Source organism: Leiobunum rupestre, chromosome 11 (genome assembly GCF_980474605.1).
Source record: "Leiobunum rupestre chromosome 11, qqLeiRupe1.1.hap1, whole genome shotgun sequence".
Taxonomy (NCBI): Eukaryota; Metazoa; Arthropoda; class Arachnida; order Opiliones; family Sclerosomatidae; genus Leiobunum; species Leiobunum rupestre.
In genome coordinates this window covers 21,004,577-21,076,665 of record NC_143394.1, presented here as the reverse complement: position 1 = coordinate 21,076,665, position 72,089 = coordinate 21,004,577, and the positions used below count along the sequence as shown (strand labels likewise).

General features: G+C 34.2%; 2 protein-coding genes across 5 annotated transcripts; both read right to left on the bottom strand.

Annotated features, from left to right (window-relative positions):
- Nucleotides 1-50,483: 50,483 nt before the first annotated feature.
- LOC149921990 (uncharacterized) lies at nucleotides 50,484-51,706 on the bottom strand. Its single transcript, XM_090163746.1, has 2 exons — nucleotides 51,680-51,706; nucleotides 50,484-51,023 (listed from the first exon to the last, which is right to left on the bottom strand). Exons 1-2 carry the CDS (start codon nucleotides 51,689-51,691, stop codon nucleotides 50,499-50,501), a joined length of 537 nt encoding a protein of 178 aa, XP_090019872.1. The 5' UTR covers nucleotides 51,692-51,706; the 3' UTR covers nucleotides 50,484-50,498.
- A 6,970-nt stretch (nucleotides 51,707-58,676) lies between these two features.
- Nucleotides 58,677-64,124, bottom strand: LOC149921989 (uncharacterized). Of its 4 annotated transcripts, none has more exons than XM_090163454.1 (3): nucleotides 64,067-64,124; nucleotides 62,771-63,206; nucleotides 58,677-58,785 (listed from the first exon to the last, which is right to left on the bottom strand). In XM_090163454.1, the coding sequence occupies exons 1-3, from the start codon at nucleotides 64,076-64,078 to the stop codon at nucleotides 58,751-58,753; spliced, it is 483 nt and encodes a 160-aa protein (XP_090019580.1). In that variant the 5' UTR covers nucleotides 64,079-64,124; the 3' UTR covers nucleotides 58,677-58,750. The 4 variants fall into 4 exon arrangements, with proteins under 4 accessions (XP_090019580.1, XP_090019578.1, XP_090019579.1 ...); XM_090163452.1 differs by having other exon boundaries at nucleotides 58,682-58,762; nucleotides 62,673-63,206; XM_090163453.1 differs by lacking the exon at nucleotides 58,677-58,785 and having other exon boundaries at nucleotides 62,553-62,777; nucleotides 62,853-63,206.
- Nucleotides 64,125-72,089: the final 7,965 nt, after the last annotated feature.

Sequence of the window (72,089 nt, the reverse complement as noted above, 5' to 3'; positions counted from 1 at the left end):
ATTAAAGTGTTGCCAGTTTAATTAAATCTTTAATCACTTTGGATAATTTTTTTCGTTACCAAAATATTAGTGTCGTTCCGACTTTTCAGTCGTGAATGACCGAGGCCACTAACTAGAAATCGGTGTTTCGACAGATAATTCCGTAAGTTGCTTTGCTGTCGGAGATTTGCAAAAATCTTCCTTCTTATGCAGATCAAGCTGGTTATAAAACTGAAAAAGTTTCGATAATTATGGAATGTGACTAACATAGCAGAGCTGCCAGGCCAAATTTTGGTTTTTCAACACGGCAATCTGCCATATAAATGAATTTTAGAGCCCCAGCGAATTTTAACGAGGACTAATCGTGTATATATATTTGAGATAACAAACTTGCCTAAGGACTCAACGTTAATCTGATAACCTTTTTAACGTCTTCTCACCTTTAATCTCATCGAGATTAGTTTCCAGTGATACGTAGTATTTTACCGCCGTCTTATCAAAAAATCGTCATATCTGCCAAGTGCGACACTTTTCAACTTTCCGGCGTGCAAAATATTTTTAATTTCGTCTACGCAACGCAGTTACGCCTGACAAGAGACAGCCAGCATTTCCCAACCGAGAGAAAAAACAATCTTCTTAGCTTCAAAAACGGCCAGCCGAGGATATATAAAGAGCCACACAATCACAGCCGGTTTCAGAGCCCCAGCGAATTTTATCGAGGAGTAATCGTGTATATATATATTTCAGGTAACTAAAAATTTGCATGTTTTAGTTTACCAATTTTAGTATAAAATGTATGAACAATTAAGCATATAAATCCCGAAATCTAATTATGGGTAGTGAAGCCACCCTAGCTGCAATCCTACAAGAGCTTAAAAATCTCCGAGTGGATAACCAAACTGAATTTGACAAACTAAACACTACCAATCAAAACTTTAGTATTAAACTCGATAAAATTTGTAAAAAATAAACGCACACGAAAATTGGTTAGAAAATCTTGAAGAAAAGATAGTAGAAATCGACTCTATTAGACCTGAAAATGAACAATTCCACGAACAAATAAAACAAAACTTAGAATACAAAGACAAGCAGATTTTGAGTCTGATATCACAAGTAGAATCCTTAGAAATAGAAAAAAGAAAAACCAATATAACAATATCCGGCTTTCTAAATAAACATCTTGATTTAATAAATAAATGGTTAGAAGGAAATGGCCTAAAATTAAACAAATCCAAAACTGAATACGTAATTTTTTCGAATATCGGAAAAACGGTGCCTGATGAAATATGTCAAATTAAAATAAGTGGCACGGAAATTAAAAGGGTGTCTTGTTACAAATATTTGGGTATCTGGTTCGATCAGAGGTTAAACTGGGATAACCATATCAATTATTTATGCAAAAAACTGGCAAGTTCATCATATCTAATTGCAAAATGTAAAGATATTTTTCCCAGAAAAATTTTATTTGAGATGTACTATTGCTTTTTTTATTCCCATATCACTTACTGTATTTTAGTTTGGGGCAATACGTCCAATAATAATCTTAAAAGAATATCAAAATTCCAAAAGCGTATACTTAAAAGTATCTATAGTCTTAACTGGAGGTGTCCATCTAAACCGTTATATGCAAAATGTAAGCTCCTAAATATAGAGCAAATATATAAATTCAGTTGTATTAATTTTATTTACAAAAATTTGAATAGTACACATAGACCATTGTTTGAAATAAGTACAACTGAAACTGTAACTAGGTCCAATTTCCAAATATGCCCACCCAAATGTCACACTTCTAAAAAGATAAGCTCATTGTTTTACTTCGGGGTAAAAAGCTATAATATAATGTCTGATAGTCTAAATAACCTTCATACGTATACGGCAGTTAAAAAACACATAAAAAATGCAATACTCCAAAATATTTCAGCCAAATAAGCTTAACTGTAATTGTCTTATATTAGTTATAATATTTAAATAACGACTTTTGTTAACATTTTATTTTTCTGCTAAAAAAATGTTATTTTAATTATTTCATAATCTTTACACTTGTTCATAATTTTTTTTATTGTAATAATTTTTTATTTTTACGCTTAAACTGAGTTTTCTCTCTTGTACATATATCCTGTAATTGAGGGCTATAAGTCGCAAGAAGACTTGACCCTCAAATATCTTAATATGACTTTCCAGTAAATAAATAATTTGAATTTGAATTTGAATTTGAACCCGGAGAAGACCGAGCCCGTTTAGCTATCGAAGTAAAAATCTTAATAAAAGAGTTACTCAATATTGAAACCACTTTACTACCCCACCAAGTATATCGAAGGGGAGAAAACAAACGTATTGTCATAAAATTTGATAACCCAGACTTAAAAAAGAGATTTTAAAAAACGCTTATAAACTTAAGGGATCACAAATTTTTATCTCCCATGATTACACAATCAAACAAGAGCTAGCGAGATATAAGCTTAGACAATTCATAAAAATTCAGGGGAACAATTCAGCAAAATTTAAAACACAATTTTCGGTGATTAAAGACAATCAAATTTATATTTACAACGATAAAAATAATTGTGTAGAGTTAAAAAATTAAAATAGTTTATTCGGTGTATAATTGTTATTGTATAATTGTACTGTTTACTAGTCGCACAATCAATATGAGTCTAATATACTCTAACATTCGCAGTGCTCATTGCAACTTTCCAACACTTCATGCCAACTTATTTACTCTTGATATAACACCTGATATCTATGCACTCACCGAAACATGGTTTAGAGAGGGTGTAATATTTAACCACATGGGTTATAAATTTTGTGGCATAGGAAACCGATTCGGAGGGGGTGTCGGCTTTTACCACATAATCGAACTGCAAATGTCAATTGTTCATCAAAACTGTATTTATAATAATGACATTGAAACCTATTGTATAAAAAACAATGAATCGAATATTATTTATATTTTTATCTACAGGCCCCACACAGCCAATATTAAACACTTTTTCACTTACTTAGAACAAATAGTCACTAACTCAATTAAGTTAAATAACAATAAAAAATAATAATCGTCGGAGATCTTAATATAGACTTCTTAACATCTACCCCCTGTTCAAACGAAATTTTGGACCTGTTCCTTAGCCATAACTTCCAACAAAATGTATTCCAACCAACACGTAACTCGGGTAAATGCATTGATAACGCATTCACAAATTTCAACCCAAATATCATTACTCTAGATTTAGATATCACGGATCATATAATAATTTATGTAAACAACCTTCATCTTGGTAAAAACAATAAAGAAATCCAAATTATAAATCTTAATCAAAACAATCTAGATAAATTCGCGTCTAAAATCTCTAAAATTAATTGGACAGACTTATATGATCTAACTTGTGTTAACGAAGCATATAATTATTTCGAAAATAAATAAAAAAAAGAATATAAATACTGTTTTAAACTAATAACTGTTACAAAAAAAAACACACATGGGTAACAAAAGAAATAAAAGACATGATAAAAGAAAAACATAAACTACAAAAATTGTCAAAACGCCAACCCTCGATCGAAAATATTAAAAACTATACCAGATTCCGAAACATAACAAATAATAATTTAAAACGAGCCAGAAACAATTATTTTCACCAAAAGTTAAAAGAAAGCAAAAGTCCGAAAGAAAAATGGGAAACTATTAACTTTTTAATGAATAGAGAAAAGAAACCCCAATTAGATATACCCATTTCCCCAAATAATATGAACAATTATTTTACAGAAGAAATCCCTTCCCATTCAAATAACGAGCCCTTAAATATACCAAGAAATCCATATACTATGAGCCTCTTCCCAGCTACACCTGATGAAATCCGTTCTATAGCAGCATCTATCCCAAATAGCTCAGCTACCGGGTTTGACGAAATGAACACAAAACCTCTTAAATTCATACTTCCCTACATTCTGGTACCGATAACCTTCCTGATTAATCTCGCGTTCAATACCGGCAAATATCCGGATGCCCTTAAGAAAACTATAATTACACCAATCTTTAAGAAAGGCGATATAGCAAACAGCAAAAATTATAGACCAATATCGATTCTACCTTTCCTCGCTAAATTATTCGACAAAGCCTTTAATAATCGAATGCTTTCCTTTACCACCAAACATAATCTACTTTCCGACTCCCAATTCGGTTTCCGAACCGGACTTGGAACGCCTAATGCAATATCCGAAGCATACCACTCCATAATTAATTACTTAGATAAAAAAAAATTGTGTTGGTGTGTTTTTAGACCTCCGGAAAGCTTTCGATTCCATCCCTCATAAAAACTTATTAAGAAAATTAAACGACTTGGGAATAAGAGGTGTAGCCGGTAGCTGGCTTGAAAGCTATTTAATCAATAGAGTATGCTATACCAAAGTGAACGGTGTACTATCTGAGCCCAGAAAGCTAAGTAATGGCACCCCACAGGGCTCAGTACTATCTCCTTTACTTTTTAATCTATATCTAAATGATATCACGGACGTTATCAAATCTGGATTAATTCTGTACGCAGACGACACACTATTATTAATGGGGGGGGGGATATGCATGGTTACCATCATGCAAAAAGTAAATCTTGCATTGGACAAACTTAATACATGGCTAAAAAAATAACCTAACACTAAACTTATCGAAAACAGAATACATAATTTTCAGAAATATAGGTAAAATAGGCCAGCGATTTTGAACGTGGACTAATTGTTTACATATATTACAGATTGCAGTTTAACCTCGATATCCCTTCTTTTCTGCGATTCGGATATTATATTAAATCGACATCGTGGTGACCTCACAACTTCAATAATGGTCTACGGTTTGACTCAACAACACAGATGATATACAGTGTCCTCTACAATTGTCTCTTCAAATAAGAAATAAAAATCACATACAAGATTGCCATTCCGGCGTGGAAAGTTACGATTGTCTACTCTCTTCGATAAAGAATACGCCTGATAAGAGATATCTTATCTTTGCTTGCCTAAAAAATCAAGTTTTCAAAGTCTATCTAGACCGAGGATATATAAAGAGCCATCAAATCACCGCCTTCTTCAGAGCGCCAGCGATTTTGAACGTGGACTAATTGTTTACATATATTACAGGTAATAATTGTTTACTCTATTACCTTTTTATTGCTCTGCTGGCGCTCTCTCTCTCTCTCTCTGAACTCTCTGAACCCTCTAATAATCTTGTCATATACTATTTTTTTTTTGGTTTATTTGTACAAGAATGGTTAATGACCCCAGCCTTTCGCTTATTCTCGAGGAACTTAAAAAACTTACGGCTTATAATAAGGCTGAATTTGAAAAACTAAACGCATCTAATAATCACTTCTGCTCAAAAATTGATAACATTTGTAAAAAAATAAACGAACATGAAACCCGAATTGAAAGTTTAGAGGGAAAAATAGATAAGGTTAATCTCATAAATTTCGACCTTGAAAATTTACAAAAATCTACCAACTCGAAATTAGCTAAAAAAGACGAGGAAATTGCGTTATTAAAATTGCAGGTCAACTCGTTAGATATAGATAAAAGGCGAAACAATATTACAATTACTGGTGTACCAGAAAAATACGGAGAAGACCGGTCCATATTAGCTCAGGAAATTCAAAATATTTTTCAAGACCTTCTGGGATTACCAATTAGAATTTCTTACAACCAGATTTTTAGACGAGGTGAAAATAGACGAATAATACTTAAATTAGAAGATTCTTACACTAAAACCGAAATATTGAAGCAAACTTATAAATTAAAAGGCTCAAATATTTTTATATCTCACGACTTTACAATTAGACAAGATCTTGCTAGGTACCATCTTAGATAATTTATAAAAAACCAAGCAAAAGGCGTAGCAAAATTCAATTCTCAGTTTACTGTTTTAAGGGAAGGAAAAATATATTACTTTGACGAAAAGAATAACTGTGTAAAACCTAAAGCCTAATACGAAAAAGAATTACTTGTCTCTGTATAATCTATAATTTTTGACAGCAGTATTATCCATAAAAAAAAATGAAAATTTTGTACTCAAATGTAGGGAGTGCAAATGCCAACTTAGATAAACTTGTTGCAAATTTCTTTGATGAAGAAATTGATATTATAGCAATAAATGAAACCTGGCTTACTCATAATTTTAAAATCTATATCCCAAATTATAATTTTTCTGGTAGTGGTGAAAGAAGGGGAGGGGGAGTGGGATTTCTAATTAAAAAGGTAATTAGATTTTTTGTAAAGCAAGAGCTGTGCCTTTTTGACCCAGACATAGAAAGCTATTGTGTAGCATTAGAGCCATCTGGGGACACAATCACAACAATATATCGACCTCATTCAGCAACATTTAATAGTTTTATGGAAAAGTGCGAATCTATAGTTAGTAAAATGGGTAATTGTAACGTTAACAAAGTTATTGTTGGTGATTTTAATTTTGATTTTAATTCAGACACTCCATGTCCGAGATCAATAATTACCTTACTTGCAAGCTATGGGCTTAGAAAAATGATAGATCTTCCCACAAGACCAGCTTCCGGAAAATGTATAGATAATTTATTTACAAATATTAATGGAGATATAAAATTGGTAAATGAATCAAAAATATCAGATCATATTCCTATTATTTTTTCTTATGATACACCTATAACCACTCCTTCAACAATCAGTATAAAGGACTTATCGCAAAAAAATTTAATCAAATTCTCAGATAAAATAGCCAAAATTCAATGGGACGAGCTTTATAGAATGAATGAAGTTAACATAGCCTATAATTATTTTAACGATAAAATAGAGGAAGCCTTTAAAGAAAGCTTCCCGACTAAACAAATAAGATTAACTCAAGAGTCGTGGATAACTGAAGATATTAAAATACATATTAGACATAAACGTAAATTATATAAATTATACAAACGCAACCCTTCCATCCATATTAAAAACGAATATACAAGACTCCGTAATTATTGTAATAATATAATAAGGAACGCACGTTGCATCTATATTCGTAAAAAAATTGATTCAGCAAACTCTATTAAAGACAAATGGAAAATAATTAAATCGGTTACTGGTAAAGATAACCCAAAGAATCCCATTCCTGAGTCATTAAGTCCTAACATAATGAACAACCATTTTACACCTATTAGTAATTCTAATAATATAAATGTGTTGCCACCAGAAGTAGATAGAAATTATGCAACCTGTGCCCTTTTTCTTGTTTCCGAAAGCGAAATTAAGACTGTTTTTGACTCTTTATCAACCACTAGTTCTCCTGGACTAGACGACTTCCATCCAAAACCTATTAAATTCATTTCCAATTATATTTTAACTCCATTGGTATTTCTTATAAACCTTTCGTTTTCAATGGGCATTTATCCGGACAAGCTTATAAAAACCTCGATAACACCAATATTTAAAAAAGGGGATCCGAATAACGCAAATAATTATCGACCGATATCAGTTCTCTCAGTTTTTTCTAAGATTTTTGATAAATGTTTTTTAAATAGATTAAACTCCTTTTGCAATAAACATAAAATTCTTTCTGAACACCAATTTGGTTTTAGGGCAGAGCGGGGTACAGAACATGCTATAACCAAGGTCTATAACAAAATTTTAAATGCACTAGACTCGTCCAAATATTGCCTTGGCATATTTCTTGATCTCGAAAAGGCATTCGACAGTGTCCCGCACCAAAAACTTTTACAGAAGCTTGAATGTGTGGGTATTAGAGGCACAGCACTAAGCTGGATAGCGAGTTATTTGCATAATAGAAGAAGTGTAACTAAAATTAATCAAATATTATCAGACCCAAGGGTAATATCTATTGGCGTCCCACAAGGATCGGTCCTATCACCTCTGTTTTTTAACATTTTTATTAATGATATAATAAGAACCTTGCTTTTTTAAAGTTGGACTTAAACTCTTTTTCAGGTAGTTATCTCGGTAAAATTTTAGTTTGAGGTACTTTCATCAATTTCGTTTTTAATTTTAATTTTTCTTAAACATTCATTAGAAAATACAATTATATGAAAAATAAACCCCCGCTTTTCGAAAATAATTGATAATTTACGTTATATTTCCAATTTAAAAATTCGAAATTTAATGCGAAATTTTGGTCATATTAATACATTTTAATGTATCGTAGAGTACACGATGATAGTATTACTACTTTTAGACGTTCTTCAAAATTTTTATTTCCTTCCTTTTGGTAAATTTTATATACGTATTTCAATGAAACATTCATTAGAAAATACAATTATATTAAAAATAAACCCCCGCTTTTCGAGAATAACTGATAATTTCCATTATTTTTTCATTTAAAAAAATTCCGTTATATGCTCCAATATAGGTAGACCTACCCGAATTAAAGCTAATTTCCCTACCCGAATATGAGCTAACGTAGGTGTGATATAATGTATTCGGTCAAAAATGTGTTCTGCTACGTAGCAGATACTACACTTTTCCTTTAGCCGGAAAGCCAAGAATTAGATGCACAGCGTATTACATACGACATTTACTCTTTTCGGCTAAGAGACACTGCCAAAATTGGAGGAGATTTTGTTATACATAGCAAATCAACTAAAGAAACGATAAGAGACCATAATCAAAAACGTAGAAACCTTACGATATATCCCAATATTCGTCTACATTGGTCTAAAATAAAGAAAATGCTCAAAACACGGCCCGCGAATCAGGTGCTCCAAGCGCTCAAAACGCGAAATACCACATTCATTGAAATAATATATAAAATTAACCAAAAGGAAGGAAATAAAAATTTTGAAGTAATACTACCGTCGTGTACCCTACTATATATTAAAATGTATTAATATGACCAAAATTTCGCATCTTTGAAATTGGAAATATAACGTAAATTATCAATTATTCTCAGGGCTCAATATTGTCCCCTATGCTTTTCAATCTTTATATCAACGACTTATCTAATATAATCACGGACTGGATATATATGTACGCCGATGATACCATGTTGGTACTTGAAAGCTTTTGTCTAGAAACACTCATTAGAACCACAAATAAGTATCTAAACCAGATTGATAAATGGCTTGAGGACAATGGTCTTAGGTTAAATAAATCAAAAACAGAATATATAATATTTACCAACCACGGTAAATTGGTAAATGACTCCCTGTGTAAAATATTTATTAAAGGTTACGAAATTAAGAGAGTCCCTATATATAAATACCTTGGTGTAATTTTTGATCAAAACCTAAATTGGAACGAACACGCAAATTATGTTTGTAAAAAACTATCTAGTACTGTATATTTAATCAAAAAATGTAAACATTTATTTCCGCGATCAATCCTGTTTCAATTATATTATAGTTTTTTTTATTTACGAGTGCTATATGGGATCGCCTTCTATGGCAATACTGGTAATAACAACATCAAACAAATACAAATCCTACAGAAACGCACTCTGAGGAACTTATATAACAAGGATTGGCTTGCGCATACCAAACCTCTCTTTCAACAGAGTAAACTACTTAATGTAACACAAATCTATAAATTTGCGAGTTCATGTTTCATTTATAAAAGTATAAAGTTCAAGCCAGATAACCTTTTTAAAACACATAACATTAAAAAACCAACAAGATCAGATAAATTATTAGAAACTCCTTTTTGCAAGACAACCAAAAAATTAACATCTATATTTTACGCCGGGGTTCAATTATTTAATTTATACTACCATAAAATCACCAACCTAAAAACTGAAACCGAAATCAAGAAAACCCTCAAAAGAGCAATTTATGAAAACGAATAATCTACGGTTTTTATATTTGAAAGTTTTGTTTATTATTCACATAATTTGATGATCATTTTCTCGGTTTTATTACTCGATTCTTATTTCTTTTTTTTTATTCAGTTTGGTTTTATTCCGTTTTTTTTTTATTAATCCCCTTTTTTTATTGCACTGTACTTTTACCCTGTTGGCTTTTGTTTTTCTTTTCTTGTTTACTTGTTAATTTTTTTTGTGTTATTATTTAACTTCTGAAATATATTAAATCATTGTCTATTGCAAGAGGGCTATAAGTCGCAAGTTGACTTGGCCCTCTAACTAAATGAAAAGCTAGAAATAAATTTTTATTTGAATTTGAATTTGAATAGCGGAGGTTTATTTTTCATATAATTGTATTTTCTAATGAATGTTTAAGAAGAATTAAAATTAAAAACGAAATTGATGAAAGAACCTCAAACTAAAATCCTTCCGTTATCTCTTTGCTTTTCCTTATCGCTTACTACTTATTCTGATGCTCTACTTCGCCCTTGAACATGAGCGATTAAATAAGCTTATCAGACTTATTAAATTAACAAAAATCAATGAAAGCCGCCCTAAAAGTGACATTTCGTCCGTAACCAAAGCCGTTAACAAAACTAATGCTAAGCGTGATTCACTGGCATCCAAGGTCGAAGACCATGAAAAACGTTAAGTTAGGCTAGGAGAAAATGCAATTGAAGTTGAAACTTCCGCCTTTAATATTGACAAACTTTCTGAAAATGTCTCGGAACAAATGGCTGATAAAGATAGGCTTACTGAGAATTTATTTTAAATATTAAGTCAAACCCAATGATTATCTAACTTTTTCAGTATTATGACCAGCTTAATCTGCCTAACAAGGAAAAATTTTCAAATTTCCAACAGCTAAGTAACTTACGGAATTCATAGTCGAAATACACATTTCTAGTTATCCGCCTTTATCAATCAAGGCTTTAAAGGGTGAATGACACGTGTTTAAATATTTAATTAAACGGGCAACACTTTAATGTTAGACCACTAAGGAAATCGATATAACTTTTGAGTTAATTCTTAAGAATATAGAATTTTTCAATTTTCCAAAATCCATATAACTAGGAAATTGCCGTGTTGAAATAACAAATTCTGGTTATTTGCATCAATCAATCAAGGTTTTGAAGAAAAAACGACACTATAAATAGGTTAGCAAATAAATTAATCCTGAATATTTATAGATATAAATAAGCCTGGCAGCTCTGTTATGTAAGTTCCGCCCCATGATTATCTAAACTTTATCAGTATTATAACCAGCTTAATCTGCCTAACAAGGAATATTTTTCAAATTTGGTTTTATGGATTTTGGAAACTTGAAAAATTCTCTATTCTTAAGAATTAACTCAAAAGTTATATCGATTTCCTAAATGTGTCTAACATTTAAGTGTTGCCAGTTCAATTAAATATTTAACCACTTAGGCTTGGTTTTTTTCGTTCAGCCTTTAGAGCCGTGATTGACAAAGGCGGATAACTTAAAATGTGTATTTCGACTATGAATTCCGTAAGTAACTTCGCTGTTGGAAATTTGAAAAAATTTCCTTCTTAGGCAGATTAAGCAGGTGATAATATTGATAAAGTTTAGATAATCATGAGGTGTGACTTACAAAACAGAGCTCCCAGGCTTATTTAAATCTATTAATATTCAGGGTGTATTTAATTCTTAACCAATTGCTAGTGTCGTTTTTTCTTCATAACCTTGAATGACTGAAGCAATTTACCAGAATTTTTTATTTCAACACGGCAATCTGCCAGTTATTTGGATTTTGGAAAATTGAAAAATTCTTTATTCTTAAGAATTAACTCAAAAGTTATATCGATTTCCTAAGTGTGTCTAACATTAAAGTGTTGCCAGTTTAATTAAATCTTTACTCACCTAGGCTTAGTTTTTTTCGTTTTAAATATGTTAGTGTCGTTAAGCCTTTAATGCCGTGTTTGACAAAGGCGGATAACTAAAAATGTGTATTTTGTCGATGAATTCCGTAAGTTACTTTGCTGTTGGAAATATCAAAAAATCTTCCTTCTTAGGCAGATTAAGCTATTTATAATAATGAAAAAGTTTAGATAATCATGAGGTGTGACTTACATAACTGAGTTGCCAGGCTTATTCATATCTATAAATATTCGGTTATTTTTATTTGTTAACCAATTTCTAGTGTCGTATTTTCTTCAAAACCTTGATTGACTGAACCAATTTACATGAATTTGGTATTTCAACACGGCAATCTGCCAGTTATTTGGATTTTGGGCACTGAAAAATTCATCATTCTTAAGAATTAACGCAAAAGTTGTATCGAATTCCTAAGTGTGTCCTACATTAAGGTGTTGCCGGTTTACTTAAATCTTTAGTCACTAAGTTTTACTTTTTTCCTTATCAAAATGTTAGTGTCGTTCAGCCTTTAAAGCCGTGATTGACAAAGGCGGATAACTTGAAATGTGTATTTCGACGATGAATTCCGTAAGTTACTTCGCTGTTGGAAATTTGAAAAATTTTCCTTCTTAGGCAGATTAAGCTGGGTATAATACTGAAAAAGTTTAGATAATAATATAGCCCATAACGAATTCGGTCAATGATAGTCTTTCGTGGAGTGATTTCGAAATATGAAAATTCTGAACAGGAAACACATCCCTTCTAACAGTTTCCGTTTGCCAAATAGTTGGTAAGTATGAACGTGAGAAAAATAAGCGTACCCACGTAAAGGTTTGAAATGCGAAAAAACTAACTTCTGAACACAGAACCTTTGTTGGAAATTTTTTGCAATGTGTAATTCATTTTTGGAAAACATTTTGAAGATTATTTGAAATGTGTATTCAATTTTTGGAAAACATTGGATACGATAAAAAATGTGTATTCAATTTTTTGAAAACATATTGGAAACGATTTGAAATGTTTATTCAATTTTTGGAAAACATATTGGCGCGATTTCAATACGTATTTAATTTTCGTAAAACTTATTGGAAATGATTTGAAATGTGTATATCGCTTGTTGAATCGTTCAGCACTCTCCTACGTAATTTAACCCGGCCACCTGATTTAAAAGGAATTAAAAGTGGCTAGATGGCTTGGGCCTAAGATGGTGTCTAAGTGATTGCTGTTATTATTTTCAACTTATTTTTCAAAAGATGTGAAATACATCCTTAAATAACTTACACATGAGTAATATGGTTGGGACTAGGCAGTGGTTGATGAGCTGAATATTATAATTTATATTAATATTTACAAAACTAATAAGTAAATCTGATTTGATTTAAAATAAATATTTTCTTGGGGTTAAAGATCTAAAGCGCCAAGTATCAAATTACTAGTAGTGCTTACTATTCTGGTATTGGGTTTGCTGTTGCGTCATTAAGCTTTGCATATATTTAATGACTAAAAAGTGATTTTATACCTTTGTATAGAAAATTTTCATTGTACAATAATTAAAGGTATAAATAAAATCTTATTCCTCTGAATTCTTGTCCATTATCTATTCATCAGACGACGAACTGCAGCCTTTTATCTTAAGCCGTTTTCTAAAAACTCTTCCGTAACATTATCAAAAATGTCACTTTCGTCTATTTTTCATTCGTAAGTTTATAACTTATAACTATTACATTACCAAAAACCACGCCCATAGCGGCCAGAAAACTAGTGTTTAGACAAAAGATCTTAGTCCATTGGTGTAAAGTTTTTAAAAACATTTATATTTTATATCAATTCAATTTTGCTCAAACTTATATACCTACTTTTAGTAAATAACAATTTACAGAAAATTTATTTATATATTATCATTTATCACGTACGAGATTCGAACTCTAACAGGCTCGACGCCGATTCCGTTGGGCTCTGTTGCCTGGCCCGGTTGCTTTTTCTGGAATAATATATGATCGAGGGCAAACTGCTAGCTACAAGCTGAACTAAAATTCATTGGAACCAGAAACAGGATCGTTTTATGGAGAGGTCATCCATCTCACGAAGTTCTTGTTTCAGTTTCAGACATGGAAAATATATTGTTTACTTGCTTGGCGCCATTTATCATGCTCCTCCAAACTAAATAAAATAAATTATAGAAAACAAATGGTACTAATATAATGAGTTTAACTTCTTAATTTCAAGTAAAAATATAACAATTTTTTGAACGGTAGTTGCATAATATAATTAGAGTTTAAGATTTAATCGATGGTGTTTTTAATATGTTTTCCATAATTAAAATACAATTTCCCCTATTGGTAACCTGTAAAAAAACCCTGAAAATATTAATAAAAATAATTCAATTGAATTGAAATAAGGGCGGGAGTACTTCGTTTAGAAGAAAAACATTAATAAATTTTAGTACTCAATTTTACCTCTCCGAGGGGACTTTGTACCATAGGAGGGGTTATACAACCACCCTGTCTGTCTGTCTATCTGTGGTTCTGTCTGTGGGTCTGTCTGTCAGGCCTGCGAACGAGTTCGCATTTTCGGGGCAAAGGGTAATCGCTGCGTACGCAGTTTCTTAGAATTAGGGAAAAGGTTTTTCCAAAAGGGCCCGTTTTTTGTTGTCATTGGGTGTAGTATAAATATTTTTAATTTGCGTTAGTACCGTGCGGGATTCGAACCCGAGCCCTCCTGCACGTCAGGTGATCATTCGACAACAGAACCACGGATACACTGTACACCTCGCTGAAAATTAGAAACTCTTCCGAGGAGAGGTATATTTTGGCTTGCCAACTTGTGTAGTGTTGTAATTCGGAACAATTTCCGTATTTTTACCGAAAAAAAATAGTTGAATGATTATTCTAATATTGTTTGCAAATTTAAATAAAGCTGCAATTTCACCTCATTTTTTCGAATCTAAAAGTAAAACTAAACCTTAAGACTTGCTTTAAACTGATTAACAATAACGCTATTTATGTTTTGTAGTATGTTTACGGTTATTAGACATTTTTTATCGTAAAACATTTCCAAACTTAAAAACACTTAATAAGTAATTTATTTCAGTTTATTATTTTTCGGATTTCAGGAAATTTTTGCGCATTTTATTTTCCGTAAAATTAACAACACTATCATTTTGTAATCTGTAGTTTTAAAAATAATTAAATATTGTTTTAATTTTCTAATTGAAAGCGAATGTTTTCATTTTCGCAAAATTTTACTATTTGTAAGAAAGCCTAGATTATTATACAACATATGAAATATCATTTATCAAATCGGAAAAGTGGTTCTAGAACTAACTATTGATAAATAAATCCACAATTAGCAACTCACCAAACCTCGATAGAAATGCGGAAATAGCGGTCTTCTACTTAGAATCCCTAATAGCTCATTAGATAACGTCATTTCATAGGTTTTTGGCGGTGCTTTCAAATAGTGGCCGTCGACGTCTGGAACGGGAAATTAAGACTTACAGAATAAATATTTAAATGAATTTGAAGCGAAGGCTTAACAACGGAAACGGGTTCAGATGAATGTCCTAATTAAACAAAAGTGTAAAAAAAATTGCGAAACAAAACATGCCTTAATGGACGATTTTTTTTTTAAATGTTTGCCTAGCCTAGCTGACATACTTGTACAGCTCGTAATTTCCTATTGAATGGTATAACTATATATACAAGTTCTTATAGGCACCTTCTAGTGGGTATAGAAATGTTACATGATGGCACGGGGGTACAAGGGGACGGTGATTAACCGTTATATCATAGTGTCTTCTTTCTACTGAAAATGATCTACATGCAATGATTTTGACATTTTAATCATCGGAATTTTAGAAATTAAAGATGTGAAAATTATATAAAATTCATTTGATCTATTGCGTCGTGCAGAGGTATCAGTACAAAAAAATTACTAATTGCGCCCCGCTATGATTCTGACTAGGTCCTTTCCTGACAGCAGTGCTCAAGGTGCCCAAGCACTTGGGCTGACAAAACCTAGGGGCCATAAGCCGTGTGTAATGATGTGAATGTTTTTTTTATTATTAATAATGTGTGTGAAATAAGAATGGTGAATATAGTTTTTGCACATGGTCGGACAACAACCAAGGTACTGGCTATGGAAGGACCCTCCTCCACGAAATTTACCTAACTCCCTTTTCATTGGGGTTATTCGGTACTCATCTGGGGATTTGAAAAAATAATTAGTCAAACGATTCCAGCTATTGAAGACCTTCAAAATAATATCCTTAATAAAAACTTTAATAAGACTTTTAAGATCGTGCCCCCAAGCAAGAAATATTAAGATGAATTGGGAGGCCTCGGAAGTGTTGCCAGATGGGTGGTTTCCGGCCAATATTGGGCTACTTTGGAAACGAGATGGTCTATCGGGGGGGGGGAGACGTCGTACCTATGTATATGGGCTCAAAAGAAATATTTGTCACGGGCCCATCTAATCATTGCTACACCACTGAAATACAACCTCGTTTTGAACCCTTCCTTCAAAATTTTATTTTTGATTCAAAACGACACAAAAGGAAACGTGCCTTGTTTCACTTTCGCTATTTTTTATCTTCACCGCTAAAAATCTTTGGTGGTTTCAACAGTTTAAGTAACTGAGAATAAAAAAAATTACTAAGGTCAACGGTAATAGACAGTGTAAAGAGCTGACGTTTATCTGGCGTGGCATACAACACAAGCCCTCGCGATTAACGTGATTTGGTTATTTTCCGTCGTACTGTTCAAGTTTATAGCAAGACCCTTCTTTTTATTTCCCTTGACCAATTTTCCTATAATCATAATCAAAAAGCGCTAGTACCATAAGTTCATAATATGTGTACAGAAGCATGACATTTCTTATTCTTCACACGCATAACGTTTACTGGAGCTAGTCACAAAAGAGAACAACATAACGGATTTGGCGCCGTTTCGCGTCCGCTGGCTTTCGTGTCTCGCTAGGGGGCGATTTTCCTACCGTGATGACGTCACTCCGTTAATAGCTCTCAGTAAAATATTTCCCTAAAATACATGCTTATTAAAGTTCAAGTTTATTGAGTTTTTCTAATTAAATACAAATGTGTTGTAGGGCTAAGTCATTGTTTGACTTGTAAGCCCTTGTTTGTTTTAAATAATATTTTTTATACGCCAGTACTTCTTAATTTTATAACTGGTCGAATCCTGCAATCTCAGATCTTGGTTGCACCCGATAACCCAGGAGCAAGAGGTGACCAATCTGGAGATCTTTCACAAATTGCTATATCTATCTTGAAAATAAAGGTAAATTCTAAAAAAGAATGGCTGGAAATATTCGTGCCCCCCCCCCCCATGAAGTGTAGACTCACTTCGACTACGTCACAAAATCTTTTGATCCCACTCACCTAAGCTTAAGTGAAAACGACGAAACAGACGACGTTATGACTTAGTGGAAGTGAACCTTCACTTCCTGGGGACACAAACGTTTTGTTTGGGCAACTGACCTGTCACATATCACTTTTTCAACCTTTCAAATAACCATCTCGCCCTTAAAAATCTTTGCCTCAAAAATATACTAAAAACGTATATGGTGATCTCGACTGAAAAAGGACTATTTTCGAAATTGGTCCTTGATAAGTTGTAGGGTTGCCGTTTAAAACCGGAGGAACCGGGACCGAACTGAAATGCCCGGTTTGGTCCCGGTTCCTATTCCGGTTCTAAGAAATGGGAACCGAATTCACTTCTGTTCGGTTCCGGTTCCATGTAGAACCGAACCGGAACCAAAGGAGAACCGAACCAAACCGACCCGAAAGAACCGATTACTTTCCTAATACTATATATTGCTTTTGAAAAATAATAAATAAACCAGTGACAAGTGACAGCATCAACCCTAGAAAGTTGGCGACCCATGGGCCCTACGCTAGCTTTGGACGTAGAATACGATCCCGAAAGTAAGCGGATTAAATATTTCCTACCCTTAGGAAGTCATTTTTAAGACTCATTTCCCCTCCGTCAAAACGTGTTCTGTTCCATCCTCTACCATTAACCATAGACAAGTGCTGGTGAAACGACGGGTCACGGACAAGACTACGTTTTTACGTAAGGGTAGTAAATCTTCGCTTCATATGAGTAATAAAACTCACCCAATGACTCTCGAAATTAACTTATTGAAAAAGTTTCAGAACAATTAAATTTCAAAAGTTACAATTCCCCATATCCCAAAATTACGTCTCTTATCCTACAATGTATTTTTTCGCATCATATTTTTAAAAGTAGCCAAATCTGGTGGGAAAACTGTGCAACTGGCAACTTGAATCGAAAAATGGAAGAATGAGAGACCTTTGTTCTTTATCTGTGGATAATCTTGCAATATCCATAAAAAACTATGAAGTAAACATTATTTAATAAATACAAACTTAAAATAGGTACAAAACTGTATGTTCAATAGATATGAAATATGAATAAATAATAAAATTGACTTATCTGAAAGATAATTTATTTTGCAGCTTGGAATTTGTTTTGGATAAAAAAAAACTTATACGCCACGTTCTTTATATGTAAAAGAGTATCTGTGGATAACCCCCCGTAGTCATTTTATCCATTCTTAACATTTCATGAGCTCTTATCTAAACGAATAATTTGGATAATATTTGTTTCGACAATGTATAAAGCGTTTATCCGTTATTAATTTGTTTGCCAATCCAAAGTTAAAGGTAGGTGAACTTTATTCATGGATGCTTATCCAATAAACAAATTATTGAAATTTATACGGTTTATCTATATCCATCTTGTTCGTAATTCCGAGCACTAGTTCTGCGCCAAATCAGGCTAGCGATGAAATGTATTTGTTTTCGGACTATTTTGTTCAGAGGGTACTTTTCTCCGCCGTCGTTGGGATGAGTCCATAAGCTTGGGATTGCAGGCTGGAGCTCGTCAGGGCCGTTCAGAGGTATCCTGAGGCCCCGGGCAAAAGTTACTCGCGGGTCCCCCCTGGAGCATTGAAAGCATTTTCAATCGTTCTGATTTGCATCCCCCCTCGAGCTTCTTTGATTAGCCCTACAGCTACGGGCCTCCTTATCAATCCCTCGTGGGCATTTTTCGGCTGGGCCCCAGGGAATTTCCCCTCCCCTTCTGCACGGCCCTGGAGCTCGTCACACTCCAAGTTCAAACCAAGGGTGGCAACTGAATTTAGGAAGCCAATGTTCGCATTTTCGCGTTTTGTCAAAACCGCGAGTCTCAAAAGTAGACCCGGTACCCAACTTAAAAATGGGAACTGTTGTTAACTCAATTTGGTCAAAAAAATTAGATAGGCGGTGTTGCTGCTTAAGGGACGAATTTAAGATATTTGCCCAGGGTGCCACTGATATTCACACACAACTTCGTTAAAAATTATCGCCCGTGGCGGCGTTGGAGTGACCATGGAGCTTCTATACATGGAGAAGAAACTGCCCCCCTTCTCTTCTAGCTATGAACAGTACTAAGAAACCTTAGACAGAATTTGTCGTCAAAAAGGGGACCTACAACAACAAAGATGGTTGCGGTTTAAAACTAACCCTCGGTTCGTATCGTTGTTTTCGTCAAGGTTCGTGTATATTAATTACTATAGGTTTTAGTCTAAAAATAGAAAAATGTGAAACAAAAATGGATAGTAATGTTAGGAAAGGGAAAAAGAAATAAATGCGTGTATAGTAGTTGTAGGAGCGATTCCTGGTATATTAAGAACAACGATATCAAGTTTATACAATTTCCGAAACCAAGCAAAAAAATTGGGAAAACAAGAGAAATGCCTCAAGTGGATTGAACGTTGTGGTTGATTGGATAAATTTGACGTGAATAGCATAAGGCCTGATTCGTTCGTGTGTTTTCTACACTTTGTTGGAGGAAAAGGACCAACTAGTGACAATCCGGATATACTAGATTATAGAGATTCAGAAGACTATAAGGTAAACCCAAAAATCTGTCTTTTTTACTAGTCTTATAAAATGGTTTTTGCATCTTTACATATTAATCCTTATTACATTTAATATGTAGATTTACGACCATCTAGATATTGAGCACTCCACAACTTCAATGGAAACTTCAATGGAAACTTCTGTGGTAACTACAGTAGAAACTTCTGTGGTAACTGCTAGGGAAGCTGCTGTGGAAACTCCAGTGGAAATTGCTGGGGCAACTCCAATGAAAACTTTTGCAGCATCATTGGTGACAGATGAAACTGAAACCAGTGTCTGGCATCGAAATGAGCCCAATGGTTTTAATGTGAAACAAGTGCAAATCATACCTATAACTCAAGAACTTAACGGTAGTCAACATTTGGTTCTCAATGAAAATAGTGGTAAATATACATCAGCAATATTTACTCAAGATTTTTATTCTTAAGGAAATGTAACGGATATGGACGGTGATGGACCTTCTTTAAGACAATCAACCTCAAAATTTGAAAACATAACAAAAACTTAGGCAAATGATGTTACCGAAGATCATTTTGCAACCTTTCGACAGAATATTCCAAACGAGTTCCGAAAGGATGGGCTTTTTCTTATGACGACATTAAGAGAAACGCAAACTTTTTTTAAATTTTCATGTGGAAATAGTAACATGACCATTGCTCCTTCAGTAAAATTGTCATGCATTGAAAATGAAAAACACACTATTGTTTTGAAAGTCTTAAACAAAACTATTTCACCTAACCATAATGCTGTTGTACAACTTGACAATTATTTTAATGACCCTGATGAGCTAAAAGTGAGTAACATTTTAATAGCTCTTAGTATGCTAAATGATTATGGAGTTTGCGCAATATTGCAAGATGACCAGTATAAGAGAGAATTTGAAAATAGTGTAAAAAAAGATTGGTATTTTTCTGGGCACGACAACTCTCTTCATTGCAACCAATGCAACTATCTATTATATCAAAAAATTTGTAAAGGTTGCAAAAATTTAAAGATATCTTTTAAGAAAAGTCTTTATAGAAAGAAAACAGTACATAAACGAATCTCTATCACTGAAGAATATACGCTCAAATTTAAACGTAACCTTTCATCCTGTAAATCATGCCGTCAGCTGGCAGCGAATATTCTAAAGCAGAAGAAAATAAATTATTATCTAAATGACAAAATCAGAAAGTTAAAAAATTTGAGCAAGGAAATCGAATTAAATTGAGAGACTCTAAAAGGGAATAATAGTGATGATCTTCTACTGACCTTAGAGAAACATCAAAATGATTTTCCAAAAGACTCGGATCAAAGGCTTTTTCTCGAAGAACAAATTGAAGTTCTTAAATGTAAGAGTAAGAGAGGTTATCGCTGGCATCCAAAGTTAATACAGTGGTGCTTATATTTACGAACTAAATGACGAAGCGCGTATGAAGCATTACAAAGAAGCCAGTGCTTCGAGTTACCATCACAAAGAACCCTTTATAATTATGCTGCTCATTTTGGAGCCAAATCTGGATTTACAGAAGAGGTTTTTCATGATTTAAAAAACAATTTTGAAAAGGCTTGTCAAGAAGATCACCAAAAATATGTCAATCTACTAATTGACGAGATTAAAATTAAGGAAGATATGGTGTATAAGAAAAATACAGGAGAATTATTTGGTTTTGCACAATCAAACTCGTATGGAAATTCAATTATAAATGAAAGTCGTATATTAGAACCATCCAAAACTACTCCAATTGCCACTCACATTCTGCAAATTATGGTGTAAAGTGTCACATCTAATTTTAAATATTCATTGGCACATTTCCCAACAGATAATATGAATAATAATAATAATAATAATAATAATAATAATTTGGGAAGCTATATCAAAATTGGAATATAAGTGCAAAAACATTTAGGCTAGAGACAAAAAGCGAGATATCTTCTTCATATGTGACCCTCCACATTCAATTAAAACCGCAAGAAATTGTTTTGAGAGTAGTGGTACATCATCGTACCATGTTAGAAAGTTTTACAGAAATGGGGAACAAATTTTTTGAAAAAGTATTGTGGACCTGTTTGAAGAGGACATACCACGTACTATAAAACAATTACCTAAATTAACTTACGATCATGTGTATCTCGGACTTAACACAAAAATGAAAGTCAACCTGGCCTCTCAGGTGTTAAGTGATACAGTCGCCTTAGAAAAGAGATATGGAAATTGTATCAAAGAGACTTCAAAATTAACAGAACACTCAACAAATTTTTTGACTTAATGAATACGAGGAATTTTAAAGAAGGTATTCGTAAACGAAACCCAAATTTGATTCCTTATTATGACTTAAATGATTCAAGGTTGAAGGTAAATTAATTTATTGTATAACTTTCGTTACTTCCATATCTAATTAATTTTAAATTTTATAGTGGTAGGACAATGATTTTGTTCAAGATTTCACGAGTTGGGGAGAAGAAATAAGAAACCGACCTGGTGACTTTACAACTGATCAGAGAAATGCGATGATCCTCAGTAAAGAAACCTTAGAAGGATTGCAAATTACTGGTAGAGTTCTGTGAATAAATAATATATATAACAAAAGTGACATGATTACCCTAAGTCTGACATTCCAACCTTTTTCACAATGAATGCTACGAGCGAAATAAAAGTTGGGAGGAATGGCAGAACTATATGTAGCACTGATTTTTGTTTTATTCTATTTTTACCTAAAGCAAAATCTGTCAGCAGCATTGTCAAATTCTTACTGAATAAAGGAGCTAAATTTGTTCTAACTAATCGCTTGAACCAGGATAACCTGGTAAAAGAGTTTGGAAAACAGCGAGCAGCTGCTGGCGGAAACAACTGCCCTAACGTCTTACAATATGGCTTGAATGTGGATGGTTTGAAAAGACATGGAAATATTTTCCAAGAACCTAAAGGAGGAAATACCTCTATTTACAATGATAGTGTAGACTGATTTTTAAAGAAAATGGATTACATTTATTATTTATTTGGGAAATACAGCGACTTATATCTAAGAAATAAACATTTTCAAGTTCCGATTTTTGTTTTAACGCTTTCCTTAAATGTTTTTTGCTTTTAAATGAAGCCTTTGATGTTTTGATCGGTAATAAATCGCCAAGCCTTTGCTTCTTAAGCTAAGAAATGACTCAATTAATTTAACTAGTAGTTTATCCTTTTTTGAAAATTCACATTGTGACAAAAGTTCATTCCATAGTTTTTTAATATCATTCAAAATCAAATTCAAATTAAAAATGTTTTTATTTACAAATTTTTAATTTTTACATGTCGTAAGGGCCAAGTCATCTTGCGACTTATACCCCTCTTTTGTTTAAATTATTTTTAACAGAATTATAAGTAATTAAACAGAAGAAAGAAATACAAACAACAACATCTATAAAACAAACAAATAAGACACTTTGTAAATTTGCAAGTAAAAAATATATAAAAACAAATAATAGCTAGTAAGATATAATATTACTCATTTAATATTGAGGTTTTTATCACTTTTTTCACAGAGTGTACTGAATTTACATTTTTTAGCGAAGGATGCATTTCATTAAATGCTTTTACCCCCGCGTAGAATATTGACGTAGTTTTTTTAGAAGTTCGATAAATTGGGAGTTCAAGTATTTATTCATATCGAGTCTTAGTTTTTATGTTATAGTAATTAAACGAATTTTTATGCCAGATTTAAAAATTTTGTAAATAAAGAATAGACATGAGAACTTAAAAATTTGGTTGATATTTAGTAGTTTGCTTTTTTGATACAGAGGTTTTGTAGAATCCAGCCAATTAACATTATATATATTTATCAGGGCTCGTTTTTGTAATACTCTTAATCGTTTAATGTTGTTACTACTTGTGTTACCCCAAGTTATTATTCCGTATGTTATGTAAGAGTAAAAAAAACTGTAGTATAATTTGAATAAAATGTTTCTGGGGGAAAATTCTTTAAATTTTCGGATTAGGTATGTGGAGGTACCTACTTTTTTATAATTTATATGCTCATTCCATTTAAGTTGGTGATCAAAAATGATACCTTATTGATTTCTCTTCCCTGTATTATAATTTTACATATGGATTCGTTAATTGGTTTACCTTGGTTTGCAAAAATTATATATTCAGTTTTATTATAGTTTAGTTTTAGACCATTCTTTTCGAGCCATTCTTTAATAGAATTAAGGTATTGTTTAGCATATTTAATAAGCAAATCTAATTGTATATTTTCAATTAAGAGGATAGTGTCGTCTACGTATAATTTTAGCCAGTTTGGAATAATAGCCGTTAGATCGTTAATGTATAGGTTGAATAGCAATGGAGATAAAATTGATCCCTGAGGGACACCGATGGATATTAAGCTTGGTTTTGAGATAGTCTGATTTAGTTTTGTAACACTTTTTCTCCCTGATAGATAGCGTGTTAGCCAATCCAAGGCTAAACCCCGAATTCCAAGTTTTTCTAATTTTTTAAGTAATCTTCGGTGGGGCACGCTGTCAAACGATTTTTCAAGATCAAGAAATATTCCTATACAATATTTTGAGGCGTCTACAGCGGAAAAAAATTTTTTATATACGTCTGCTATGGCTTGTTCTGTGCCTCTCCCAGCTCGAAACCCAAACTGATGGTCGGAAATTAAATTGTGCTTATTACAAAATGAGGTAACTCTTGTCATGTAGCATTTGTCTATAATTTTTGAAAAGAAAGATAGTACTGAGATAGGTCTATAATTATTTGGTATTTGAGGGTCACCTTTTTTAAAAATAGAGGTTATAGAAGTATTTTTTAATCTATTTGGGTAGATTCCTTTAGTGAATGACAAATTGATGAGAAAAACTAGTGGCGCGATGATATGATTAATAACAAACTTGATTGGTTTAGGGTGAAAATCGTCTATTCCTGGTGAGCTTGATTGAGGCAAACTAGTGATAACTTCCTTGACCTCTTTTTCCGTTACAGGGAAAAGAGCACAAGTAGAGGGATTTTGGCTAATGTCAACGGGAGAATTGTACTCGATTTCATGGTTGATTATTGTGGTGAAGTGTATATTCATTGAATCTGCGGATATCGTTTTTGGAATCTGATTTTAGAGTTTCATTCTTCCGGTAACTGTGTTGATAAATCTCAATTTCTCTTTAATCGAGTTCGCAGATTCAATTTTTTTTTAAATATAGGTACTTCTTGCGTTTTTAATCTGGTTATTGCAGTTATATAACGCATAATTGGTTTTATTTTCCAGCGAGGGGTTACGTTTGAAGAGTTTATAGAGCTTTCTCAGTAGAAGGAAAGTGAGGGTGTGGCGTCAAACCCAGGTTCAGGTTTCGGTTCGGGATCGAGATCCGGGATTTAAGGGGTGAAATGGGGGTAAAATCGTCGAAAAGTCAATGTATTTATGGTATTCCTCGCGACGATTTGTTTTCCCGTATATCAACATATTGTGTTCAGGCCAACTTGTTCATATATCTCCGCTTATCTCGAAAGATACTTGAACGTATATCTTATCGCGTTTTATCGTACGGAATAAGCTGAAATGATGTAAAAAGTGATAACCTGAGTGGGAGATAGCGCGCATGCGTGGATTTCCTGGGGCGCGGATTACCCGGGAGGCGCGGTTAATTTGAATTTAAGAGTGTGTTGACGTTATGGAATATGGGACGCGGTTAACGTGCGCGGATTGGGGCGCGGTTAATTTGAATTTAAAACATGGATTTGAGTGTTTTGACGTCATGGAATATTCGTTGTTAAAGTAGAATGGAAACATTTTTAAACTTCATTTTAATATCATTGTAGAATGCTTGACACTTGAACCTATCTCACGAGTATTTCTTTAAACGAATATTTTAAGTATGAGAAACGTATCGTTCTCAAGTATTGTAATTGTACACGTGATCCCGTATGAGGACCGGGTAAATTCCTATATACGTAACGCGATACACTTCAAAATGCGATACTTGAATATACTATAAAAGGGGTTGTATAGGATTGTGGAGGTCATTCCACGGTTAACTGCGGTAGCTATATTCAATATGCCTATGTGCGCGAAAAGTTTCGCTACCAAGTCCCCCTTAAATCGGCATGTTAGAGAAGTACACGGTGATAGACATAAGTTTGTCTGTGAAGTATGTGGTAAGACTGTTGCTAGATTGGAAAATTTCAAGAGCCATCGACGAAATCATGACTTGAACGCACCTGGCCCTTCCAAACCCATGGACCTGTCTCGCACACCGTCGCCAATGCAACGTTCGCCATCACCAACCCGTCCACCTTCACCTAGTCTGCTTCAAGACATTCAACTGGAATCTACCCGTACACAGCCAGTTTTACCCGACAACCTAACACCATCACCTATTCCCGCCTCACCAATACTTGATGAAACACCACCAGCATCTTCAAGTATGGTCCAGGCCTTGAATGATACGTTAGCATCTATTCGTTATAATGCCGAAGACTATGATATTGATGCAGGGATGTTTATCGGACGTTACCGAGCCGCTTTCGGTAAATTTTTAGTAGAAAGACTGGCTAGTAAACGTGGAATTAAATGGTTCCTACTCGTAAGATCTGTTTATATGAGACCTTTAGGAGGTGAAGAGCAAAGAGCGGATGTACGACTCTATTTCCGGAGCACTATGCAAACAACATTAACGCTCGACGTCATTGAAAACCAGCTAAATGACTGCATTGAAACAATACAGTCAGCAGCGGAAAACTTTGAAGCGACAGGTATGTACTAAAATTTATAAGTTATATTTTGTACTAAAACATTATATTTTTTGATAGGATCGGGTAGGGTTATTGACCGTGTTCTGTATGTAGAATTAAATGTGGCATCTTACCAACCGTTACGGGGGTCATCGTATATGGAACTACCTGAAAAACTATCTCAACGTCACGCGATTCTTAATATTAGAAACGAAAATGATGAGAAATGTTTTCTCTGGTCAATTCTCGCTAAACTTCACCCAGTTCCTAAGCTTCATAACCCTAACAGGGTTTCTAAATATACACCTTATGAAAATGAACTTGATACCAGTGATATATCTTTCCCTTTCAAATTAAACTCAACAGAGCTTAAAAAATTTGAATTAATGAATAATTTATCAATATCTGTGTTTGGCTACTCGGGAGATATATTCCCTCTTTACGTAAGCGCTAACAAGTGTGGTAAGGAAAGGGAGGTTGATTTGCTATACATCACCGATGAAACTAAAGATATTGACGATGGGAATAGACATTACTGTCTTATACGAGACCTAGGAAAACTGTTACAGCATCTAACAAAACACAGAAGTACAAGTTATTACTGCAGGTAATTTAGTTTCCAATATATTAGTTTGCAATCTACTAATTATTTTCTGTATTAGAATGTGTCTTCACCGATTCAGTGGAAATAACGCGGAACAGCGACGGGATGCGCATATCGAAGAATGCGCCACTCACGGCGTTCAAAAAACAGGTATCCCTACCAAGAAGAAGACGATTTATTTTGATAAATATGAGTGGACGGAAAAAGTAAAAAATAAAAAATATTTAATTTAACTCTTAATGAAAGGAAATTATTAGGTACAGTATGTATTTTACGCCGATTTTGAAGCAATCCTACCGAGAGTTCAAGGATGTGATCTAGATCCCGATACAAATACCAGCAAAGTAAACATGCATATCAGTTGTGCGTATTCTTGGGTACTTGTAGGACCTAACGGTAAGTTATTTTGCAAAATTTTGTTTAACAGATAAATTATAATAGGATACTAATAGGTGTACCTGTTTGAACTGATTTCTATCGAGGACAAGATGCAACTCGAAGATTTCTAGTGTCTATTTTGGAATTAGAAAAGGAGTTGATGGAACTCATTGAGACAAATGTACCAATGATTATTACCCCGGTGGAGGAGGAACAGTTTCAAGCTGCTACACATTGCTACATTTGTCAGAAGCAGCTTAACCAGGGAAATATGCCCGCGGTTCGCGATCATTGTCATTTAACTGGGAAATACAGGGGACCAGCGCATAACCTCTGTAATCTTCAAAAGAAAGTTCCAGAATTTATCCCTGTTTTCCTTCATAACCTTAGCAGGTAAATTTAGTAAAATAATTAACCAGGAATAATAATAATATCAATAATAAATCTGCATAGATACGATTTACATCTCATATGTCAGGAGATTGGTCATTTTAAGGAACAGACACTCGACTGTATTCCTTCCACTAGCGAAAATTATATTTCTCTGAAACTAGGTATATATATTTTATTGTGAATTTAACCTTAACATTAATTTTATTGTTTTTAGGGAGATTTCGGCTTTTAGACTCTTATCGATTTCTAAGTGATAGCCTAATCTAATCTTGTTTTGGAAGGAGCCAGTAAATTCCAGATTGTTAAGAAATATTTTGAAAGTGAGAAAGTTCAACTGCTTTTGCGGAAGGGGGTCTACCCGTACGAGTATATGGACGATGAAAAGAAATTTGACGAGACGATGCTGCCACCTAGAGAAGCGTTTTTCAGTTCATTGAAAAATCAAAATATTTTAGAATCTGATTATTTACACGCCCAAAATGTTTGGACAGCGTTTAATATTCAAACATTAGGTAAAATTACTATAGTATAAATATTTCAAATCTCTTAAACTCGGTTTTCGTAGGAGAATACACCGACCTCTATGTGAAAAGCGATGCGTTGCTCTTAGCTGACGTTTTTGAAAATTTTAGAACATTATCTATAACGCATTATAAATTAGACCCCGCTCACGCTTACACCGCACCAGGTTTAGCCTGGCAAGCAGCTTTGAAGATGACCGATGTTCGCCTCGATCTCATACTTGATATAGATCAACACTTATTTATTGAAAAGGGTAACGCTTTTTGATATTATAAATATTATTGTATTTACATTGAATTTTTAGGTATTCGAGGCGGTGTTTCTATGATCTCAACTCGTTATTCTGAAGCGAATAACAAATATACGCCCGACACATATGATTCGACTAAAGAGAGCAGTTATATATGCTATTTAGGTAATTTACATTTTTTTTTAAATATTTTTTTTATTTTTTTTATTTTAATTATTTTAATTTTAATTGTATTAATTAACTTAATTTAACTTAATTGAAGATGCTAATAATTTGTACGGTGCTGTTATGTGTGAACCACTACCGCTAGGCGACTTCCAGTGGGTTCAGGAGGATGATTTGCAAACACTCTGTGAAAATATTCTGAGTATTCCCAATAACGTTGAAAACGGATACATTTTAGAGGTAAATAACAAGTGTTATAATTATTGAATTATGTTTTTAAAGAATTGTTTCCTTTGCAGGTGGATCTTGAATATCCTCCAGAGTTGCATGACTTACATAACGATCTCCCAGTAGCGGCGGAATCTAAAGTTATTACACATGATATGCTATCTCCATACTCCAAAGATCTCTTAGGAAAATTAAATATTAAGGAGAATCAAAGTCTACCAAAACTTCTTCCTAATTTAAATAATAAAGAGAAATACATAGTACATTACCGCAATTTAAAATATTATGTAGAATTAGGTTTGAAAATAACCAAGGTTCATCGAGCTCTAACCTTCACTCAAGGAAAATGGTTAGAAAAATATGTTAGATTCAACACTGAACAGAGGAAATTATCCAAGAGTTCATTTGAAAAGAATTTCTGGAAACTTATGGTTAACTCTGTTTTCGGGTAAATCAATTTAAATAATTTATTGCTGTTTTTTCCCTTACTTCATTTAATTCTTTAGCAAAACAATGGAAAATTTACGGAAGCATATAAATTTCGAGTTGATTCATAAACCAGAAAGAATGTTAAAAGTTACAATTTCCCCGCAGTTTGAACACTTTACCATCTTTAATGAAGAGTTAGCCGGCGCTCATAAGAAGAGAGCTAAAATTGTTCTTAACCGGCCTATATTTACCGGATTCACCATTCTATATTTATCCAAGGAGCTCATGTGTCGGTTCCATTATGGATTCATAAAAAATACGTACGGGAACAAAGCATCACTATTATTTACAGACACTGGTAATTTAATTTAATATGCATTTTTTATTTAAATAGTACTAATATATAAAATATTTACAGACAGTTTAACGTACAACATTAAGACGGATGATGTTTATAAAGACTTTGAAGTTCATAAAAACCGCTTTGACTTCTCTGATTATCCACCTTTGCATTTCCTTCATTCTAATCAGAATAAAAAAGCTCTCGGTTATTTTAAAGACGAGACAAATTCGCAGTTAATTCAAAGCTTTGTAGGACTTCGTCCAAAGCTTTATTCTATTAAATTGTACGGGGAGTCTAAGACCGCTGAAGAGATAGAAAAGGAGTTGCGATTGGGGAAATCTTTAGAGTCAATTTTAAACCATAAAAAGGTTTGTAAGGGCGTTGCCATGAACGTTATTAGAAACGTCATCCGCCACGAAGACTATGAACGTTGTCTTTTTAATCAAGAAACCATGTCAGCCGAGATGATGCGTATAGCTAGTTTCAAGCATGAGCTATTTACTTTAAATACTAGAAAACTTTGTTTATCACCAAATGATGATAAGAGATATATTCTACCCTGCGGGGTTCGTACATTAGCCCACGGTCATAAAGATATTGAAAAATTATAATGAATGCTTGTATTTATGTATATATAAAAAACTGCTATTGCTATAAATTGTAAAAAATTATTTTATTGAATACATTTTGCACATAAACTCTTTAATCATTTTATCGTTTACATATTTATCTTTCTTAAACCTAGACACAATGTTATACATTTCTATTCCTTTACACCTGTTTATAGCAAAATAGATACAGAATGCTCCACACGTATTACTAGAATTACTCTGTAATTGATTAGAATTAAAAGTAACAGTTTTACTGTTTCGTTCAATAAAGTCATTAAATTTAAAATAATCTGGCGGGTTTCCAAAGGAATCCATGAATTCACAATTTTTATGTTTAGAAAAATATATTAGAACCCAGTGTTCTCCAGGTTCAGCACTCGTATCGGTGTTTTCAATAAATAGAGAATTGAATATTTTTACATATTTAGGTAGCTTGTCAGCCGGGAACACGCCTCGAAATATACTTTTAGTACTTAAATCTTTTTCAAGAATTTTAGTTATCTGTTGCGAATCCATTAATTACTGTAATCGAAAATCACGGTTCGATTTTTATCAATTTCAATCAAATTTTGAAACTCGGCGTAAATTAGAATGGAAATCGTCTCCGGTAACGGTTTTGCAAATTTTAATTCTAATCTCAGGTTACTGTTTTTTACAAGATGCAAGTGATTAGCGTTGTTATTAAGATCCGAGGTTAAATTGTACGCGAATAAACAATTTCCGTTAGGGTAATCTTCCCGACTTATCTGATTCCCTTCATCTACGTTCCACTGATTAGTTTGAATGAAAAGATTGCAATACGCTTGAATATATTGATTTTCCTCAAAGTTTAGAGATAACGCCTTATGAGGGACGCTGCTACCGTCAATGTACAATCCAATGCTTGATAAATCGAAATGTTGAAAGTTGTACGGGGATTTTTTCAAATCTCCTAGAAACGCTTTTTGTTCCACAAACCCGATAACAACTTTCTTAGGTGCTTGTCCGGTAAATAAATGATCTTGCACACTAGCCATAAGACCAGCGGGTATAGAAAATGAGGTGCACTCCGAACGAGTTACAGGATATTTAGCGGTCCCATATTGTAGCGCCTTGGCTTGAGCGAGCGATAGTTCCGGTATCACTTTAACTTTCCTCAGATAAAGGGAAGCTGATAAAATCTCCACTTTACATTTTACGTCGGAATGAACGCAAAAAGCTGCTCTATTTTTATCGAATTTAAATTTCAAATCAACCATATTTAATAAAAAGCGTGGTTGTTGACATAAATCAGTATGGACTACGCCTAACAAGTCAATCGCCCCTTTTTGCGCTAAACTCGCTCGTTTAGAGAAACCAGCGTTATCGAAAAATGAATCGAACTTTCCAGGCGTATCCCGATAGAAAAGTGAACTCGTTAAATAACTTTTTTTCGCAGAATCTCCGAACGTTAATAAAGTTTGTATCATACTTTTATAAGCGTAATTTTGAATGGAAGGTGTTACTGATCTTTCATTATGAAATACGTGGACGTCGCTAAAAAGCGAATGAAGAAACAAATTCTCGGGGGCGATATTGTCGGCTGGAGTTCCGGCGGCCCCACCCGCAACACCTGGAACCGCGGGTTGCGGTAGTTGACTATTATCTTTAGTTACCTTAACTCGAACGTGCAACAAAGTTTGTGAAAGGTCTATATACGTTTCAGAGTTACCGTTGATAGAAAATGTAATTGATGCGTTATCAACTATATTTGATATTGGATTATACTCAACCCATTCTCCACCAATAATCGAAGATTGTGTCATAGGTACTTGAAACAAATCTAGCTCGCAATTTATACACTCAACTGAGTGCGGGTGTAAAAGGGACATTATGAGAATATATCGGAACGTTTAGGGAACCGTCCTTTCGCTATCCCGCCTGCTGTTGAAATGGCGCTTTTCGATTGAGTTCGTTTCCTTTTATTTCCGGAACCCGTCATTCTTTTAAAATGATCCGTAGCTGAAGATGTTAGTCTCATGGCTTCATCAGCTGCTGAAGCTAAAGTTTCCCTTCCAGCGTTAATAGAATGCGATTTAAGCGCTGTTTTAATTGGGACTCCGCTAACAACATCGGTCGCTACTTTCGCTCCGGTACTTAAAAGTTTTTTTCCCCAAGTAAGAAGCGCCTTTCTTCAGTAAAGGTACCGCGAATCTAAACGCTGAAGATAATATATTTCCTAGTCCATGTCCTCTTTGCACAGCTAAACCTCTATATACAGGTATTCCACCGAAACCAACCTGGTTTAAATAGTAACTTTCATAATCAGTTCTTGAAGGTGAATATTCAGACCTCATGATGTTAACTGTTCGCTCTCTTAAGCTAGAATGAGGGTGTGTCCTGAATGATTAAAGGTTTATAGTGAAGTCCACATTTTACGGGGTTTAAAATGTAATACAACGTGAGCTTTTCCACTATGAAACTGTATTGGCTCACCTAAATCATCTGTTATATTAATCTCTATAGTCTTAATATTATTACACACGACTGGTAGGTAATGAGGTTGTTAAAATATTTTTGTAGTTGTTTTCCCATTAGACTCGGCTTTCTCTTCAACGCTTATGATTCTTAATAGAGGTGCTAAACTATCCCCAACAACGCTATTTTCAACCAGATCAGAATAAACGAATAAGGAATGTAACCCAGCGTTCATATCAACTGGGTAGGGGGTTATCATTGAATTTAAAATGGTGAAATCATTATGTCTTCTATCCTTAAAACCTAGTAAAATCGATAGATCGGGGCCAATTACAGCTCTGATTTTCGGTTGCAATTTAACTTTAATTCGATTAGAATAATTTAAATAAGCGAATGTAACTTCTTCTTCTTGGTTGTGGACGTTCATAACATGTAATAGTTCTTCCGGAGTTTTATAAAAACCCGCGGGAACTTCAATTATTTTATCATATTCGAGAGGGTCTTTAACTAGAGGGTTATCAGTCATTTTATCATATTCGAGAGGGTCTTTAATAACCAATAGATTAGGTTTTCGAACGTTATGCCATGTCTGAGGATAGCTTATTTCCGCTAACCCAACTTCGTACTGTTCCTCAAATCTTAACGGTTCAGCTAAATACGTTCGAAATTTACCAACGCTATTATCTTGGTAATATAATGACGAGGAATCTGAAGGTAGCGTTACGTAAAAACTCATTTTAAATCCACTTCTTGTATCCAAGAATTAAATGTAGGGTCGTAATCTTGCCACTTTACATATAGTTCTACGCGGCCGGCCGATTTTTTCCTCTTTTTTATTACTTTTTCGATTATGAAGTAACAGTCTTTTAAATCTCGACCAACAATCTGAACCTCCTCTCGATAGAATACTCCTAAAATGGGGTTAGAATTTAAATCCGTCAGCTTATATACAGGTGGGTCACGTGGTAGTCTCTCAGCTATTTTAAACAATTCTGTAGTAAAATTCGGGTTATATTTCTTATCGAAAATTGATAAATTTCTACTTATTCTACAAATATCTCCAATTTCAAACGCGTATGATAACGGAGGAGAAAAGTTTACTGAACCGTAAAGATTTTTCCATATTTTAGCAGAGTTATCTAGAGTAACTTCCGCGGGTTTACATTTAATTGATCTGTGATAACTATTGTTATAAGCGTTTATAATATCATCTAAAACGTCGATATATTTAAGGGTGTTATTCTGCGTGAAAAAGCGATATAAACGAGATTCAAAACTTCTAATGAATCTTTCAATAGTGGACGCTTTCATTTCTGATCGAGTAGCGAAAAAGTTAATACCCTTTCGTTGTAATTCACTATGCACTTCTTGACAGACAAATTCGTTTCCATGATCACTTTGAATTCTTTTCGGTTGACGACCTTTTTCAAAAACGTTACGTAACGCTTCTAAAATTGTTACACCTTTCTTATTTTTAACCGCTACAGCCATAGCGTATTTGCTAAATATGTCGATAATACATAATACATAGCGAGATCCTGAATTATATTTAGACAGCTTCTGAAAATCTGCCAAGTCCGCTTGCCACTGTTCGTCAATTCCATAAACAATAGTTCGATTTCGTTTGAATCGTCTTCTAGCAGGTTTATGCAGCGTATATGTATCCTGCTTTATTAGAAATTGTTTTACTTTTTCCAATGAAACCTTTAAACCTTTATGTCGAGCTGAATTATAGAGCGTTCGAACTCCGGCGAATGACCCTGGGTTTGCGGGATTAGTATAGATTTTCTCAAGTTCTTTCTCCATATCGGGTAATATTTTGATGTAATGGCATGTAACGCCAAAAAAGGAAATTAAATAATTCTAATATTATAATAACTATGATAATTAATACAGCTGTGATAATTTTCGGTGATTTTGAAAATGATTGTGATAAATAGGCTAAAAGTCCTAAAGAGACCGTTTCTGTACAACCTTCCATTGTAGGCTTATACTATGAAATGAGAACAACATTATCAGGTTAATATATTTTATTTAGTATGTATCCAAGGTCTTAGAGGACTAGGTGAAGATGATGATAGCATTGAACTACTTGGTGGTGTATGAAATACAGCGAAGGTTTTTAACAGTGTCAATCTTACAGGATTTTTAATTAAACGTTTTAAAATATTTGACTTATGAATGCCCTCGTAAAACTCAGGAACTCCTATAGGATCAATCGCTGTTCCAGGCGTTTTTCTCACAGCGTCATACAAAAGATCGATTATATTAATCCTCCAATCACTTGTCCTCGAATAGAAAGCTCTCCTGAGTTAGTCCATCTAATATATCTCGGATCTTCCGTAGTTGCTCGGTATAATGAAATTGCGTCACTAACATAAGTTGCAGGTAGAGAATAAGATATTTGCGCGAACCAAGTTTTAGGTCGTTCAGAGTTTTCAATAACGGTAGAGATTTGCTCTTTACGTACGTAAGTTAACCGTCGTTGGAGAGTTTGATTGTATAATGCTAATTTCTCTGATTCGTTTAAATCTGGATTATCTAGAATAGATTTCATTTCATCATCGAGTGTCTTCTCTTTTTGAAGTTCAGGTGTTTCTTCTGTTTTGGAAGGTGTAGTGTTTTTTAATCTCTCCATTACATCTTCAGGTACTAGAAGCATTTTTCGAGCCATCATCGGTTTATAGCTCGGCTTATTGCACTTCCGGCGACTGAGCTAACGATAGATAGCAGTGGCGCTAATAAAAATGGAAGAAAACCACCCTTTTGTACCAGAATCTTTCGTCATTTTGATAAAAGGTTCTTCTTCGACACGTTTCGTATAATCGCGCTATGTTTCTTTAACCGCTTACGATGACGTTCTGACAGTTCAATTGTTCCGTGCAATACATTTATACAACATTCAACGAGAGCCAATATAGCCTCCTGGCTAGCGTATTTAATAGCTGTCTTTCTTTGATTTAGATTACAGGATGTTAGGAAACGTAGAAAGTCTATGTTTTTCTTAACTCGTTTTGAGACATCCATTTAGAGATTTTCTTAGCCTTTCTTAAAGCGCAATGAACAGTTTCGGAATGAAAAGGACAGTCTAATTCAACGTCTTCTAGTTCTGATAATTTAGGACAACCGGTATCTTCGATGTTAGTTACTGGAACACCGAGGAGTGTCGATAATACTGCAGCTTTTTCTAAACCTTTGGTGAAAAACGAAGTCGCTTTTTCCGCTATCTGATTGCAAATGTCACGTCTCCTTCTGTAAGGACGTTCGCCGTCATTCCATCGAAGATGACAAATGTTATGAGATATCCATCTGCATTGTCTTTTATCTTCGTTTGAAAGCTCTTTGAAAGGGTATGGAGATTTGAAAGTAAACACTTCCGATTCTTCAGTTTCTAATACTACGTAAGCTAATTCTTTAATAATCCACTCTCGATTAACCCTAAAAAAATTCCCTTCTATAATACACTTCATTTTGGAATAAAGACAGCCGATTCTTCACCCGGTATTAAACCTGTTCGTAGTAAATACTGATCTGGGGTGTGAGGTTTCAAGTCAACTAATAAATACCCAAATTTCCGTGACGTAGCTTGTTGAAACGCATCAATAACGTATTTGCTATTGGTTGGAGATATCTGCCTCGCGAGATGATAAATTGTTGATTTATCTCGTGGTGATTTAAAAATAAATAGATAATGAGCATTTAAATTTAAAGTTCTTATTTCTTTTCCGGGGTAATAAAGGTTTTGCATTAAAATTAGTACGGAGGTGTTTCTGTGATGAGATCCACGAATAAATAAATTAGTTACATCTTTATTATTAGATATCTCGCATAATAAATCGTCTAAAATAACTAAATTCCTAATTTGCGGGTTTAATATATTAACATCGAGTAACCCTTCGTGAAACTCGACTACAGGTGTGTGTTCTAATATTGATTGAAATAGTTTCGGCTGACACTCGGTATAACACCATATTATCCTCTCCGGAGGAGGGGATAGCCAGGTCTTCTTATATTGAATCAACCGTCCCACCAGGAATGACTTTCCGCATTGGGTGGACCCGGCTGCAAGCCCATTCATTGGATTGGAGAATCGGAACATTAGTGCAATCAATTTTATTAGTTTTTTAACAAGTTTTTAGCATTGCATATTATTAGTGACATTATATTATTTAAAATTTCTTTCGACAATTCACAGCGAATAGTAAACATTTCAATAATATTTTCACAATCTACCGACATAATTATTTCATAAAAATGCAAATCTACACGCTTAGAATAATCCGTCATGATACAATCATGCTGGAGTTGAGATGGATGATCAATTTGACAGCCATAGCACGCTTTCTTAAGAGCTCCGTGTAATTGTTTAATTACAACGTTAGTCATCGCCTCTTTTATTTCCTTGATTTTCTTCAAACACTTCTGAATAGACTCGTACTGGTCGAGGAATTTCAACCAAGAAGATTGAGCGAAAGCTACCCCCTCTTTAGTCGGTAACAGTTTTCCATAGTTTACCCCATAACCATGGTACATTTGTCTAACATCTAAAACCTTTTGTTCGGCAAATCTATGAACCGAAAACCGTTTGGTTTCAGAACCTGTGAAAACCCATGAAGTTTCAGCTTCGTTATTGAAATAAGCTTCAATGGCATCTTTCTTTGTCCATAGCTCTTGCAGTTCCGCTTCTGTTAGTTTGATGCCCTTTGTTAAATCTAATAGACCGCAGTAGATGGTTTCATCTGCATAAACGATTAACCTTTTGTCAGCAGACACAGGAAATGAACAATTCCTATAAAATAAATACATTAAGACAAGTTAAGAATTATCACTGAGTATTCCTACTTACATTTTAAGGCTCCTCGGAGTCACTTCTAATACAATTCAGATGGTGAACTTTCTAAATATGGTCTTACTATTATACGGTTTTCCCTTTTTATACTCTAAAATTATTTATCTTCGATATCTTATTTATTAAAATGGGGCTTAAAATTAATTCCTTTCTACGTATACGCATTTTGAAGTGTATCGCGTTACGTATATAGGAATTTACCCGGTCCTCATACGGGATCACGTGTACAATTACAATACTTGAGAACGATACGTTTCTCATACTTAAAATATTCGTTTAAAGAAATACTCGTGAGATAGGTTCAAGTGTCAAGCATACTACAATGATATTAAAATGAAGTTTAAAAATGTTTCCATTCTACTTTAACAACGAATATTCCATGACGTCAAAACACTCAAATCCATGTTTTAAATTCAAATTAACCGCGCCCCAATCCGCGCACGTTAACCGCGTCCCATATTCCATAACGTCAAAACACTCTTAAATTCAAATTAACCGCGCCTCCCGGGTAATCCGCGCCCCAGGAAATCCGCGCATGCGCGCTATCTCCCACTCAGGTTTTCACTTTTTACATCATTTCAACTTATTCCGTACGATAAAACGCGATAAGATATACGTTCAAGTATCTTTCGAGATAAGCGGAGATATATGAACAAGTTGGCCTGAACACAATATGTTGATATACGGGAAAACAAATCGTCGCGAGGAATACCATAAATACATTGACTTTTCGACGATTTTACCCCCATTTCACACCTTAAATCCCGGATCTCGATCCCGAACCGAAACCTGAACCTGGGTTTGACGCCACACCCTCACTTTCCTTCTACTGAGAAAGCTCTATAAACTCTTCAAACGTAACCCCTCGCTGGAAAATAAAACCAATTATGCGTTATATAACTGCAATAACCAGATTAAAAACGCAAGAAGTACCTATATTTAAAAAAAAATTGAATCTGCGAACTCGATTAAAGAGAAATTGAGAATTATCAACACAGTTACCGGAAGAATGAAACTCTAAAATCAGATTCCAAAAACGATATCCGCAGATTCAATGAATATACACTTCACCACAATAATCAACCATGAAATCGAGTACAACTCTCCCGTTGACATTAACCAAAATCCCTCTACTTGTGCTCTTTTCCCTGTAACGGAAAAAGAGGTCAAGGAAGTTATCACTAGTTTGCCTCAATCAAGCTCACCAGGAATAGACGATTTTCACCCTAAACCAATCAAATTTGTTATTAATCATATCATCGCGCCACTAGTTTTTCTCATCAATTTGTCATTCACTAAAGGAATCTACCCAAATAGATTAAAAAATACTTCTATAACCTCTATTTTTAAAAAAGGTGACCCTCAAATACCAAATAATTATAGACCTATCTCAGTACTATCTTTCTTTTCAAAAATTATAGACAAATGCTACATGACAAGAGTTACCTCATTTTGTAATAAGCGCAATTTAATTTCCGACCATCAGTTTGGGTTTCGAGCTGGGAGAGGCACAGAACAAGCCATAGCAGACGTATATAAAAAAATTCTTACCGCTGTAGACGCCTCAAAAAATTGTATAGGAATATTTCTTGATCTACTTTAACAAAGAATATTCCATGACGTCAAAACACTCAAATCCATACTAAATTTACAAAATTATTGCACGACGGATACTTCATGGTTCAATATTTTATTAAAATTAAAGGTTTACGCTAGCTTTCGGGTTGAAACCCCTCTTCAGGCGTTCTGTTTACAATGATTCTAAAATCTAAATTCAATTTACATTTCTATTATCAGTGTATATTTTTTAATTTTAAATTTTAATTTTTAATTTTTAAACATTTAGTTTTTTAAAATTTAGTATCTTTTAAAAAAAAATTTTTTAAATTTTTTATTTTAAAACACCCCAATTGTTTATACTAATTTTTCCTTTATCTAAATTTAATTGTCCTAGGTTTTTTATAGCTATTGCTTCTTTAAATTGTCTTTTATAATATTGTGGTTCTTTAGTTATAATTTCCACTTCGTCAAACTTTATGTCGTGTCCTTTTGTTTTCCAAACATGGTTCGCAATTCCGTTGTGTTGTTCTCCTAATTTTATACATTTTTTATGGTCTTTTATTCTTACTGCTAATTTTCGTTTCGTTTCGCCTATGTATGACATATTACAATCACATGATATTTTGTAGACAACACCGGTTTCATTGTTTTTATCAATTTTAGGTCAATTTTTAATTAAGGTGGAAGCTAGAGTTTCCGACCTTTTGCTTTTTAAGTTAATGTTAATATTTTTTAATTGTCTATTTGTTTGTTCAGTTATGCCTTTTTTATATGGTAGACTTAAATTATTCACAATTTTTTAATTTTTACGTTCTAAAATTTCACGTTTTACAATATGCGAATTAAAAATGTCATCAATCAAATTTTTAGGATAATTACATTTTTGTAATTGGTTAGAAAATATTTCTTTATCTTTTAATGGTTCATCTGAAATGGTTTCTATCTTATGTTTTAAACTTTTTAGGATGCCTAGTTTTATATTATTTGGGTGTGCTGAGTAATAATTTAAATAATTTTCGGCGTGAGTCGGTTTTTGGAAAATAGACAAGACAAATTTATCATTTTTTCTTTTGATTTTTATGTCTAAAAAGGAATTTCTTGATTAACTTCAATTTCGTTCGTGAATTGTATATTTTAACAATGGAATTTGCGATGTCTGTTAATGTTACAATTTTTAAGGTATTATTTAAATTATTACTCAGCACACCCAAATAATATAAAACTAGGCATCCTAAAAAGTTTAAAACATAAGATAGAAACCATTTCAGATGAACCATTAAAAGATAAAGAAATATTTTCTAACCAATTACAAAAATGTAATTATCCTAAAAATTTGATTGATGACATTTTTAATTCGCATATTGTAAAACGTGAAATTTTAGAACGTAAAAATTAAAAAATTGTGAATAATTTAAGTCTACCATATAAAAAAGGCATAACTGAAAAAACAATAGACAATTTAAAAATATTAACATTAACTTAAAAAGCAAAAGGTCGGAAACTCTAGCTTCCACCTTAATTAAAAATAGACCTAAAATTGATAAAAACAATGAAACCGGTGTTGTCTACAAAATATCATGTGATTGTAATATGTCATACATAGGCGAAACGAAACGAAAATTAGCAGTAAGAATAAAAGACCATAAAAAATGTATAAAATTAGGAGAACAACACAACGGAATTGCGAACCATGTTTGGAAAACAAAAGGACACGACATAAAGTTTGACGAAGTGGAAATTATAACTAAAGAACCACAATATTATAAAAGACAATTTAAAGAAGCAATAGCTATAAAAAACCTAGGACAATTAAATTTAGATAAAGGAAAAATTAGTATAAACAATTGGGGTGTTTTAAAATAAAAAAATTTAAAAAAAAAATTTTTAAAAGATACTAAATTTTAAAAAACTAAATGTTTAAAAATTAAAAATTTAAATTTAAAATTAAAAAATATACACTGATAAGAGAAATGTAAATTGAATTTAGATTTTAGAATCATTGTAAACAGAACGCCTGAAGAGGGGTTTCGACCCGAAAGCTAGCGTAAACCTTTAATTTTAATAAAATATTGAACCATGAAGTATCCGTCGTGCAATAATTTTGTAAATTTAGTATAGAACTTCCACCATGGTTATAAAATTAAATATTTATGACTCAAATCCATGTTTTAAATTCAAATTAACCGCGCCCCAATCCGCGCACGTTAACCGCGTCCCATATTCCATAACGTCAAAACACTCTTCAATTCAAATTAACCGCGCCTCCCGGGTAATCCGCGCCCCAGGAAATCCACGCATGCGCGCTATCTCCCACTCAGGTTATCACTTTTTACATCATTTCAACTTATTCCGTAGGATAAAACGCGATAAGATATACGTTCAAGTATCTTTCGAGATAAGCGGAGATATATGAACAAGCTGGCCTGAACACAATATGTTGATATACGGGAAAACAAATCGTCGCGAGGAATACCATAAATACATTGGCTTTTCGACGATTTTACCCCCATTTCACCCCTTAAATCCCGGATCTCGATCCCGAACCTAAACCTGAACCTGGGTTTGACGCCACACCCTCACTTTCCTTCTACTTTTCTCTTTTTTGCAATAATTTCTTTTACCTTCTCGGTTATCCATGATTGTTTGGTTAGTTTTAAATTTTTAAAAGGGAAACAGATTTTATAAAGTTCAGATATAGTATCGCTAAAGATGTTATACGCAGTATTTACGTCATCGATATGATAAATGTTTTCCCAGTTAATGTTAGATATTTTATGGGCAAAGCTATTTAGATTTTTATTTGAGAAGTCTCTAATACGTATATCCGTCGAGTTATTTATCGGTAAGTCATAAGTAAGCAGTATAGGGAAGTGATCAGATACATCTGAGTTTTTTAATAAGGTAGTTTCGCCGTTACAGTTAGTAAATACGTTATCAATACATTTTGGGGAAATTGCTCCTAGTCTAGTTGGCTCATGTATTTTTTTGGTTAGGCCATGACTTGCAAATAGGTCGAGAATAGCTGAGGGACAGGGTGTATTACAGTTGAAGTCATAATTGAAATCTCCGACAATAGTAATATTAGCTTTTGAATTGTTTAACCTAGTGATAATTTCTTCACATTTTTCTATAAATGTATCGAAATTTTCAGAGTGAGGCCTGTAGATTTAATGTCTCCAGATGTACTGAGTTTGATTGAATAACTTTCTATATTTTGATTGAAGTAACAGGTGTCAGATAAAACGGATAATTTTATTTAATTTTTTTAGTAAAAGGCCACTCCACCACAAAAAGTGTAGTAAGGGATATAAATAGAAAAATTATTTCTAAACCAAGTTTCATTTAAGGCAAAAATATCTATATTTAGATCAGTTAGTTGAGATGCAAGATTTTCAAAATTCGCATTTGCACTTCTAATATTCGAATATAGTATTTTCATTTCTAGTTATAAAATGTAGTTTTTAGAAGTTAATTGGTATATTAACGTTTTAAATGATATACAATCGATTTTTATTCTTTTAACCCTACAAAATTTTTAGCCTCATTAAAGTCATTATAGTAGTAAATTTGGTCGTCTTTAACAATTGTAAATTGTGTTTTAAATTTGGCCGAGTTATTATCTGGGTCTTTAAGAAATTGCCGTAAGTGATAGCGAGCGACCTCTTGTTTTATTGTATAGTCGTGAGAAATAAAGATTTGTGAGCCTTTTAATTTGTAGGCATTTTTCATAATTTCATTTTTTAAGGTTAAACTGTTGAGCTTTAAGATAATTCGTTTATTTTCACCTATCCTATATACTTGTTGGGGCAGGACATTAACTGCAATATTAAGTAATTATTTTAAAAGTATTTTTACTTCCCTCGCTAATTGAATACGATCTTCACCAGGTTTTCCTGGGAGACCAGCTAGAGTTATATTACTTCTTCTTTTTTCTGCCTCCAGTGCATCTACTTGGGACATTAGACTCGTGATATGCTTATCTCTAACTTCTAGTTTTTCTTTAATTTGTTCTTGTAGTTGATCTTTTCAAATTTAAGGGTGTCTACCTCGTCAATTTTTTCCTCTAATTTACTGAGTCTGGTCTCGTATTCATTAATTCTTTTGCATATTTTGTCTAATTTTAAGGTAATATTTTGGTTGGAGTTGTTGAGTTTTTCGATCTCGGCTTTTTTAAGTTCTTGCAAAACCGAAGAGAGTGCAGCTTCCGCCCCCATCTGCTTATTTTAATATTTAGAGCACCAGCGAAAAAATACAATTGTAAAGAAAGTAAAAAGTGAACTTTACCTGCAATACAAATTTAACGAGTTAATCCAAGTTTAAGGGTCGCTGGCGCTCTGAAGTCGACAATGAAGAGACTGTTCCTTTTATAAACTCTGTGGGATAGTTTTTTCTACTTTGAATTTTTTTAAGCGTTCTTCTATATTCACTTTGTTTTTTTTAGCTTTCTATTAGATAACGTAGCGGTAAAGGCGGGTAATGTAAACACGGTATAGCAAACTTTACACGCCGATTATTTGTGAAGTGGCACACTTTGCATTTCCGTTTTAATTTTAAAGAGACAAAAGAAGACATCACTGCTAAATTCTGGATCTGGCGATTCTTGATGTAGTTGTTGTTGTACAGGAAAAAGATATATTCGAATTATCCAGAAAGGGATAAAACGTAGTGGCGTTCCCAAAAAATAAGTTCGAAGTAGTATAGTTGATGCTCCTTTAGCTGTTCTCCGTATTGATTTGAAGGTAGGGAAGTAAGCGTCCAGAGAGGTAGAAGTATTCCAGTCGTGAGTTCAACATGTGATTATTAACAAACAAGATGGGAAGGATCTCGCGTTGAAATGAATCTGCAATACAAATTTAACGAGTTAATCCAAGTTTAAGGGTCGCAGATTTTAGAGCTAATTCCTTTCGGTCAACATTAGTGCAACTCTCGTTTAAATTTCTACAGTAAAATGTTCTATGATATAATTAATTTTTTCAAAGAATAAATAAATTTTTTCATTGACCAAAATTAAGCCACCTCTATTTAATTTTAATGTCCAATCATCAACATTGGCTATCTTTTTTGAGAGTCCAGTTTTAGGAATACCTCCTTTGTAACAAACCATTGGTAAAAAGTCAATTGTTGGGGGAATTAACTTTTTGTTTGAGTTTATTGTCGATCCTGACACATAATAAAGGATCTCCTCACTTTTTGTCATTTTAGAGAAGCTAAGGATTGGTTTCTGGGGATTTGCAGTTTCAGATGTAATTTTTGCCTCTTCCTTTCCTAAATAGTTTCTAAGTTCTTCTGAAAATCTTCAGAGAATTTCGACCGAGCAGTAATAAAGGTCCAATTCTGATAGTCTTTTAAATGCTGGATTTGAGTACAAATGAGAAGTTAAAGACTCGATTGTGTCATCTTTCATTGTAATTTTAGAAATAATTGTATTGTAGTCAGCTCCTTCAAACCAGCTTAATTTTGTATAATTTAAGCTTGTAATTGCTGCTTCGATATCTTTACCTCCTGTTAATCCTGTTTGTTTTTGAAAACTTTCAGCGGCTAAGTTCAAAAGGCTGTCAAAATGTTCTGCTGCTAATGAAACTTTGATATTTTTTAATTTTTTGTTGCATTCACAATTTGCTTTGATTGGTTAGTAGAATGACTTAATGGAATAAGCTCGTCTATTTCACCTCCAAACTGGCGTGCGTCCTATTACAGTTTCTTTGAAAGCTAATACTGTGTCGGTATAAGTATCGATCATCAGGGTTGGCAAAAACCGGTTTTTGAAGAAGAATAGAATAGAAGAATTTACCGCTTTTATTATTTATTTTTTATTGAATTTTTCCACTAGAGGTGGAAAAACCATGGAAGTACGATTTTCCACACGGTTTTTAACAGGAAAACAATAGGTGGAAAAACCGCGGAAAAATCTAGTTTTTTCCACCCGGTTTTTTCTTAGAAAAAAACCGCGGTTTTTTCCACCCTTGGAAAAATTGTGCCAACCCTGATTCTAGATGAGGTAAATGTTGATCAAAATCTTGAGTTACACTTGATACTGAGTTTATTCCAGTATCAATAGATAAACTGGACTGCGACTGGGTAGAATTGTGAAAGCTTGTGTATATATTAATGTGCAATTGTTAAGTACAATTTTTATTGTTGGTCTAAGCCTTGGAACGCGCATGGCAATTAAGGCATGGGTGTACTTTCTACAACCATGCTTAGGGGTATGAAGTCAGAGATGGTTTACATGGGCTCGAGGTGCGTGGGATAACAAAAAGCGTTGCGCAGAAGTGAGGTACATTTTTGTCTAGAGGGGTGACCGCTAGTTTTTTCTCCATGGAGTAACGAGGACTCTAGTCTTGTGAGACCATTTGCCTTTTAGATCGCGCATGAAAGCGGAATATTCTCGATCTTTAGAAAAGTCTGGCATTCTTCCCCTTTTCAAGAAATTTCAGGATTTTTAATATTTAGTATTTCAAAATACTAAAATAAACTACTTTATTTTAAATACTTTACGTTATGAGTATTAAGTATTTTATTTTAAATACTTTACGTTATGAGTATTAAGTATTTTATTTTAAATACTTTACGTTATGAGTATTAAGTATTTTTTTAAATACGTTATCGTGGGAGTATTTAGTACTTTATTTTAAATACTTTATCTTAGGAGTATTTAGTATTTTATTTTAAATACCGAAAGTAAAGTATTTCACCTAGCACGGTATAAATAAATTCAGCTGTTAGGACACAAATTGACAACCCATATAGCACATTAAGATATTTTTAAATCCTTGTCATTTTGAAGAAACAAATTCTTAACCGTTAACTGTTTTATCGGTTTGAGTCTATTTGATCGATTCCCAAATGATCGAACGGGTCCCATTTGATCGAATTTCCATTTGATCGAACGAAATTTGATCGAAAGCTACTGTAGGGTAAAACTACTAGTTTTGGGAGTAAATCGAAAAGGCAACATCTAGTCAGAATGAGATACAGTAGACTCTATGAATAATAATTATTTCTTTAAACTGTACTAAAGAAAAATAACCATAGTACTTCTCCATAATAAGAAACTAAAACAAACAACAGAAATATGCATATTCAAATTTAATAAGTTAATTAATTTGTTTACAATTTAATTGTCACGTGTGTCATTTCCGGGTACATCGCCACCTAAAACAGTGGCGTACTTCATATCACGAAGGTTCTTTCTTTGACGTATAAAAAATCGTCAAAACAAACACATTTACCGACAACACGATAGTTAGATGCCATAGTAACAACCTATACTAACCGATTCAAACTATTCTCCGATATATTTATAATACAACTAAAAAACAACAAAAATTCAAAAAATAATATACAGAAAAAAACCTGAGCGCAGTGACGTAGAAAACAAAATATTCTTTCGGACATAATTAATAGAAAGACCTAATAAAAAAACGAACTCTTTACCTAATTTTTAGCAATACAAGGGCCGTGAACGTGGTCAGACCCCTCGTATACAACGGTGCATACGCTCACCATTGAGAATTACCACGGCTCCTGTTCTAGCGTTTTTCGATTCTGCAGCACATACGACACCATCGGTTGATGCTAGCCCAATCGGAACTGGCGTGGTCTTACTACAAAACCAGAAACCAGTGGAATACACGTCCATGAGTTTCAACGCAACCCAACGACGCTACTCACAGATTGAGAAGGAGCTGGTTGCTGTCGTTGCCGCTTTCCACGCCAAACAAACTACAAACTAACAAACACTTAACGGCATTCCATCCATAGCAATAGTGTCACTTCGAATATATATATTCGATGTGAAACTAAAAAGGGAAACGAAGATGGAGTCGGAATATACGTCATAAAAATCGAGATCCTCGAGCGCTACCGTGTGAGGTGGCTTAGAACTAAGAGTGATGTTCTTACGCGAGCTGTGCGCTAGTAAAATGGTGCCTATTCTCTATGCATCTAAAATGTATCAGGTAGCGGCCTAAAGAGTTTCAAGCTAATGGCCAAGTTATAAAACAATGTGATGCTCAATGCATCGAAACATTTTATTTATAACAAAGCTTTAACAAAGTTAGCCTTGTCTCAACGTCACACACATCCAAAATACGCAGAATTAACGTTATACTACGACCCAGTTAAAAACCAGACCAACATAAGTGTAAGAGCACGATGTAAACAACTCGATATTTTCTTCATAAATGAACGATTACCCTTGAAAACTAATACGCTAAACATACAATAGATAAAAAAAGACTGAAAAAACGAAATAAATTACAAAAAACTAACGGGTTCTACCCTTTAACCGTCTTATCTGCTGACTGCGCTAAAACAAGATTTGACCTTCAAATTTTCATACGTAAACAATTTAGACTTTAACAAGTTCACAAAAATTAAAAAACAAAGTTCAATAAACAATATCCACAGAAATTGTATTCATCCGTTTAGTAAAAAAATCGCCTTATCATAATGGTTCCTTTAATTTAATATTTTCCCTAAGGAAGTCAATGGCTCGGCGGTGAACTATCCGCATGATCACAATGCGACCCGAGTTCAATTCCTGATCAAGATCAAATTTTACATTAAAATACTTAAATATTTAATTAAATATAAGATTAATGTAATTTATAAATATTTAATTAAATATAAGATTAATGTAATTTATAAATATTTAATTAAATATAAGATTAATGTAATTTATAAATATTTAATTAAATATAAGATTAATATAATTTAAAAATATTTAATTAAATATAAGATTAATTTAATTTATAAATATTTAATTAAATATAAGATTAATATAATTTATTAATATTTATTAAAATATAAGATTAATATAATTTATAAATATTTTATTAAATATAAGATTAATATAATTTATTAATATTTTATTAAATATAAGATTAATATAATTTATTAATATTTAATTAAATAAAATATTAATATAATTTATTAATATTTAATTAAATATAAGATTAATATAATTTATAAATATTTCATTAAATATAAGATTAATATAATTTATAAATATTTCATTAAATATAAGATTAATATAATTTATAAATATTTCATTAAATATAAGATTAATATAATTTATAAATATTTCATTAAATATAAGATTAATATAATTTACAAATATTTAAAATGATATAGAATAAATTATAGTACCTAACGTTATAACTTTGTAAGGGACATTCGCCAAAGCTGTTTTTTAGAAAAACACCGTAGAATAACAAGCGTTGGTGGCAGACCCGGGTTCGATTCCCGGCCGGCGCCAATAAATCGCAAATTGATACTAAGACGAATACGGTGTACAATTGATGGAAACCCTGCCATTGGACGTTGAGAGGTTGCATAACACTCAGCACTCGGTCCGTCCCAAAGTCATTAAGAAGTTGGAGATAAAACGCCCGTACAAACACAACAGACTCAACATCCACAACCATCATAACACAAACACCACAAACTCAACACCCACAACCGTCATAACACGAACTCAACATCCACAACCATCATTACACAAACACAACAAACTCAACACCCACAACCGTCATAACACGAACTCAAAATTCACAACCTATGCATAAACATTACAATAACTAAATACCCAATCAAACTGAGTTAAAACCGTCACGACGGTGAGCGTTAACGAAAAAACACCATCCAAACCAAACCCATCCGCAAAATAATCCGTTAACGCTCACCGTCACACGGTGGTTTTGCCAACCCTACGAGAAACTGCGAACGCAGAGATTTCGAGACATTGCGTACGCAATGATTAACCTTTGCACGGAAAATGCGAACGCGTTCGCAGGACAGACAGACAGACACACAGACACGGTGATTGTATAACCCCTCCTAGGGGACTTTGTACAAAATATTCAATATACATAATTATAAAATTGCAAACTTAAAAACAGAAATGGAAGTCAAAAAAACTTTTAAAAGAAAAATGTTTGAGACTGAGTAGACCCAACTCCTAGTTTAAACCTTTTTCTGTTTTAACTTAGTTTTTTATCATTATATGTACGGTTCCTTTTTTAATTGTTTTATTTCTTTTACTTTGTTACTTTGTTTATTCATATTATATTAGTTAGAAATTACTGTATTATTTAATATTGTAAGAGGGCTATAAGTCGCAAGTTGATTTGGCCCTCTAACCAAAAATACTAAAAACTTAAAAGAATAAAAATATTTGAATTTGAATTTGATTTGAATTTGGCCACGGTCTGATTTCCAACACTGCTTGTATGTGAAGCGGAGATGGGCCGGAGTTCCTTGGCGTCGCTTGGCAGCACCTATTGATTAACAGAGTAACTAGTATAAGGCGGAGATTTTACCGCGCGTCGATGGCGCCACCTAATCTGTCCATCTCATGATAGCATACATTAGTGAAAAGGGAGTCAAATTTTATAGGCGATTAAATAAATTAAGCTCCCTTTTTATTTGAGCCGAAAAGTGGAACTGGGAAGAAATGTTTTCGGCTGGTCCGTTACCAGATTATATTTAGCCAGTAAATTGGATTTTTGAAAATGGAAAAATTCTTCCTTATTTAGAAGATTAAGGTGACTTAGATAATGAAAAATATATTGAGTCCCTAAGAATGTGTAACATAAACGTTTTGCTAGGCTAAATTAATTCTAAACGTCTTTGATTTTATTATATTCAGTGTCAAATTTCGAGTATCTTTCTGCTTTAGCAGAATTTGTATTCAAAAATGAAGTCCACCTGGGACTTCGATATTGGAAAATTGAAATATACTTCCTTCGCAGTAGACACAGTTGGCTAAGATAGTGAAAGTTTCATCGAGTCCCCAAGTTAGTCTAAAAAACAGTGCTGCCAGGCCAAAGTATATATATTATTTTTTACGCCAATTTTTTTCGTTGTCAAATTGCTAGGGTCGTTCTAACTTCAAAACCATGATTGACAGTAGCAATTTACCAGACTTTGCATTTTGATGCGGCAGTCAGCCAGTAAATTTAAGATTAATGCGTGGATAGCGTATACCACCAGCCGGAAGATATATTTCGAAAAAACCTGTCGAATTGTAAAATGGGCTAAACCACTTTAACCTCTCGCTTTGGAATGAGTCCATCTGCGGTGGTTATGGTCGACGACGTAGCATGAATTAGCGTTATAGAATTTTTATTAATAGCGATAAAATAAAATAAATAATTTAATTATTATGACGAAGGTCTTATAATATACTACTTTTTCAATAGTTAAAAATATTATATGGAGTTTAGTTGCTCCTCTGGGTTAATTGCGCAAAACCGTTTGGTTTTTAATAATAACTTAAAAAATTGAAGTGTTATTCTCATACCAACAGTGCAAATAATCACAGCATATAATTTATTTATTTACACTCATTCAACGAAGTAACCATTTTTGTACCACAACAGAAGACATAGTTACAAAATCAAAAACCACATTATATTTAACAAATCTATATATTTATTTAACCGATAATTCCATGATGGCCGATACCAATACCATATGGACCAATTCCAGACAAACCAGCGTGACCGATACCGGCAATTCCATGTCCAATGCCACTGATTCCGGAAATACCAGCATGTCCAATACCGGCAATTCCGTGTCCAATGCCAGCGATTCCGGCGATACCAGCATGTCCAATACCAGCAATTCCGGCGTGTCCGGCGATTGGGATGACGACACGGTTGGCAGCGTTGGCGGCCTTGGCTTGAGCGTCGGAGACCTTGCCTAAGTAGTCGGCGTATTTGCCTTGAGCGTCGGCGATCTTGCCGTGGTAGTCGGCGACCTTTCCTTGAGCATCAGCGACCTTTCCCAAATAAGCGGCATGTCTGCCTTGAGCGATTCCGATGGCGCCAGCCTTGTCGGTGACGGTGTATCCGGCGTGGCCGATTCCGAGAGCTCCGATGCCAGAAATTCCTCCCAAGCCGTATGATCCTACTACGCCAGCGTTGGCGAAAGTTGCCATGCCGAGTAAAGTTAAAGCTACCTGTTTGGGTAAAAATTTATAGGCCATAAAGTAAGCGAAGAACTATTATTTCCAATTAAACCTTCGTCGTTATATAGTTTAAAGGGCCACATCGACGTTTGAAATTACTAGTTTCAAGCCACAATATGATTGGCCCGATGTACGAAAGAGGTCCTACTCTATTTTTACCCAAATTTTTTCAAACGGCGGTGTCAACATTGCGTCAAAGTAAAATGGCAATTATATATTTGCGGTTTAGAGAAAAGCATTAGCACCCGTTTCTATTCCGCGTGAGTCTGGATAACGAGTACTAGCATCCAAATTCGTAGAGCCCTACGACGCCTCAAAATGTTTGTTCGATTTTATACTTATTCAACTACTGTAACAAGTAGACCATTTATATTTCGATCTATAGCTCTGTTTTATTTTTATTTTCTCGCTCCTTAATTGTACATATTTGTTTTTAAATTTGGTCATTCGAAAGTATTTATTTGCAGTCTCTTCATTTCAACAAAGCGAAATATTCCATTTATTCTTATTAGCTGCCCTTTTACGTGCTTTTATCTTTTGATAAAGAGTTAATAAACCAAAAAAGGATGGGCAAACCCCTTATTGCAACGACGTCTAATGCTATTAATTCCTAAGCAGCTAAGCGCTATAAAATATTTATCTCTTACCAGAGTATTCATGGCTTTAGTTATGGGAGAACGGTATTGTGCGGTGCGAAATTGCTCTGAAACTGACGCTGCGAATTGAGAGGCCAGGGAGGTAAGTGTCTTATTTATACCATCGAGTACCAGGCGGCGAACAATTCCAAACCCAACCCATCAACGGAATGTAGACCAGGAGCGCGTAAATCTAGCCTTCAAAACGACACTGTTTATTTTGTTGGCACAAATATAATTAATTTATCAATCTATCTCTCCCCATTCTTGCCTTTTTAATTCAAGAACGAACGAGTGGTACGACAACCACCTTCGGTGTATTATTTGTACTTTAAATCTCGTCAACAAACCGGTTTCGGAAAGGAGGAAATAGAAAAAGTAGTTTTCGATTAGAGGGTGAAAAAGCACTGTCTTTATCTCTTTCTAATGTCTTTGTCCTTGTTCCGTTTCACTGAACTGCATTAGAGTCACTTTTCACAGAGTAAACGCCAAATCACGTAACTTCATAATTCAATTTTTAACGTTATATTATAAATTAATGTTAAGATAATAGGTTTTTAGTCAAAATAAATACATATTCATTTATGATTTCCCATTGTTATAATTTAATTTTACTATATATTCAATAGTGTAAATTTTTTATTTTGATCTCATCCCAAATAAATTTTTTGTACCCACAAAATTGTAAATATTTCAATATTTTTAAAATAAAATGTTTTTCCACCTCGAAAGTAAAAAGTAGATATCGCCCAGAAAAAATTATTGGAAACTTGGAATAAATCGTAATAAAAGTTAAAACACTTTCAATTTCTTGTACATTTGAAAACGAAATTGAGTCTACTCGACCAATCGAAAAGAAAATAAGAAGGGTTAAAGGTTAACGAATCCTGCGAGGCATGATACACACGATTTATCGAACTCAGATGCACGGAAAATATCGTGTAATGTGTATTAATTCGTTAACTTCCGTTTTCAGTCCAAAATGTTTCGCCATGATTTGGAAGTGTTGCAATTTACGTCAGATCACTTTTATTAATAAAATACTTTTCTTTTTGTGCCATACTTCTGAGTGGTTATGTTACACATGCCTTTAGTTGTCGGTCATTTTCTTAATTAATTAATTCTAAATAACCTTTGATAATAATTTCTAAATAGGTAATGAAAAAATATTATTAAAAATATTAAAAAATAAAATTCAGCGCTAAATTAAATTTAGTTTTCCCATCGAAAACACAAAATTCAGTACAAAACTAGTATTAAAATTCAATTCTTTAATTTTATCGTGTTATCATTATATTGAGGGTTTAAATATCAAAAAATTTAAAATGTTTTTATAAAATACTTTCCAAGCAGTAAAATACTATTGTTTATTAATATTTTAAAACGCAAAGGTTTTCGAGGATAACCCACAACTTTCTAATTGCAGAATTTGAAATAGTACGTAGTAAAGAAAAATATTCTATTAATTTCTTTACAAATTAAGCTATCACAAATAAACGTGTAGGGAGAACAGAGTAACAGTGATTATTCTTGAAATTTTCATTTTCATTGAAAATGATCTTAAAATAATCATAAGGGTGAGAAATTTCTTGGTGCATTAGATTTCTGCATGATATATACATACCATAAATAATGAAGATAATGATAATAACAATGGTTATGCCAATTTTACTTTAAAATTAAATATTAACTAGCAAATTGAAGTTTTTAAATGGAAGGGTAGGCTTCCCTGTATTTCTTTTGTACCTACTGTTGACGACCTTTGCCGGTAGATGTTTAATTTGGTTGCTACTAGAGCGAGCCGAGAGAGAATGCTTAGGGGGAAACCAGAGAGAGAATAGAAGGTAAAAATCATAAAATTGTTTTACGTACGAGGAAATTATTTATCAATAAATAGAAATCAATACCTTATTTCCAAAACAAACGATAATGAAATAATCTTTCGAAAATTGTTGATGGTTTTCGCTATTCGATGCACTTTTAAACTTATTGAGCGCTCGTTTTTATTTTTTATTTTGAAGGGAGCGGGCAAAATCCTGCTAGCCCCATTCCTCAAAAAAATTAGAAGTGCGCGACCAAAAATTCAATAAAATTTTATGGCCGTATTAAATCCTAACCAAAGCTAGAATGGTAGGAAATCTTCGAAAATTCTTTCTCTCCCCAACAATTTATGACGTGAACAATAGTAATGTGGCAAAGTGGTTAGCACTTTCACCTCGCAACCAGAGGAGCTGGGTTGATCCTAGCTTGTGGCACTGGGTGAACACTCGGAACCACTCCTTCCGCATTGTGTTTGCAAGTTCTATCCACATTGGTTTAAAAGGTTTCCCCACGGTATTTTCAGCTACCCCATTCCCTAAACACTTGTAGAGGTTAGCGGCGATAGTAAGTGAAGGGAGCTGTTAGCTCGCGTGGCATGAAGGACTTGCCACCACTCTCCTACTCACTGTAACCCGGCCACCTGTTTAAAGGCATTAAAATAGTCGCTCGATGACTTGGGTCTAAGGTGGTATCTTAGGTATTACACTTGCTTATTTATTTCTTAACAAGACTGCGGCGAAACGATTAATGTTTTAAAAATAATTTTAATAACTAAATACTTGTTTAATGTGCCATTACATATATGTCCTTGAATTCTGGACATAAAAATCTTACGATGTACCCTAAATCACAAAATTCCAAATGTGTCCCATCTTACAATATCTCTTAAACAAGATTAAAAATCATAAGTCTACAATAATTATCCATAAGTTAATAGGAATAATCACTGACAACAGCACGCAAGGGCTTACAAGTCAATTATGACTTAGCCCTACAACACATGTAACCTTAAAAGATATATTTAATAAAATAATTGAATTGAATTGAATTGAGCTTTCTGTGTGATGTAGGATTGACGTCATCATGAAAATTAAAAGAACCTCTAGCGAGAGAAAGGCGTTTCTTAGAAACAAAAAAGCTTCAGTGTTACGTCTTGACGAAGCTCCATGGACGGGCTCACTATGACAGCAAGGCAATAAGCACCTTTGATAGTCGGTAGTTCACCAAGAATGTGTGGTCATTCTGGGAATGGTTTTCATTAAATATATTAACTTATTATTGGTATTTATTTAACTCTGTAACCCTGAGAATATTCAAATAATAGTTAATTTCCGGTTTTACAAATGCATTTCGCAAAACCACAAAAAGTGAGATACGTGGTTATGGACTTTCACCCAACAAAGCCCAACGCTACCCATTCCGACCACTTTTTCTTACTGATATACAAATTGTAGTTAAAATATGACACACATTTGCAACGCTTCATTTTACCCAATGCCTCTAATGTCAGTTATTGTAAATTTTGAATTAAGAGTCTTTTGAATTGATCTTCTTTTATGCGCTTTCGAAATAAGGAATTTTATAAATGCTTTATTTTACAAACAAGAAATTGGGGGATATACTTATTTTTACATAAATTTTTGTGATAAACCTGGTATGAATGACAAGTTGTGCTCGAGCATGGTTCCAAATAATAATTTGATTTTAAAGCAGAAAGCCCAAGACCAAATACAGTTAATAAAGTGGTTAATTCTAAGTAGTTTTTAGATAAGTGTCCGTTTGCTAATGTTAATACCTTCAAACGTGTACTTTTTAGGGGGTTTACCGGCATATTATGGTACAGATGTTCGGTTTCCACCTTGGGTCCTATGAGAGTATTCAGGGGTGAGTTATGTGTAACGTCCATGCCAACGGTGGTATACGTGGGGACCGGGATGGGGACAGTCGTGGTGAAATTATTCCGACCATCAAAAAGCCCTCCACATTCTCTGCCTCCCTGACTCTTGGTACTATACGCCAATAGCCCCAGCCAAACGTGTACTTAAGTCGCCTGCCACAAATACGGCAAGCCGAAATACGTCATTACTGTTACAGAGCGAAAATATATCTACAAATAAGTAACTATTTCTAGGTTGTCTATTTTTTAAATATTGCAGCAAGGCAGCCGGTTAATGATGGCACGCGATGCGCTGGGAAATTCAACCTGTATACTGTTAAGGTACATGATTTAGTTCATTGGTATTGATAGAAATATTACATATATAAATTATATACACTGAGAAAAAAATCTTTTTAAATGTACAGGAAACTCTTGGACTCCGGTGAAGCCAAGATGGTTGGTTGTGTTAACTTACAGTGTTAAAAAAATTCGTTCAGAAGACGTTCAACTAAGAACAGTCTGTTCAAAAATGAACGATAGCGTTCTAAAGGTATGTATCAGAGAACGATGTGTTCAAGATATTTTATTTCGTTCAAATAAGAACGAATGATCTTTCGTCCTCTAGAGGAAGGCTTCTAAACTACACAATAGAATAGATTCGTTCCAATAGCTAGGAGATCGTTCCCCTTAGAACAGGTTTTACACACAATCCTATATGGATTTCTTTGAATTGGTTTCATGTACAGGTACTAACATATAAGCGTGACACTTTCAACGTAGGACCAAAAGTAACAAATAAGAGGGACACTATTTTGCGGAAAACGTCGTAAGGCTAAAAGTAACAAATAAGTGTGACACTATTTTGTGGAAAACTGTATATGGCCAAAAGTAACAAACAAGTATAACATCCATTAAGTAATAAATGAGGTTGTTTTTCGTACATTATTATGTTGTTTTAAGTTATTGTACTGGTTGATTAAACTATTACTCGTAGTAATTTATTTACAGGGTGAGTTAGAACATGTTGTAATGAAGTTGTTTTGGTAGTTGTATGTACAGGGTGTTTGGAAATTTACCGAAGATTCAATTTCTTTGTTGGAGCGTAGCTCCTTCACTAGCGACTCAGATGGCGTTAGGTCAGTAACGCGGTTACTCAGAAACTTTCCCACCTATTGAAAAGAAACTTCACACAAATAACGATATAAATAACCTACATGTCCTAACGAAGTGGAAAACGAAAAAGGGTTGTGAAAGGTCCGAATTTATAGAACACGCACCGTTTTTTTAAGTATATTTTTATTTGATTGGAAAGGTAGACGAAATTCGTTTGGAAATGTAATTGCCCAAGTTCCAGAATTAAAATTTTTAAAAAATTTTTCGTAATATACGGCAATTTGGTTTGACGTTTTCAGCATAGAAATAAATTCTAAAATCATGTGTTACCAGTTCTCGGCCTTTCGGCTGAAAATAGAATGTAATATCATTTGCGCTATTGAAAAGGTTTTATTTATTTAACGCATATCACTTTCGTGGTAGATAATTTAAGCTTAATAAGATGGTTATAGTTGAGGTTGGAATGAAATTCAAATAATCTTGTTTTAGGCCTGGTTTTCCTGTTCGGTGGGCAATGGTTTAGGTTAGGTTATTTTATTAAATTAGCATGATGAACCGCCGGCAGGAGACATGAGCTACAATTTTGAGTGCAATAACTTTATGTACTCTTTGTATTGGGTAACGATAAAGCATTCCAATTCGAACGAGGAAATTATCCACGGTGAACGACAAAGCGTTCCACCGCGAACGACAAAACGTTCTAATTTGAACAAAGACGGTTTGTTCAATATAGAACATCTAAGTTCAATATTTGAAGCATCAACAATCGTTCTTTATCGAACGAATATATTTTGTTCATATTAGAACAAAATGGCGTTCTGTTACAGGGACAACCTTCTGAACGGCGATTTGTTCAAATTAGAACAATTTTTTTAACAGTGTACTAACCATGCCCAATAAAATTGATTGAAACACCTTACGCTATGTATTAAAAGTAAAGAATAAAAACGCGACGTTATTGCGTAAGTATGATGTTTATTTACAAAACCGACTAGTTTCGGCACAACGAAGTGCCATTGTCAAGGCAAAAGAAGAGCGACAGTAAAATCCAGGAATTATATATACACACAAAAAAAATTATATATATATATATAAAATCAAAGAATAAACAGATAAAATTAAATTTAAAAAAAAATAAAAAGTGTTAAACTACACAATATTTATCTATGGTTTTTTTATATAAAAACGGAAGAAACGGACCATCATTATGGTTTAAGAGGTTTGGTCTTTTGTGTTTATAAATTTCTACCGCTTCACGAGTTGTTTATATTTTGGTTCGGCAATAATTTTTGAATCCGAAAAATGAATGTGATGTCCTGTCTCTTTTACGTGCATTGCTAGACCAGAGGCGTGCCATTCTTCGCGTCTGATATAGGCTTTGTGTTCGTTACAGCGTGTTTTAAGGGATCTCTTGGTTTGACCGATATATGTTTTATCACAGTCATTGCATGGGATTTTATAAATTCCTTGTTTCAAGAGGTTGTCTGTTTTGTCTTTGCCATTAGTGAATTTATTTTTAATCTGGTTTTGGGGTTTAAACGCTACATTAATATTATTTTTCTTTTTTTTGTGTGTATATATAATTCCTGGATTTTACTGTCGCTCCTCTTTTGCCTTGACAGTGGCACAGCGTTTTGCCGAAACTACTCGGTTTTGTAAATAAACATCATACTTACGCAATAATGTCGTGTTTTTATTCTTTACTTTTAACCATGCCCATGTAAAAATTACTAGTAATTACATGAAAAAAATACGAATGCTCATTTTTTATTTACAGTTAGTAAAAGTTAAAAACCAATTACAACTACTTGTTTTAAGAAGTAAGGGATGGACTTGTAAAAACCACAGTAATGTGGAGTAAACTATATAATACGAAAGGATTTGTATATTTTACATTATTGATTACTGTTGAAACTACTTTTTTTTTCTCTCAGTGTATTTACTAGTTAGTTTGGCTTTTATCAAATATTTTTAAAAACGGAAAGCGTTGGCGATTCAGAGGAACGCTATACTTGGGAAAATGGCATTATATTGAAGCGCTCTTACTGTTTAATTATTGGATATCAATTCGTTTTCTTAAGCTTATTATAAGAAGACTACTAAATAGTCTAGTCCATGTGGCACTGAAAATAAATAGGAAAAAAATATATTTTTGATATCCATGTATTTTTTTGACTAAAATATTTTATTTAAAAACCTCCATAAGTTATTGTTTTACAAATATCACTTTCCAAATCACCTTGGACTTTAACTATTTTATCTTTAAGTCTCTAACCAAGGATCTTAGCGGCTCCAAGCCCAAGACCTTGTGGAGCGGCCCCAAGACCGACTCCGGCGAGACCAAGTGGAGCGCCAAGACCCAGACGAACTCTGGAAAGACCAAGTGGAGCAGCACCAAGACCAAGACCAAGTGGAGCAGCACCAAGACCAAGACCAAGTGGGGCAGCACCAAGACCAAGACCAAGTGGAGCAGCACCAAGACCAAGACCAAGTGGAGCAGTGAGACCAAGACCATATCCAGCTCCAGCCAATGGACCGTTAGTTGGGACTAAGACGCGGTTGGCGGCGTTGACGGCCTTGGCTTTAGCGTCGGACAATTTTCCGATGTAGTCGGCAACCTTTCCTTGGGCATCAGCCACCTTTCCTAAGTAAGCGGCGTGTCTACCTTGAGCGATGCCGATGGCGCCGGCCTTGTCGGTGACGGTGTAACCAGCACCAGCGAGACCAAGTGGACTGGCTCCCAGACCAAGGCCGAGTGGACCGGCTAAACCGAAACCAAGTGGACCAACGACTCCGGCGGAAACGAAAGCGGCCAAGCCGAGGAAGGTGAGGGCAACCTGTGAATTAAAACGAATATTATAAGCATTTCCCGCTAATCTCTTGTGATTAACATTTCAGTACATGACGCGCAGTAAAATAAGGCCAGTGAATATTATTTCGTTGAAAAAGTTATATTTCGTAGGAAGACGTTCGAAATTTAAACTTAAAATTAAAATTTATTTTAAAATAAATAAAAGTATAAATATAAATATAAACAGTGAACCCAGCTATTTTAATTAAACTTTTCCATATATCAAGTAGCTGTTTTTCTAGAATAAATACTGAAGTAATCTAGATTAATAATTACCGTAGCGATTCAAGAAACACTAAATTAAAAGTCTAACACCTAGTACTATTTAATCGAATAGAATATCATCCAATTTTGTTTAAAGCAATAGTTTCTCTGATAAGGGCATATAGAAAATGTACTTTACCAAAGCGTTCATATTGGATGGTTTTTTGGGAGGAGGTAATTCCAAGAAGAACTAGAAAGTGAATTGTTATTTTTATGAACGAACCATCGCCTTTATATACCCGGAATTTAAAAAAAATAAATGATACTAGAGACCAGCGCAGTATATTCAGGTACACCAGAATTAGAACCTTCAAAGCTTGTTTGTGGGTAATGACCCTGTTTATGGTTTATATTCCGAAGAATATTTTCGAGGTCTCCAATTAACAGTCACTTTGAATTTTTCAAAGAAAACCACAATGTATACAATCACTCTTTAAATTTATATTATGGCCTGAAGGCCGTAAATAAACTTAATTACTTTACTCGTTTTTACTTGAAATTAAAATATGAACAAGAATTTGGATAATTTTGACATTCAATTTTTTGGAATGAATTAAACTTCTTTATGTTAATAGCCTCAAAACATTTTATTAAATTTTTATATTAAATTATACGTAAAAAGAAACTGGCGTTTGTCCGATTTTCACTAGTGTGTCCAACTTTATTGTAATTTATTATTAATGTATTATTTTTATTGATTTCATTAAATCTTAATTAAATACACTCATGAGTATTTCGTAATATAAAAAAGTTCTATTACTAATAAAACACTTAAATATTTAATATAAAAATATTAAATTTGATAATCTTGGCTAGTTTATTGAATGGATTGACAAGATTTTCCCGGATAGGATTATTTCCCACAAATTGAAAACGAAAGGATTAGATGGTTTGAAATAGCAATTAAGTACTACTTGGATTCGTAGTGAAGCAGGGTGTACGAAAAAAAATTAATCATGATTTAACCATTTTTAATCTTCATACAGCCCAGGCTACAGATTTTATTTTAATCAATTTTAATCACGATTTAATCATATGACGGTGTCGTAATAAACAAGAGGGTTATATTCGAACTTTGTGACACAATTTTGAGTTTAATAAAAATTTCAAAATAACAAAATAAAAGAAGATGGCGAAATGCATTGATGGCGACTCGAGTACATTTTGAGACGCGCTTTTAAGACTGCAGTAGTTATTTACTTACAGTAATGAATTTTATTTATATTTTTTTCCATCTATGAGGGTAAAGCGCCACTAAGTAGACCAACATTAAGTAGATTTCCAATCTGATTGCGGTCATCCAGCAGACCGGTACCACCCACTAATCAGAGGAAAGGAATTTCGTAAATGTTGGCTGATGTTATATTTAAGGCACCACATTAGGCCCAAGTCATCGGAGTTTGCAATTTCTATTCCCACTGGTTACAGCGTTTTTCCCTGAGTTTCCCCTTACCATAAGAATTTGTAGAGGTTAACGGTAATAGTTAGTGTTGCACGAAGGGCTGCCTAAACCCTTCTAAACATTGTAACCCGGCCACCTATTTAAAGGTATTATAAGTCGCTTGATGACTTGGTCCTAAGTTGATGCCTTTGGTATTAGTCTAGCTGATTATTATTCTTGAGAGTGTAAGTGTTACCAAAGTTAATTGAATAACAATGTTATGTGTATATTTAGCATTAAAAGTTTCAGAGTACTTTACTGTTGTGCAGTAAAAATGTCTCAATTTGCTACAGTCCACTTGCCTTTTCCGGTAGTCTGGTAAAACCATTTTTACATTTGACTGTTTGTAGAGCTTCAGAACAAAACGGATATATTAATATAATTCCTCATTCTGTTTTTCCATATTGTTGGACATAAATTCTGATAAAATATGGAGATTTGACACTGAAATAAATGGCTTATGCTAAGTTATCGCTGGAAGATAAAAGTACAATATCACATAAAAATGAACCCATCTACGACTAGGACGTTTCAATTGCGTTAACTTTTCTTAGGAAAGTCACTTACGCTTATTTACATCACTATCGGGATATATAGGCAAAACAGTAACTGCGTATTATAAAATACGTTATAAATAATTAGCTACGATGTTAAAACTTAATAAATAATACTTAGATGATAAACTAGAAGAAATTATTGAGATGACGAAGACGTCTTTATGAATTTGCATTCAAAAAAGAACTGTCTTTATTTTCCCAAAAGAAATAACGGCTCGCGTACATTTACACACGTTGCCCAACCGTTCTCGGAATACTTCAAAACCCAACGCCGAGGACCAAAACCATTTCTCGCCTGAAGGGGAGAAAGGGTTGGTCATTGTCCATCTCTAACCATATGTAAATGAAAGGGGGTGACCCTAAAGGGCGTCATTACAGTATGTACGAAGGGCTCACATGAAGCATCCATTTAAAAATGGAGACGCTACGTATCAGGATCGTTCCATGTGATATTGGTCTGCCTTTTCTTTTGCCGGTATAGAGATGGGATAGCATCGAAAAATCGAAGGTGGAATCGAAAACCTTTGCAGTCGGAAATGATCTTCGGTTTTATTCTTATCTAATTTGATAACAAAAATAAACTAATTGATACATTTTTAAATCATAGAAATTTAACGAAAGGATCTCTGAAGCTGCTAAGTGGGCCAGTAGCCACCATTTGAGAGAAAACATTTAAAGACCTTTTAATTTCAAAGCTATTCAAAACGTTTTACCGAAACTTCAAATATTAACAAATTTAAAATAATTATGTAACAATTATAATTGTCTAATAAAATATACTATTAGTCTATTAGTTTGGTTTATTTAGGCTAATGGTTTACTTTGGTCTCCTGGAGGATTGCATTAGGACCTGGAATTACCCCATCATTGAAAAGGTCAAAAGTAATATACTATTTTTCGTAGGATGTAGAATATTATCGGTATGAAATAATATTTCCTTTTTTTGTATTACTCTCTATTTTATTATAAAATACTCATAATTTAGTTATTTACATGGAAATTACGCCATTTTACAAATTTCACTTTCAAAATCTTCTCGGAAATGTTACACAATGATATATCACTTTTTAGCCGAGGACCTTAGCGGCTCCGATACCAAGACCAAGACTGCCGTGGGCAAGACCAAGTGGAGCTCCAAGACCAAGACCGACTCCGGTGAGACCAAGTGGAGCGGCACCAAGACCGACTCCGGCGAAACCGAGTGGAGCGCCAAGACCAAGACCGACTCCGGCGAGACCGAGTGGAGCAGCACCAAGACCAAGACCAAGTGGAGCAGCGAGACCAAGACCATATCCAGCTCCAGCCAATGGACCGTTAGTTGGGACTAAGACGCGATTGGCGGCGTTGACGGCCTTGGCTTTAGCGTCGGACAATTTTCCGATGTAGTCGGCAACCTTTCCTTGGGCATCAGCCACCTTTCCTAAGTAAGCGGCGTGTCTACCTTGAGCGATGCCGATGGCGCCGGCCTTGTCGGTGACCGTGTAACCAGCACCAGCGAGACCAAGTGGACTGGCTCCAAGACCAAGGCCAAGTGGACCAGCTAATCCGAGACCAAGTGGACCAACGATTCCAGCGGAAGCGAAAGCGGCCAAGCCGAGGAAGGTGAAGGTGACCTGTGAATTAAGAAGAAGAATTTTAGCATTTAACACTTAATCTATTGGGATTAACATTCCAGTATATTATGTACGGTAAAATAGGGTCAGCGTATAGTATTTTTAATTATTCTGCTTATAGATGTATGTGGTGATACTCAAAGGGAAATTAATCGGGATAAAACTTTCTATAGATGGTGCGCAATAAATATTGCATGCATTTAAAATTATATATCGAATAGGCAGCGCGCAGTAAGTATATTCACCGAGTTTTTTGTTTCAATAGAATAAATAAAAGAACAGAAAATTATGTTGAGAAATTGAATCTTGCACTTCTGTTTGATTGTTACAATATAGTAGAGACCCGGTTAATAGTCTCCGCTTTTCTATTCTTTATTTTTGAGTTATAGTTCTTCTTATTTCAATATTAATCTTTCTTGGCCATGAGAGAAGCTTTAAATAATATTGAAATCAGTTGGTTTTTGAAATCAACGTCATTTTCTTTAATGAATAGTCTAGCTATGAGAGTATTCGCATACACAATGGAGGCAAAATGAAAAGGTTACTTTTATAGAAACCAAACTATTCAAGACAATGAATAGTACTTATAAATAGATAGATTGTATTTCACTACTTTTATACTTGACAACTGCCTGCTATTCCAGTTCTTTTTTTTAATTGAAACCAACGAAATCTTATAGTCAAAGAAAATATTGAACATTATCGTTGACCATTGTTGACTTCATCTGCTACCTAAATTGCTAGTTGCAGTTGGTAAATAGTATTTGGAAAAGTGATAATCAAATCTAACAACGTAAAAAGAGCATCGAAAACTATTTTAAATTTTTTAGACTTTACTAAAGAAACTTTGAATACATTACCAAAGCGTTCATATTGTAGAGTTTGTGTGGATCTGAGGATGTAATCCTTAGAAGAACTAGAAAGTGATTTGTGATTTTCCCGGTGCCAAGCACCGCCTTTTATATTCACGGGAAATCCAATCTCCTTCTGCTGTGAGGGACCAGCCCAATGAACCGGAATTTAGACCTTCAAATCTTGTTTGTTGTAATTATAAATGTGTTTGTTTTCTTTTAATCGTCGATGAAAATAAGGTGAAATGCGAAGGAAATTATCAATATAAAATCTTGTTCTTCGTAAGAATAAAGTAAACTTTCGCCCGGAGCCTATGTGGGCAACTTTTCCGCAAACCATTTACGCGTGTTATGTTGTTGTCCTTAAGAAATTTTTACCCTACGCGACTTTTGTCTTCCCTAATTATTAAAAAAAATGTAAGCTAATGTTGACCCACTTTTGTTGCAACGATATTAAAAATTACTCAAAGATCTGAAATTTTGTCAAATTTGTTGGTCAACTAGTTCAATAACCTATTATTATATATTGGGAACACTAAAATTATTCCATCTGTGTTGCTGCTACCTTTGAATTGATACTTAGCTTTTAATTGGACAGTCAGATTTTGTTTACCAAGAAAGTGTCTAGTGTAAACATAAAAATTTCGTACACAAAGAATCATGCATGCATGCATGCGAACTCATCTAGCTAAGGAAGTGGATTATAAATATAACTCACAACATACATGCTAGAATTGTTCTCAATAGACGATGTATATCAATCATGTTCATCGGAAATTTTAAGTATTTTGTACAATAGAACAGCCGTCTTATATAATTTGGGCATTTCAAACTTGTTTCCCCAGATCTGGCCCACATAATAAAGACTGTATAACGGAAAATGTAGCCGTATATTTGCATAATGTGGTGTAGTTTACAAATGTAAGATTTCCTAGGAATAATTTTCAGAACATCGGTACTTCAATTCAAAAATATTTTACTCCAGAACGTTAGGTCAGCGCAAATTGGATCCGAAGCCTATTATTGCTTTGCGAATCCGTAGCACAATGTGAACAATTCTGGAAATTCCCATTATTAATTTCTTAGAGTAAGAACCTGAGTTATAAAAAAAATCAAAAATAATCATCTAAGCTAGACTCAAGTTACCTAGCGACTTTTAATGCTTTTTAAGAGGTGGCCGGGTAACAATGCGTAGGAGGGTGGTGGCAAGCCCTTCATGCCACGCGATCCAAGAGCTCCCTACACTAACTATAACCGTTAACTTCTACAAGTTTTTATGGAAAAGACATTTAAATGAATAAAGATAATTTTTTCTTTAGGGCGTGGTTAAAAGGAAGCCTTGTCAATCAAAAACTACAAATTATATAAGAATTTACCAGTTAAAAAACATTTCGGGGCTTTGAGGTAAATTAAAAACATGCTAAAGATTAAAAGGAAATTTTAAAACACCAACAAACGAAAACACTCAGTATTTACAAAACCCTAAGAAATGCGTATGTGTCTTTGAACGTGTCGACCTTCGGAGTTCAGTATCAGGTTTACTTCGAGGGCACTCGTGCGCCATCTTTTGTTTCATCGGGCCAGAGTTATTCTGAAGGAAGAGGTTGCTGTTTTTGAACGTCTGATCCCGGATATTGGGAGTGAACCTGTCCCAGACGGTCTCACCGGAGGTTGACTGACAGGATGAGAATTGTGAGATAATGTGGGGAAATTTGTTCGAAAGTTTTACTTGTATAGCATAGATGGTTGCCAAGTTCGTTTGGATTTTGTACTACTTGTTTCCTTGACTTTTGATTATTCGTCCCAAAATCAATCGCTGCCGTTCTCCAAAGTTCCGATGTACACCGATTGCTCATTAGGCTCTCTTAATTTGAAATTCGTCTTCAGTTCCTTAAGCATCTGCTTCGGGTGGAAAAGGTCCATTTTGGTAAATAATGCACGATCAAACCTTCTTTCTGCTGGTGACAGACCATCGTTTACCGGAGCTCTTCTATAATTCGTGATAGTTCTGGCTATCCGAATATCAAAATAACCTTCGGGGTACGAGTCTATCTCATTACTGATCATTTCAGTTTCGGGAGTGGAGTCGCCTGTAATCTTTCTAGGGGAATTCTTGACTGTTGTCACTGACCTCTCCGCTAGACCAATTGATGACAGGTTTTCGAAGCCATTTGCATTGATGAATACCTTAAACTTTTCACTGACCAAACCTGTGGCGTTGTCGGATACAAGCTTCGGCATTATTCCGAAATGTGCTATATATGTGTTGACGTAGATATTGAATGACTGTTTCCGAAGACATTGAATGACTGTTTCCGAAGACATTGAATGACTGTTTCCGAAGACATTGAATGACTGTTGCCGAAGACATTGAATAACTGTGGCTGAAGACATTGAATAACTGTGGCTGAAGACATTGAGTTGGTTATGTCAATTTCCATCCTCTGGGAGTTGGCTTCCTCTGTAATGAGGTGATAACGATTTTCCATTGGACACTGTGAAAAATATGGTGCCGGAATGGGGGCGTTTCTTCTGGATGTCTCACAGGATTCGGATAATGTTTGCAGATCTTTATCGATACCAGGCCACCACACCTTTGCTCTTGCCAGTTCTCTCATAGATCGAACACCTTGATGCGTGCTTTGAAAATCCTTCATTATCTTTTGATGAAGAGATAGCGATACTATTACTTTATTTGGAGTATGTTGTCTACCACTAATATTTCCATGGCCCTTCTTTGATATGCCTTCAATATACTTGGCAAAGTTTTACAATTTCTTGGCCATCCAACCCTGGTGCATTTCAAAACCGCCGATAAGAAGGGGTCGTTTTTAGTCTCTTGAGTCATTTCTTTAAAATTTACTGGTCCGTTGATTCCCGACCGAACGAGCAAGAATACTTCGGTTGGTAATGGTGGTACAGTATCGGATATTTTAAAAGGTAATCGACTAAGGTCGTCTGCGTTGCTATGAAGAACTCTTTTTTTATAGGTTATCTTTGTAGTCGTGCCGCTGCTTTCGGTGGTAATGGTTGGTCTTCAGAGAAAACGGTGAACGTCGACGCAAAACAAATTGCATCAGGCCTAACTGGTATTTTTGCTTCAACGCTCACCGTGTTAGCATTTTGGTTCTATTAAAAACTAGCCTTAGATCGATTCTAAATGAAAACATTGGTTTGGCTTATTTCAGATTATTCAGTGTAATATAAATTTTTCTACTGTGATGCGTTTCCCCTGAAGTAATGTATATCTGATTGCACCAATTCAAGGTAAAAGTTATTGAAAAATTGTTTTGACGTTTCTTAGAAATACTACTCAATTATCAAAATTTGCATTAAATGAAAGATTTTAAGTGTGAAGGGTGCATGTATAAAGTGTTTTGGAAAATTGGGGTAGTAATTGCAGAGGCAGTAATTTAACACCAAATCCCTATTTCACACTCAGTCAAATCTGCAAACCAGGTCAGAAAATCAATAACGCACCGCACAGCAATTATCGATTATTAAGGGAGGGCGAGTGTAGATCACTTCTCAATAACATTGAGGGATCGCTCCATGGCATTCTGCATATATTTTATGTAACACTCTCGGAGCTAAAGGTTTCAGAAAATAAGTCACATGCTATTTTCCCACAGATATTCCCAGCACATGATTATCTGGATCTGATACCACGATTTAAAAAAGAGGAGGAAATACTTCATTTTCACTCAGTTTTTACACACGTCGGTGTGGCCCTTGAAGATAGTGGGGTTTGAGATGTTCGTGAATTGGAGGTCTTAGCAAACAAAGCATTCTGAAGGTTTCGTTGTATCGTCGATAGAGAGTCACTTAGCAGTTTTATTATAAACATAACCATAAACCATAAAATTGAGACTCAGTATACTCAAGGCATCTTTTAAAATCAATTACTTTATTGTCATTTGGGGAGTAGCTTTGATAATTTATACAAGTTTCAAATTCATAACATAATATTTACATTGGATGGAATAATTCTGATTACAAATCTTTAAGCTTGTACAAATAGCGCTGACTTGTTTCTCGTGGACTTAGAAGATGAGTGGAGCGTTAGCGTATCCGAGACCAGCGAGTCCGTAGGTGGCTGGGGCGGCGATGATACCAGAGTGGGCGTATGGGAGGGCGACGCGGTTAGCGTAGTTGGCGGCCTTGGCTTGAGCGTCCGAAACCTTGCCTAAGTAGTCGGCGTATTTTCCTTGAGCGTCGGCGATCTTGCCGTGGTAATCAGCTACCTTTCCGTGGAAGTCAGCGACCTTGCCTTGGGCGATTCCGATGGCTCCGGCGAGGTCGGTGGTGCCGTAAGCGGCGATTGGGGCTCCATAGAGGCCGAGGCCGAGTGGGGAGACGATGGCTCCAGCGCTGGCGTAGGTGACCAAACCGAGGAAGGCGAAGGCAATCTGTACGAATAAATTTCCATGTCTTAATTAAGGCCGTAAAATTATGGTGTTTTCATTGTGAAATGTATTTTCAATAAACCTAATTTGGGTAACAAGAGGGCTAAATAACTAATAAATTTAAATTACCTACTCATATTTACACTATATTGTTTTCTAGTTTTAGCGAAACTATAATTTCGATCCAAATAACTGTCACACTATTGCCTGAAAACAGTTTTCATTGTGAGATTTAAACTGGGTTTAAACTGTCATGAAAAATTAGTTAGGGTTTCCCGCTTCGTTGTAGCGACGTTTGTGAGATTAAACCCGTGACATAAAACTTTCATGGAGAAACCGCCTGTATCCAATAAGGCTACACAGTAATACGTTATTGCTACCCGTTTTATTGAAAAGGCTTTATCCGTCTCATAGTCTACCACCTTCAATTAGCTAGCTAAAAAAAGTATTAAATTTATTATACGCATTTCTAAATATATTCTTTTTCGATCATTTGTTGTTTCTAAAAGATTCAGAGCTATATATTTCATAGTCACGAAACTATTAATTTTTAGTTCTTAAAATATAAGTTTCGTATTTCAATTTATGGCTTTTAAGTTATAACTGGATGCAAATGAAGTAAATTCAACCGCTGCTAGCGCAACGAGCTACCGTTCATGGCAAGCGTACTTCTGATTATCATAACGCGCAGAGAGCGACTATGAAATAAGATAAATTTAACATTAAAATTAAATAGACGTGGATCAATTCGGTCGTTAAAGGGTTTATATTGCCGATTGCGAGGGACTGTTTCAATGGGATATGTTTTCGGAGGAAAAAACGGAAAAGATACATTACCAAAGCATTCATGGTGGATGAGTTAAGGTAGCTGAGGAGAGTAATCCTAAGCGAAATGAGAATGAGGGATGTGTTTTAACGGGGCAATGGTTCTCCTTTTTATACCATCGCGTTTTGACGGGGCCAGAAAAACGCGTGAATTTGAGCCCAGCCCATTCGGCTAGGGACAACTGTTTTTTCACAGTTAGCCTTGTGGGTTTTTGCGATACTCCGCAGTTTTTTGTTGAGTGTACGGGTATTTTTTCGTCATGATTAGGCTTATAATAATTCAAAATTAAAAACTATATTCATCTCTTGGATTCCCATGTGAAATGTTTCGCCTCCAGCCACAAAAATGAGAAAAGGAGCCCCACCCAAAATAACGGTCTTTCAGCCACTCGCTCGACCTTGGGCAAAAAAAAAACAAAAATATAATAGAAATGTACATTTCACCTTCAATTGAAATTTTAATAGGCCTCTTTCAATCTCACAGCGAACAATTAGAAAATGTTGAATGTTTTTAAGATGATATCAGATGGAATGGTTACAAAGACTAAGGAATGATTTACATTATTCTGTTAGCATTTCTTAATTCCAAATCTTGTTGCAAATACCCGAAACCCATTTTCCCACTCTTTGGGCATGAAGATTATATTTAATTTTATAGGAAAGGAGTTTAAAGATCAAATATTTATATTATTTGTCGACCTCAACATTTCCTATTATGTTCAAGAGTTTGAATAATTGAAATTGAAAATTGATGAAAATCAACCATAATTTATTTTGAAAACGGCTCTGGAAATTTCAGCAAAATCTGTATTGGGATTACAACTAACATATCCTTACGTTCATCAAAATAACAGAATATCTATTTAAAAAATCTTAAATCGAATTTAAATTCTTATAACCCGTTGACATTCGCACCGCCCCGCCGCGTCTATAAATACCCCTAGGATTGTATAATAAACCATATTTTTTTGAAGACTAAAAAAATGAATTTCCTTCCATTAAAGGTTAATTTTGAAATATCAGCGGGAGCCTGCGAAGAAACGTGTTTCAAGTGGATAACTTTAGCTGTATAAAAAGATGAATACGTGTTTCATAAAAGATATTATATACTTCTGATATACATGTATTTCCTTTAAGAGGAAAAAAAAGCCAAATAACAGATTAGTTTAAATTTTATTATTTCAAAATATTTTTCGAAGAGTTAAAAGACCTGGTAGATGGTATTTGCTATTGCCGCCGGTTGAAACCTATAATTTTTTGATACGTGGCTATGACGAAACGTCACTTCAAACGGATTTTTGATACTAAGGTATTTGTTTTTAGAATAACGTGAAACGTTTTCCGTGGTCGGTTAAATTACTACCGTGTTTTGTATAAAGCAACTCGATCACCATAAATTGGAATCCACGTGAAACTTTCGATTGGCTATAATAATGTAATAGTTAGTGTAGGGAACTGTTGGCTCGCGTGGCATGCAGGGCTTGCCACCTAGGAGCAACAAACACAAGGAGAACGCAGCTAGCCTTTAAACAAGCTAACGAAGGGTTGTGTACGAATTTCATTGGACGAGCGTCACGAACCTTTACGCTGAACGTTTTACAGCGCGGGGGGGAAGACAATTTCCGAATTTTCCCCTTCCCACTGCAGCAGGCGCTAAAGCGTCTAGCCAATGAAAAACGTACACAAGAAAATCCACGACTTTTGACGAGTTGCGTTCTCCTTGTGTGGGGTGTTGTGTTTGTTGCTCCTAGTTGGCACCACCCTCCGACGCATTGTAACCCGGCCCCCTGAATTAAAGGCTTCAAAAGTCGTTTCTTGGCTTAGGCCTAAGGTGCCTTGGGTATTAGCCTAGCTGATTAATTTATTTCTTAATCCCAAACCCTATAAAATACTTTCATACTTTTAAAAATATTTTATATAGGCTTCTCCTTAATAGGATTATACCATCATATAAATTATTTGTGTCAATAATGGAAAGAGTATACCATTAAAACAATGTTAGTAAAGCGCGGGCTCTTTAAAACCGTAATTCCCCATTTTCATTTCATTCTTTGGGGAGGTACTCTCAGCTGTTATAATACACGAACGAATTAAGGCGATGGCTGGAAGCTGTTGTCCTTGAGTTGTATAAAAACCGTTAACCGAATTACTTTTGAGAGAGAGAAAGAGAGAGAGAGAGAGAGTGTGTGTGTGTGTGTGTTTCAAGTGTAAGGTTGCATGGCGGCTTCATCGTGATCGCAAAACCTGTTTCACCCATTCTGCCGGTGTATTACAGCCGTTCTGTTATAGTTTCTCATTATTTTTTCTAAATTAGTTTTGCGGTAAGGGAGAAAGGGTGGAGCAGCTTTCTATTTTTATTGAGATAAAATGAAACGTTAATATTTAAATACTCGCTGTTTATGTTCGCAAAATATGAACCTTTTTTACAGAAACAAATAGAAAGTTTAGGTTAAGTCACGAAAAACCGTTAGTGCTGTTTTTCCAAAAAAAAATAGATTATGATTGCCCTTGACTATCGAGATAGGAAGTCACTCATGACTTGACCCGTAACCAAATATTGTAAATTTACTACGAATTAACAACAATAAACTTGAAACTTGAAACTTGAAACTTTTATCTACGCCATTTTATTGTGCTGTCATATACGACAATTTTTATCGAATTCTGATTCTATTTCATGCTTTACAAATGATGAAAATGATAATTATATTCGAAACATTTATCATTTCTGATTGTAGATGGCGCGTTACTGACTAGAGACCGTATTACTGAATATCTAAATTGTGAACTCTATTTTTTAT